This window comes from Colossoma macropomum, unplaced genomic scaffold, assembly GCF_904425465.1.
Source record: "Colossoma macropomum unplaced genomic scaffold, Colossoma_macropomum, whole genome shotgun sequence".
NCBI lineage: Eukaryota > Metazoa > Chordata > Actinopteri > Characiformes > Serrasalmidae > Colossoma > Colossoma macropomum.
In genome coordinates this window covers 17,219,115-17,280,062 of record NW_023494796.1, presented here as the reverse complement: position 1 = coordinate 17,280,062, position 60,948 = coordinate 17,219,115, and the positions used below count along the sequence as shown (strand labels likewise).

Here is a 60,948-nt window from a genome sequence, read left to right as displayed (position 1 = left end):
GGTCAACGAAAAGGCTTGGCTACTGCTATATGCTGTAAACATGCCTACTTGTATCCTATAGCGGTGCCACAGTAGTCTCTAGAGTGAGATTTTCCATTTTGAAACTAGCGAAACTCCCTTCTGATGATGTATCTTGAAGGTGGGAGGAACATCAGAAAGACTACAGCTGCTTTGGGGGGGATTTTTGGGGAGAGCGCTCTTTAAAATGTTCCTTTCCTTTCTGCTAGCTGGCTAATGCAGAAGGACGTCAGATAGCTAATGCTACTGCTAGCATTCTCTTCTTCATATTTTACACATCCAGACATAATACACTGCACTGGCATCCTTCAAGTGAACTGTGTCTTTACTGAAGAAATAAAGTTTGTTCAACAACTGAGGTAAGATTTACTCTTATGTTATCAAGGTTGTATTTTTTAGGCTTTAGATCTGTGGCTAGGCTAGCAGTCAGGATTGGTTGGCACCACAGTGATTCCCAGTGGCTGTATGAAGATTTTTCTGGGTGCTGTAGTAAGAGGATGATTGATGAATGTAAACAAGGAAATGATTTTTATGAATTTCCGTCAAACTGATGAGGCTGAGGGATGCAATGCTGTGCTACAAAACACTACATAACCTGACAAAGCACATATTAAATGCTAATTTTCTTTTTTCTTCTCATAAAACATTAACATTTTGGAGATACAAGGTTCTGTTTCAACAGAAACGACATGTAAAGGTGCCACAGGAAAAAAATTAACTAATGTAACTAATTTCTACATCTACATATTTCCCTCCAGGATCAATAAAGTTCTATCTATCTATCTATTAATAAAATATATTACATCAACAGAATTATTGCCACAAGCAAATCAGATAAAACTGTGTTGGTGTAATAGACATTGCGCATTTGGAAACAACGTGCACTTTGGTCTTCATTTATATAAGTAAACGGCCATTTTAGCCTGTCATCACATGTGGAAAAGCTCTTTCAAGACAAATCTGACACAGTAAACAATAAAAGTTAATCAGATGTTTAAGGAGTTTGCAGAAAGAAATGGTTTTGTGTACTCTGGAATTATAAAAGTAAATTTGAAAACGAAGTTTTAGGGCACTAAAGCACAATAAGGCCAGCTAAACCTGCATTCTGGATCACGGACCTGTCTGTATATCTAGGCTTAAAAGGAACAATCGAGCTGGGTGGATCAAAGACACAATGTCATCAGAAATGTCACGCAACAAGACTGATGGGCACCTCTGTGTACTGCGATGGACCGCTCCAAAGGTTGGCAAAATTAAAAGACGGGCCAAACCAAATACAGGCTAGAGGAGGTGCTCCATCTGCACTAATGCTGTTTTGACAACTAGCAAAGCGCACTAAATGTTCAGTGATTTAAGAGCAAGTCCATAATTACAGTTTGTGACTCTGAGAGATAAGCTTTTAAACATGCTACAATTTTAACTAAGTCCCTGTTCTGTTCTGGCCTGCATAAACTCAGGGGGGAGGCTGAAGGCGTATGGACATCAAACTAACTGCAAGAAGTAAACCAAGGAAATCAAACACAGTCAAGCAAGAAGAACTCCCACAAGTCTCATAAGATTGATGTTACAACAGCATTCACTTCTGCCAGCAAACAAATAATCTAGCTTCCCACCACAAATAATGTGAAAAATGTGATCCAGTATATTCTTAAATTAAGCATATAGGAGTCCTATGATGTGAAAACCACTAGAAGGTGTGACCTTTCCGCCAAAACTACATGCATGGCCAAAAATCAGTTTGCATACATGGCTGGTACTAGTATCAAATCCAGTAAATGCTGTTTCTGACATCTGAGGAAAGAGGATCTGGTTCTGTTGGGTCTAGCCTGAAATATGACAGAATGCTTGTATTATGGGACAGGGTTGAACGATTTGGGGAAAATACAGACTGCCAGTTTACAGAATCTGTATTCTAAGGCTAAATTTCCCCACTTTCTACAATTGCATCTCTTTCAAATTGCAATTTTGATGCAAACACATTCAGTCCTAGCAAAGGCTATCAAAAAAGCAACATAAAGTAGGTCATGTGGTAACAATGTCAGCCACAAATGCCTAATGCTAACATATTAATGATATTATATTAAAAAAATATTTTTGACATACTGCTGCCAGAAACAGAAGAAAAAAAAGATGTCAAAATATTAAGTTAATATGTCAAAATAATGACTAATGACTAATACTATGTCATGATAATGAGTTATTAAACTTTAAGAAAGTAATTATTTTACAATAGTAAGTCATTATTACCAGATACAGTCAATATTCTGAGAAAATAAGTAATTGTTCTGAGATATAAAGTCAATACTTAAAGAAAAAAACATCTTTATTCTGAGACACCCAGTCAATATTTTGACAAGGGCTTCCATACAGTGCAGTATATGACACATTTTATTGAATCACTGTTTTTGATAATTCAGTTTATAAAACGAGACAAAAAACAAAATACTGTGATATTTATCATTGTGAAAATGGATGTAAAAGTATTGTGATATTTTTTTTTCCATATCGCCCACCCCTAGATCGTACTACAAATGGAAACTTTACAGTTGACAAAATGTCAGTAAAGAACAAGCAGCCAAAAGAAAAGCTGGTACATCTAACTGGGCTGGATTTAGTGTTTTTAATTAATTTACACTAATTTTATGTTGTGTTTATGTATGTGCATATATTTATGCAGGCTTTTTATTTACGAAGCCTAACGTTTGTGGTCTGCTAATGTAAGTCAATGAACATATAAACAGCCACTAAACCCCTCAATAAAATATATGGTTGGTTTTGTCTGCTTAGGTAAATGGAGTCATACTGTACCACCTAATAGCTGTTATAAAATATGAATGATAAACGTAGTGCTGTTGTACATAAAGTGGTAAATATCATGCACACTGTTCCAGAGGGTTTAAAATACGATTTAGTGGCAGCTTGTTCAGATTAAACAACAGGACGACAGCTATATCTCCACAAAAGGCCTCACTTCCAAGCCAACTGAACTGATGCTAATGAACAGGGGACATCACTGTGCTAAGCAGAGGCAAACGGATTGAATTACAAGCTGTACCGCAAGGTGGATATTATTTTTGCATTGTCATACGAGTAGAAAAAAAAAGCCGTTCTGGTATGGCATCACACAAGAAAACCTCATAAATCTCCCATGACACCAAACATTAGCCATAGAAGCAGAGAATACAGTTGGGTTGCTGTAGTGACAACAGGTGGAAAGCTGGAGACACCTGATGTTTACTTGCTTGAGGAGTCAGTGCCTGATTGGTCGCTTCAGTCCCATTGAGGGTTATTAGCCTGTGCTGGGGGAGAGGGGGAACTCCAGGCCCAGTGTGAATGCTAGTTAGCTGTTAGCGCTAGCAGGGAGACTCAAGCAGAGTGGTTTGATCACAAACTGAACCTTCTCATCATTACTGCTGTTATTTCCAAGTAACCATTCTCTCCTATTAGTCAGTGGAGATAGACGACATGACCTTCACATAATCCTTTCGAGCGCTTCCCACAGTGCTTTGTGCTGAATTACATCACTGAGGACTCGGCCTGTCACTATTTATCATATTAGTATTTAAGTACCAATCATTTTAATGATTAATCAAGTAGTCAGAGTTTTATAAAAGGGTCAAACAATAAAACTGGACTTAAGTAAACAGCAACAAACCATGTATACCTATTTTGGAGAAAGAAACAAGAAGGCATTAAAAAAAGACATAAAATAAATATAGCACTGTGGAAATGCCTGGGACTACCCTTCATTTCATTTCCAGTCAAAATGGCTATTAGGAACAAATCCTAATCCTAAATTTTTTTCCAGTGTAAAGAAAAAAGCATCAGAAAACATTGAAAAGAAGAAGCCTCAACAAATATATCCTTTTTAATATTTAATATGTTCACTTTTTACCTTTAATATAGCTTCCATTCTTTTCAGTAAACCTGCAGGAATATTTTTCCACCCCTCCAAAGTTCAGTCTTAGAAGTTGGTTGCATTTTCTGCTTCTCATGATCCACATTCAGTTTGCAAACTCAATTCAAAACTGCAAACGTTCTCTTTTTCAGCGACACATCCGTTCAGACCCACAGCGTTGAGCTGCACTGTTGCCACTAGATTTAGCAACTATTCAGACCCTTTTAGCAACTTTCTTTTCATAAGAGCACCTAATGACAAATCTAGCGACTTTGGGTACAAACCTCAGCTACTTTCCACAGAACAGAGGCACACCTCTCTCTGTGTCTGCTCTGTTCAGTGAGTGTCAGAGAGGCGGAGCAGCACATTCATCCACACCGCCGCTGACGCAGGAGCAAATGAGCTGCACATGTGCAAACAGTGTTGCCAAGGACCAATCACTAATCTGCATTGTTTGTTTCCCCTTTGTTTTGATTTAAGCAATTTAATTTGATCGTTTTTACTGTTATCACTGTCTTATTACTCACTATCACACTGAAAAGAGCACATCCCACTTGTGGTTTGTTTCCCAGATGGAGGCTGAGCACTACGTGAGAGGAAAAAAAAATAAGAAAGACATTCTGTCGCTTCTAACTTTCTCTCTGAGTGATCACTTTACACGTAAATACAGCCGAAATCACGGCACAGCCATTGACTTTAAATGATGTGTGTGGTGATTTTGTCAGATGATGTTGTGGTTATAAATTTTAGCTGTGCAGAACAGCAGCTTGGAAATGGCTTGGAAGTGACTGCTGGTTAACATGTAGTCTTAATAGGCCACGTTTCAGCCACAATTGTATACTCGTCCTGTTGTCTGACAACCTAAACAAAAAAATATGTATAAAAATAAATATAAAGAACAGCTTTATTTGGAATTCAGCTGTATCATAGTATATGAGCACAGAGAGTAAGAGAGAATCAACCATCTGACACCAATGCAAATACGAAACAAAGACGCCACACATATGCTAATTAGCAGATGACGTCATCTAGTGACGTTTAGCCACTTTTTGAGCTGGCTTTAGCTACTTTCTATTGAAAGTAGTTGGCAACACTGTTGAGTTGTCTTCTCACAGTGGAAGGGTGGAAGGAACTGTGCTGTTGATCTGATAGGGACAGTTTTGGGGGTCTACCAGGTCTTGCACAGTTGTTAGGAGTCCCATTTTCTTTGTAGCTTTTAATCATTTTTTGAACTCCAGTTTTGGAAACTCCTTTTTCATACTTATTTTCAGTTGACTTTCTCCTTTATGAGAGCTGATTATTTTATATCTAAACAGAATCCTCATATCAAATCTTTGGAAATATCTCCTGAAAAATGAATATTGTGTACTTAATGGCTGTTTTCATTAGTAATTAAACAAATAAATCGTGGTCTCTATTTTTAAGAACGGCACTGTACATAATAACAATAAAAATGCATACAAATGGGAGTGTTCTTTAGGCTGTTTCTTAAGGGAATTAAAAGTTATAGATTATTATTTTTAACCAATTAATAAACTTTAATCGAGTAATTTTGACACCCTTACTGAGGACTAAGATGAGGAATGGCAAGTAGACAAGAAGGCAAGAAGACGGACCTCTACACCTCAGTTCACTGGTTTGATGAAACCCTAGAAGACAAGAAGAGGTTTAGAGGAAGAACATATTACTGTTTAATGGCCCACTCTAGAATTGCCAAGGCAGCATCATAGCCGTCCCTGTACATGCCCTAACCTCACTAAGAGAGAGTGGGGTGAGTTACACACATTTTACTGCTGTTATTTTCAAGCCTGGCCTACCTGTGGCAAAGAATCTTGAGCTTAAGCAACAATTTCACCACTTCCAAAATCTCTGACCAGTCAGATCATGGGGGTATTTCACAAAGAATGACTTCTCAGTTTAGCCAGATAACATAATCCCAAAGTTAAACCTGTCCAGTAAGAAAGGGACCTTACTACTGGTTAATCCTAAACTTTGGGTTTAAGTTATCTGGCTAACTGAGAAAGCCTGCTTTGTGAAATCCCCCTTCACCAAAACTATTGGCCAGTCCTTTACAATTAGACCTTTGAAGCTCAAACCACATACCAGCTGATGGACCCAAAGCTCGGAGACCAGTGTTCACCAAAAGGCTCCGTTCAATAAAGTCCAAGTTACCATGGTGACGTGGCAACAGGACCATCGCCCTACACCCCCCTTTCGACCTGACCCCTTGGAGAAACTTTTTCCCGAGCTTTGTTCCGGAACTCTTGAATAAGATTGTCTCCGTTTCTTCCCAGCATGAAAAATGGCCTGGGTTGTCGTGCAGGCTGCCTTTGGGGGGGATTACAATCAAAACCAATACAAGCTGTGACACAGCAAAACAATACAGCCTGCAGTAAAGCCCTACAAAAGCCCTGGAGGTCAGAAGGAACACCCATGAGCAGTAGAGTAGTTAGAGGTTAGCAGCTTTCCAAACAGACTGTGTATAAATATAAGGGGATATACAGTTCAGTCTGAAAGTGATTGGACAGTTTTAGCCAGAAAAGTCAGTATACAGTTTGCTAGCCTGTCAAGTTCTGGGATATATAATAATATAATAATATAATAATGCTATATAAGGTTTTATGGGAGGCAGTGCAGGTTTTTGTATTGTTTATAGCTCATTTATAGCTCATTGAGACCACTGTTTCGCAGTGCATGGTATTTTGTGGTCTTATGTTGAATCACATTCGTGAACACAGAAAATGCAAAAAATCAAATCAAATCTTGACCTCAGATTCAAAACCTGCATCGAAACTGAAAGTATGTGTGTTATTACATCCTGGAGGACTAAAAAGGCTTGTGATTCCTTCATGGTTTGGCAAAAAGGGTTCTATATAGGGTTCTATGACTTTTAACAATAGCGGAGCCCTTCTTGGCACTATACAGCACCATTAACTTTAAACAACTGCTTTTCAATCATTAGAAGAACCATTCAACCATGCAAAGATCCATTAATGCATTCAAATGGTCTGAGTGTTCATGGTTCTACAATCACTGACTTTACTAAAGAACCTTTGAAGAACCACTTTTTAAGGGTAAACACACCTAGCAAAAAGTGCTCTATATCAAACCCAAAAAAAGGTTCTATGACCCTTTTTGTGCTATATAGAATCATTTTTAAAAGGTTCTTCCAAGAACCATTTATCATTTTTTGAGTGTTCATGGTTCTATGAATCATTACCTTTACTAAAGAACCCTTGAAGAAACTTTTTTTTTTTTAAGTTGAATACTTTTAGCAAAAAAAGGTTCTATATAGTACCAAAAAAGGTACTATTACTTGTAGCAATAGTGGAGCCCTTTTTGTAGCTACATAGAACCACTGTCCTTGCTGGAGACTTTAAAGAACCATATACAATAAATTTTCCCATCATAGAGAAGAACCACTTAACCATGCAAAGAACCATTTATACAAGGATCTTTGGCTCTACAGCCATTGTTTTTTACTAAGGAACTCTTAAAGAACTATCATGGAACCCTTTTGGTGCTAGATAGAACCCTTTTCTTTACTGTAAACTTTAAAGGACCCTTAAAGAACTATTTTTTAAACAGTTGAATAAGCAAAAGGGCTCTAAATTGTACCTAAAAAAGGTAATTCAGACCAGAACCCTTTCTGGCACTGTATGGAACCATTTTTAAAGGTTCTTTGAAGAACCTATATACATGTTTTCCATCACAGAGAGGAATCATTCAATTGTGCAAAGAACCTTCTATGCATTCAAATGGTTCTTTGAGTGTTCACAGTTCTATGACCATGGCTTTAACTAAAGAACCTTGAACCACACTTTTTTAAAGGTAGAATACTCAAGTTAAAGGTTCTATGCCTTGTATCAATAGCGGAACCCTTTTTGGTGCTATATAGAAACATCTTTTGGAAGATTTTTTAAACAAATTCAAACTCTTAGCAAAAAGGCATGTATACAGTACACTCTTAAAAAGATGGTTCTTCATGGGTTATTAATAAAAGCAAAAAGCAAAGTTCTATTTAGAACCAAATCATGCTTAAATGTTTCTTTGCATGGTGAAACAGTTCTTCAGATTGACAGAGAACAAGTTATAAACGGTTCTATACAGAACCTTTTTAAAAATGGCTCTGTATAACACCAAAAAGAGTTCTGCGATATTATGATGTCAAGCTTGTACCAATAGAAGAGCCCTTTTTGGTGCTATATAGAACCATTTTCAACCATGTTCTATACAGAACCACATACAACACATTCTCACTCAATCTGAAGAACGATTTCACCATGCAAAGAACCATTTAACCATTTAACTCCTGGTTCTAAATAGAACCGCTGCCATTATTAAAAAAAGAAACCTTGAAGAACTATCTTTAGAGTGTAACAAAAAAGGTTCTTTAAAGAACCATACACAGCAGGGTTTAAATCATAGAGAAGAACATTTAACCATGCAAAGTGGTTCACGGTCAGAGTTATGTCCGTTGCCTTTACTGAAAAACCCATGAAGAACCACAGATGTAATCTATTGTGCTGAAGGAGCTTCAGACCCAAAACAGCCAAAACTGTCCAAAGACTTACGGACTGCACTGGAAATACAAGCATGCAGAAGCACATTCAGTTACTGAATACAGACTATGCAGAACATAATGACTATCTAGGCCTTTCAGTGATGCTCTAGAATAGGTTTAAAACTGTGCCAGAGTACAGCCCTGCTTTTTCTTCTGGACGCGTCCCGTGAGGCGACTGCTTTGACGCAGATCACCACACATACATTCACATGGACACTATAGTCACCGACCAAAATGACCATCTTCAGAGCCACTTCCTTAAACAGCGTGAGCTAATAACCTCTCTACCTCTCTCTACCACTCTCTCTCTCTCTCTCTGTGGTCTGATTTAAATGAGGAGTTAGCTCTGACTGACGTGATGCGCTCAATGCAACACCTGCATTGACCAGGAACAGCTGGAGCACAAGGACAGACCCCCATTACAATGGTTAAACATCGGCTTAACTGCTTTGTAAGAGCAGAACGACAGAATAAAAGGCGAGATATAAGCTACCAAGACAGCCAAAGCTAAGAATACAACGTTTACCACAGCGATGCTGTGAGGAACACGAAGCTTAAGTTAGCTTCATTTCGATTTTCCCGTTCCACCTTAAAAGGTGCCGTAGTTACATTCTGGTGCCTCAGGCGTCAGAATGTAATTGCTGCACCATTTAAGGTGGAACAAGAAAATTCGAACAAGGTGTGAGGAACCTTGCAGTGTAGGAGTGGGTGGAGTGGGAGGGGAGCCTTATAAACCCTAAATAAATACAGAAATAACACAAACTGTACTCTGTGAAACTGTAACACAGGTAAATTACACTCCTGTGATACTTGTGGAAATGAACCGGAGAGCGTCTCTCTTTTTTATCACAGCAGCGTTATAAGTGACATTGACAGACAACATGTTAACACAGTCACAGACAGTAATAAATAAAAACACAACAAGTGCTGGAGAAGGTGAAGCAGGACCTACCGAGTCTAAACGGAGGCAAATGTGGATTCCAGCATAATCCTTTCTCTTCACACGGGCTCTGTGCTCCGTACGCATCCACCGGGAGGTGTGTGAGTGTGTGTGAGTGCGTCGTTATGCTCGTCGTCCTGTGAGAGCAGGCTGCACGCTCTGCGCATGCGCCCTCTGCAGTGTGGCTCAGGTGAACATCGCCGCCCATAAGTAGTACTGGCGCATGCGCAAAGACACCGTGGACTTTTTCCACGATGGGAGCGTGTGAGAAAAGCTGTGAGACTCTTGGTTTCGTTTCATCAGTTGTAATTTATTTTCTAAATTATGTATGAACCATGAATACTCCCACTTAATAAACCCACTTTTTCTCTTTGTTTTATCTTTCATTTTTTTTGTTACAAAAAGAATTTGAAAGCTCGTGTTTAACATTTACATAAATATGATTATTTCTCATATATATGTGTTTAGAAATACACACACACACACACATTATATATATATATATATATATATACACATATTTTAACACACATATATATATATATATATATATATATACATATATATATATATATATATATATATATATATATATATACATACATACATATCTCACATGGTGACATATACAGTATATCTCATGTCACCTTAGCTTAAAATCAGGATTAGAGCAAATTAATGACACCTAGTGGTTAAAAGCATGAACAGCAGCTCTACATCTACTCCTGTCCTGGAGGATGTTTCAGGACAAAAATCCATATACATTTTTCTTTTAGCGATTTAAAAGGATGTAATTCATTTCTAAAGCACTAAAGGCAATTAGTAACACAAACATAACGCAGGTTACATGATGACAGAAGTATATCACATTACAAACAAAATTGCAGATGATGTTGCTATGAGATTACAACATGAAAAAAAAAAACATTCTACCAGAGCCTGTTCTACTGTACTAAACATCCACTACATTACTACAGTCCTTGTCTTGACCTGGATCTCTGTTCAACTTCTCAGGTTGTTGTAGCAAAACATTTTGTAAAATAGTCAGACCTGTTACCTTTTAGTTGGTAACAAGGTTCATATTTGCATCTTAAGTCTGTTGTAGACATTGTGACCCTGGTTCCATTCACCACCATTGTAAAGACATTTGAGTCCATAAGCTTTTCTACAATTAACCATTTCACATTAAACTACTCTGAATGACTCTGTTTACATCTCAAGTATTATTGATTGATTATGTAGGAATTCTCCTTTAGATTGTTTGAAGGTAGCATAAAATAGCAATACACCCTGCATGTACCTCTTCGTCCCAATGAGTTTAAAATTACATGCTTAAAAAAAAAGGCCAGATTTAGGCCAGAACCATCATAAAACAATGCCTCAGGGATCAGGCAATTCCCCTGCTGAAAGACCACCAGAACCATTCAAATTAAAAACGGATTATTTTGCTTTCCAATGGGAATTGGCTTTATGGTCATCATTGGAGACCACTAGTTTTATGTAGGACAACTTTGAAATCTAATAGGAAGCCATCTGGTTTCAGTCCCAGAACTCCTGGTAAACTATTAGAAACCCTTATATTGTGATATCAGAAAAACACAAAATATCATATCATTACTGACTACTGAACACCACCAGGAACAAATTCAGGGATATTTAATACCATTTTGGATAACCTTCTTTGAGGGAGCTTTTAGAGGCATGCCACTTCAGACGTTTGGTTTCTATCGCCACTACTGTGAACCATTCTGTAAGTTTCTTACATGTTCAGTATTACATGTTACAGTATGTTCAATCAGACTGAAACCGAATGGCAGTGGCACATTCAGTCACTTAGATGTTTATTAAATTACCAACAGTGAGACTCAAACCTGTTTTGTTAAGCAGTCGTCCATCTGCTTCCCTCTCCACCTCAAATCCATGTATAAATTATGAGGAAATGCACTTAATCCTCCACCACACTGAACACTCCCTCAACAGCACAGCCTGCTATTGTGCTAAAGAACCAAATGCATATGTTGACCTAACAAAAGAATGAAATGCTGTAGTTACTGTTTATTTATGTTTACAATACAGGAGAACATAACCACTGAGTAATGTGGAGGCAGAGCGCCCTCTGTAGGAAGATTGCGTGTAATTGGTGTCACATCAGATTTAGCCATATACAGTTGTATGCGAAAGTCTGGACACCGGTCAAATTATGCATGTTATTTTCTATTGAGGAGAGAGGAAAAACATAAAATGTTGGCTGTGCAAAAGTTTTGGGTTGTTTTACGTTTAGAATGTTTTATTTTTTCCCCAATATAGCCACTAAAATTAGCAGAAAACGGCCACATTTAAGTTTAGAACTATCTTATTTTCACTTAGAAATTGAACCAAACATGTTCAAACTTTTGCTTACAACTTAATAAGAAGAGAAAACCGACATCATAACACAAAATTCAACACAAACAAGAATTATGAAGGAAAAAAAAAACTTTATTTTCCTCCCAAAATCTTACACAACATTCGGAGAACTTTCTTTGTTTTGCACGCAAATACCTGATAATTACCACCATTGGAAAAAATGCCCACAGCACAATTTCTTTTATATCCAAAGTAAAATATAGGAAATTACAAATATAGATTATTATATGTCTGTGTGGCCACATTTGTGTCAGTTCACATAGGGTCACTCTACAAGGGTGTCTCCATGTTGCCAATAGAGAACTGAAAAGTTAGGTAAAATATAAATGCGGTTATAAGATAACTAGGAGCAATGTAACTGAGGAAGTGGACATATTTTATAAGGCCCTATGAAGGACCCACTGCTGCAGGGGTCCAAACACTGCAGTGTGAAATAACGTCACTATTCCTTGGTGACGGGCACTGATGTCTTTAAGCACAGGACAACGTACATATTTAACCTAGTATTGACAATCAGAGACCAGCCTTGTTTAACTTCATTTCCAGTCAAAACAGCCATTAAAGTACAAGGTAGTGATTAAAAGACAGAGAAAATGAGACTCCTAACAACCACCTGCAAAACCTGACAGACCACCAAAACTGTCCCCATCAGATAAACAGCGCATAAAGCTCTCATCTCTGAGAGAGAAGAGAAAATCCACAGGTGTTTCCGTCCATCCTTCCACTGTGAGAGGACAACACCACCATGGGTCTGAAAGGATGTATAGCTGTCCAGAAGTTCTGCAAATCCAACAACGAAGCTGCTGGTGTTCTCAGATCAATGGACTGACTACCCACAGTCCAGAGGAGTCCAGACCTCAACATCACTGAATGTGTTAGGGATTATTTGAATTGTAATCCGAAAACTCAAAACCAATCCTAAGACTGAACTTTGAAAGCGAGTCTTCTAAAAAAGATGGAACGCGTAATAAAAGCGAAGTGTGGGCACACTAAATACTGAATTTTTTTTATAATTAGTTGCTGAGTGTTTTGAATTTTCTGTTAAACATGTTTCTGCCAGTGAAAAATGAATAACTTTCATTTAACAGACATTTTGACTAGAAATAAGGGATGGTCTCTGACTGTATGCAATTTATAGTAAAAAACAATATAATGACAGCGGTGTCTTTTTTTCAGGGGCTATCAAGGTAATCTTAAGACAAATTTGGAAGAAAAGATGAAATTCAGAATTGGTGCATTGGATAAAGCAGAAGGAAATGTTACTGATATAAGCAATGGGGAAAAAGGTTTGGAAAGCATCTACGCTTCAGCACGTCAAATAAAAGAAGCACAACGACAACACCAAAAAAGCTCATTTCAAACAGAAGGGACCTGGACTTCCATTTGTGCAAACAAACAAACACGTCAAGTTCATTTGGTTTACATCTCATACAAAAACTTTTTCCTGGTTTAGCAACTGTCTACTGACTGGAATGCAAATTGAGGACCAGGAAGGAGTGGTTTAGAGGAAAATGCAACCGACGTGTAAAGTCAAGTCAACAGAGGAGTGAACAAACTGCTGGTCTTTTGCTATGAAATATATGTGTACAGATATACTGTACGCATATATATGTTAACGTGTTGGTCCATGGCAGTGCAAGCCTCGTTCTTGTGCAAGACCTGACAAAACCGAGCATGATTGACAGAGAAAGGCACGTTAAAGTTACAAAGATAAGGCCCAGTTTCTTCTCCCTCACCCAGAAAAATTACAAAAGTTAACTTGAATAATTAATATCGAATGTGGAAAGCTGTAAAGCCAAAGACGAAGTACTTGTCCTCCTCGCTGCTTATCCCATCCATGTTTCTAATATTCCAATACGTACACCTTGGCATCCTCACTGTAACACGCCTGTCCATATCAGAAGAATCCCAAAAAAGACGTCTCCAAAAATATAGCGAGTTTCCTGAAGTCTGGGAATATCATGGACTCGTGCACCACACTTAACGGAAAGGGCGGATTTTCAGAGGAGGTGAAGAGGGTGGAGTTAGAAGTGGTTTGCTCCCAGAATCTCAGCCAGGATTGGTGTGGGACAAGACTTTGGGTTCCCAGATCAATGATAGTGATGAAAATAACATAGCAATTGACTTGTCCAAGCTCCGCCCACAAATATGTTCTTCTATAGCTTTTGAGAATGTTAGCAAAAATCCCTTTCAACCCAACAACTGTCGCTCTTATTTTTTGTTCTGCAACTCTTTTCCAATCTTGCAACAGTTACTACGAAAGAATATATTTGTGGGTGGCACATGGATAAGTCTATTAGCACTATCACTTTCACCCATTTTGGTAAATGAAGTAAAGTAGAATAGCAATGAGATGGAGTAGAAAAGGGCATTGAGCTCTAAGAGGTGGTCATGGATTTTTTTTCTCCTTAGACACTGGGTTACATTCATGGACCTTTTTTTTTTTATACAATTCGCTATTAGATTTGTCATATACCACAAAGTGCATGTCTCTTGATTTAGAAAGAATATCTCAAGACCACTCTTCACCCCCAACCAGAGTAAAAAATCCCTCTCCCAGACAAAAGGAGAGAAGCATTCGTTTAAAAACCAAACGAGTTCAAAGAGAAGAATAGGGAGAAAGATAAATATTTCTTTGTTAGGCTTATTTTTTATCTTTTCCCCCCTACCCCCATACTCAACTTTCTTTACATTTCCTGACAGGTTTAGTGTCCTGAAGTGAAAAAAGAGACAGGGCAAGAAGAGAGGCTTGTTTTTTTTTGTTTGTTTTTTACTTTTTCAGTTTTTGAATCTAAGGAGTGCTTGAACAACTTCCAGCCTCCCTCTCCTTCCTGGATCATACCACCTGCCTTGATTATAGAGGGGTTTTAATGGATCAGTGCTCCTCTAGCCAGGACGGGATGTCCCCCCCAGGCATTTTCAGTTTGATGTGGAACTGTTTGAGCGTCTGTTCCAGATGCTGCTGGTTGCCAGCGAAGTAGGCAGCGATGGCGTTGTGGAAGAGGATCAGCTGATTGTGCAAAACTTTCACCTGATCACAAGAAAGAAAATAACCATGAATGTGGTAACACAACATTACTATGAATACATTAACTGGCAGCTGATTAATTTAAACAAAATAATTCAAATGTGATATTATATACTAGGGGTGGGAATTTCTAGGCACCTCACGATTCTATTCCATTACGATTCTGAGGGCTGCGATGCGATTATAAAACGATTATCGATGCATCTTTTTTTTTCTATACATGATTTCTATTTTCTCACTGTGTGAGGACTTGGTACTTTTAAAGCAAAGTATTTGTAATGATCCATAATGAATTTACTTCCAATATCTTTCATTAAAAAATCAGATAGAAGTGATGTGGTAAGCGAACTAGAAGGCTCTCATTCACTGCTCTTGTTTGGAGAAACTGCTGCCACTCATCTGCGATAAAATGCGCTGTTACGGTGAGGTGACATTGAATCCAGTGGTAATGGACGTCCACGCAGCACGTTACAACCGTCCTACACGTTTTCTTTGGTGATTTTATAACTTTGGTTTTGGTGTTGTTGTAGAGAGTGGGGGGGGGTTGATTGCTGAGAGATTTAAGCCGAACATTTGGAGATGAATGGACTTATTTGCATTTATAAGCACCACAGTTGGTTTCCTGGTACATTAAATCTGCAACGAGAGACTGTCACACACTAAAGAAGCTGGCGAATAAGAAGCGACTTCAGCCTCGTAAAACAAAAAATTAAAATTTGAAAATCGATTTTTGATATTTGTAAATCGATTCAGAATCGTTCACATCCGCATCGCGATGCATCTAAGAAACAATATGGTCAGATGAGTCAATATTCATATTCTCTGCAACTGGGCGAGTGCATGTGCAGCGTACAGTAAGAAAATGGTACAGCCCTGAATGCTTGACCCCTAAAGTGAGGACGTCTGATGGCTCCGCTATGCTGTGTGGGGGCATTTACTGGCATGGTTAACTCGATTTGGACCTTTCAGGGAAAGCCACTGACTAAAGCTGTTCTTGCAGCTCATACGGACCCTTTATATTGGCTTTTCCTTTATTGTGTCATTATATAAAATCTCATAAAACCATTTTAGTATGATTCACTACAGAATAAAGCTGCTCAGTATAATTCTAAAATTCTTTGTTGCCAAAAATTCTGCAAGTCCATTTATTTATTTATTTTCTTATGTATTTCTTTGTTCGTTTACAATGTTCACAAGAGAATTACAGATAAAAACTGTAGATAGTACAGCAAATGGACTATAGATTAGGCCAGGGCGATATTTAAAATAACTAGTGCAATGTTTTTGACTGTCCTGCTTATGCTGCTCTACCACAGATTATTAATACCCCGTAACAAGAGTAAAAGAGTAAAAAAAGAACAGAACATTACATGTATATACAGTTTAATTTTATTAAATAATAACAACATGCGAAAGGGTGTGTGATAGTCGACTGTTTTTAGCTGAAAACTGGGCCTCTTGGTCAACAAGGAAAGTTCTGAGTGAGAGATAGCTTCACTACATACAAGTTACACCCAGTGACCCCATCAAAAGAATTACCTTATTCTCCTCCAGAAACTTAAGTTTGACAGAGACGTCATTGCGCATCTTCTCATATTTCTCACGGTGGATTTGGAAATGCATCTGAGACTGCTCGATTTTGGGAAGGGTGGTGGCATCACGTGGGCCCAAGTTCAGCTCCTCTAGATCTGTACGATATGCATCGTATTCGATCCTGCAGAAAACAGAAGAGTTTGAAATGAGTATCACTCTTTGGTGTAATTTTACTTACAGGCTTTTTAAGCAAGCCAGAGTGGTTTTGTTTGCCTTTTGCTGGCTACATCAGAACACAGTGATGCTTATCATGACAATCTGCTTAATAATAAGATCAGGCTCATCATAACACCATATTATTTTCCCCCAGGATGGCCGTTATGATAGACATGAAACATTTATGAAGCAACTCATCATTATTAGTATGATGCAATATTTCCTAAATAAAGGATCATACCTTGCTGCCTCGTACTGTTTGATGTTGATCATGGTGTCCTCAATGGTTTTATCTACCAGTGTATTCACGCTGGCGATGAAGAACTGGATAGCGCCTAAAAGGGTCTCCCCATTTTTGGACAGAAGTTTTTGGGTCTCAGCATTGTAGCCAAACTCCTCCTAGAAAGGAAAAGAACACATATTATTTAGCCCATTTACTCGTCTTACCTAAATCATCATCTTTGGTTCACTTAACACATTTGCCAAGTGACCAAAAAGCATCTGACGTATAGTTAGATCTAACTGTTAAGCAATTCTATTTACATTTGGACTGTATTTGTATACAAATTCCAGACAATAAGCAAAAAGGCCAGATCCTCTCCAAGGTCTAAGAAGGTCAAAAAGCAAAGTACAGCTCTTATGAACCACTAAAAGCTACCGGAGTACTAATAGCGCCCCTTTGTGGGAAAATCTTCAGCCTGCTAATCGTAGGTGATGGAGAGAGTGAGTTACAAGCCAAGTCTGTGAGACGTCTGCATATAAGAATGGATGTGGCAAGTTTTACTACACTTGCAAACTTTTTTTTGAACATAGTTAAACAAACATCAACATATGTAAAATCCCCACTTACTGTGTTTGTCTTTATTCTAATATTAGCAAAATGGGATGCTTGTTACCTAGATAAACAGTTTTCTTTAACATAATTTTCTCAAGTCCCTGAAACGTTTGCAAAGAACTGAATACAGCAGCTGTTTCAGATTTTTAATATTTAAGACTTTGCTGTTTATTTGAGTTTAACTGAAAATTTTTAACAACATAAATTTGGTCAGTTATTATGTGACCAACAACCAACATCGGAAGTCTCTATTTTGTAGCTTCTTAAAACCAAAATCAGTGACAACAGCCTTAACAGAGAAGATACTAAAAACTGCTTAATCTTCACACACTCACCACTCAAGGTACCCTTCCACGGAAAACAAAGCATAAAGTATTCAATATTTGCTGTTGTTCTGTATTCATCAATAATGCAATGGTCCATAAACCACGCATAAATAAAAAGGTGATTGCCACAATCCCTGCCTCCTGTATCAATAATGAAGTGGACCAGAGCATTCTTGATTAAAACTTGCATGAATAAATTCCTCATGACTTTGTATATATGTTTCCATCCAGATTTTACAACTATATCATAAACATCTGTCATTATTCCTTTGTTCTTTGAAAGGATTAGGGACATTTTTCCCTGTGCAAATTCTGAAGGGAGATGAATTATGCTTATAAACTCTGACTCATCTCCTTTTTTACTGCTTATTAAAGTCTGGGAGGCAAAAAATGTCCCTGTACAGAGACAGTGAAGAACAGATCATCTTTAATTCCATTAATTCGCAAGGCCTTCACAAACCCTTTAAATAAAAAAGGCCTGACAGACAGAGGCCATAAAAGAAAAGACTTTGTAGTAAACAGTGTCTACTGTATTGTTTAAGTCTAAAACCTATATTTAAGTTCAAGACCCATAAATGGGGTTTCAAGCATTGGTATCAGATCCTTGATTTCATTATACTTAACGGCCTAAAGGACCTGAAATAAACATAAAAGTTCAGCTCAGTGCTTCTCAACTTTGGTCCTGGAAAACTTTATTTCAATAACAACCTACAGCCATGTGGTTTGCGGATAAAGCTGGACATACACTATATTGCCAAAAAGTATTCGCTCGTCCGCCTTCACACGCATATGAACTTGAGTGACATCCCATTCTTAATCCATGGGGTTTAATATGATGTCGAACCACCCTTTGCAGCTATAACAGCTTCAACTCTTCTGGGAAGGCTTTCCACAACGGTTAGGAGTGTGTTCATGGGAATTTTTGACCATTCTTCCAGAAGTGCATTTGTGAGCTCAGACGCTGATGTTGGACGAAAAGGCCTGGCTCACAGTCTCCGCTCTAATGATCCCAAAGTGTTCTATTGGGTTGAGGTCAGGACTCTGTGCAGGCCACACCAAACTCGCTCATCCATGTCTTTATGGACCTTGCTTTGTGCACTGGTGCACAGTCATGTTGGAACAGAAAGGGGCCATCCCTAAACTGTTCCCACAAACTTGGGAGCATGAAATTGTCCAAAATCTCTTGGTCTGCTGAAGCATTAAGAGTTCCTTTCACTGGAACTAAGGGGCCGAGCCCAACTCCTGAAAAACAACCCCACACCATAGTCCCCCCTCCACCAAACTTTACACTTGGCACAATGCAGTCAGACAAGTACCGTTCTCCTGGCAACCGCCAAACCCAGACTCGTCCATCGGATTGCCAGACGGAGAAGCGTGATTCGTCACTCCAGAGAACACGTCTCCACTGCTCTAGAGTCCAGTGGCGGCTCTTTACACCACTGCATTCGACGCTTTGCATTGCACTTGATGATGTAAGGCTTGGATGCAGCTGCTTGGCCATGGAAACCCATTCCATGAAGCTCTCTATGCACTGTTCTTGAGCTAATCTGAAGGCCACATGAAGTTTGGAGGTCTGTAGCGACTCTGCAGAAAGTTGGCGACCTCTGCGCACTATGCGCCTCAGCATCCGCTGACCCCGCTCTTTCATTTTACGTGGCCTACCACTTCGTGGCTGAGTTGCTGTCGTTCCCATTCGCTTTCACTTTGTTATAATACCACTGACAGTTGACTGTGGAATATTTAGTGGTGAGGAAATTTCACGACTGGACTTGTTGCACAGGTGGCATCCTATCACGGTACCATGCTGGAATTCACTGAGCTCCTGAGAGCGACCCATTCTTTCACAAATGTTTGTAGAAGCAGTCTGCATGCCTAGGTGCTTGGTTTTATACACCTGTGGCCATGGGAGTGATTGGAACACCTGAATTCAATGATTTGGATGGGTGAGTGAATACTTTTGGCAATATAGGGCATCTGGATGAGAGGAACACATTATTATGCATTAATTTAGTTAATCTGTTTGTTATACTTTGTCAAATGATCAAAGAGGGTACTAACAACTTGGCATGATACATACACAACTTGTGGCTGTGCCCACAGGCCAGAGTTCGTTTTGTATAATGATACATTTAGACAGACTACTGTTAGTTTAGTAAACCATGAGCCGTAATCTCAGACGGAATATTCAAAATTTTTTTCATCATTCAAGATTCACCATTTTTAATCGTTTTTGAAAAGTACAAAACTGCAGCCGCAAAACAGTCCATAAAATCACTATAAGGCATTTTTCCAAATTGTTCAGCTCTATGTTAGTGCTGCAGTGACTGCTGACTGCTGAGGATTGTGCAACTTGAAAGCCCAATATGAGACACCCACAGTTTAATAATGTGACCACATTACAGGCTTTAACACTATTTCAACATGAGATCACTGCTCATACTCACATGAAGCTCGGGCGATTTGAGGCTGAGGTCGGCAAAGGCATCGCCCAGCTGCCGCTGCGTCTGCATCATCTGCGCCAGCTGATTGGCCAGCGTCTGTGCTAGTTTGACCACGTGCTCGTACTTGCGCTTGTTGTCGCGGAGAACCTCGATCTGTGCCTCCAGTTCCAAATCCACAGTACGCGAACCACGGCCCAGCTTCTCTGACAGGATCTGTTTAGTGCACTGTGGGAAACGTAGTACAGCAAAGTTAAGCACAAAGAAAGGGAAGGAGTGGACACAGGAGGAATCACTGAAAGGACAGGCATCAGCTCTGACAAGTAAAGTCAAAGGCCAATTTCAGCGGGGGAGATTGCCTGGAACTAAAGCTGGGTGAAATATTGTCTATTCTGGTATAGTGTGATATCAACATAGCAAGAAATAGCCCACAAGTTTTAGTGATTTTTTTTAAACTATATATTTGCTGTTATATATAATGAACAGTATATTCATTATATAATTCCTATAAAATAACTGCTCCTACTGCTGAACAGTTAGTTTTCGTGGTTCTCTTCTATTTTGTCAGAAGATTTCTTGGACTAAACATGCTTTCTGACTGGTCAGCGTTTATATGTATAGGTTTATTATTATCTAATGTGCAGGATTCCCTTTGTTGTCATTTAAGAAGAAAACAGAACAAAACAGTCCTAACAAAAATGAGCTGTCAGGTTTGTAAGACAGTCTTTTAACACTGAGTAGCAGTACTCGGGAAGCATGGGTTCAAGGACTTTATTAATGCTAAATTAAATAGCATCTGATAGTGAGACACTGCGATATATTTTAAAAATGTGGTGATACTGAATTTTAATCAAAATAAACAATACTATTTTCACAATAACAAGAATTATCATGATAATGATCAAATATCATCACATCGCCCACCTCTAGCTGATCACCTCAGAAAATAACAGACATCACAATTAGAATGAACAGGTATTTACCTAACTCTGTGTATTTTCAGACCTTAGATACAGTCATAGACTATGTGATGATGTGCAGAGTATGTTCAGGTGCATTATGTCTGTGTAGTTTACAAGCTTTACCTAACTTGAATAATTAGGGAGAAATATCTAACAAGGGTACATTTTCCTTTATTAAGAAAATAAACATACAAATATACACTTTCTCAAAAACATATCACAGTTTCTGGCACTTCTGCATCAATGCATTTTTCACGCTTCCTTTCTCAAGACAGCACCAAGTCTGCTTTTATGTATGAAGAAGCAAACACAAAGCTATATAACATCAACGTTATTCGCTGATAAATGGGAAATGCCACCCAATTTTTGCTAGTGTGAACACTGATGTGAAAATGTCAGCAGTGTGCAAATTGTAGACAGTTTCAGCAGAGGACAACAGAACTGCAGCTTGTAAAAACAGTAACATGCAAATATTTCAACACGTCCAGTCAATTTACATGTTTTGTTGATTTTCTAAAAGAAAGCAAGTTCCTTTTTCAGGAAACACACTTGGCAATATGACATTTTTCTACATATGGCACAGTTATTTGCTGAGATTAACATATTAGGAAAAATTTTAAAAATGTACCATAACTTTTGAACAGGCTATAGTTCATTTTCCTCTCCAAATAGTTAGTTTTTCCTCTCCAAAACGTTACACTCAGCAATTAAAAACTAATTGTATATTAAAATGTGCAGAACTGTGTTCCCTGTAGAGAATGCATTAATTTATTTTCACTTAGGAAATCAACAAAACCTGTAATTAGAGGTTTGACCAGTAGCATTTAGTTACATTCTGGTACGTCCTCTTTTTTCAGTATGTCTTCTTTTTGGGACCTAAAAATGCATGAAACTGGGATTTTGACCAATAATTAATCATAATAATTTAATGATATTTAAATGAAATTATTTCTTTTATTTTAATAATGATCAGTAGTGCCAAAACTTTTACATATGACTGGGTGTTCAGCTTACAGCAAGTGAAAAGCAAACATTTATTTAACATTCTCTCTTGTCTTTCTTGGTGACTAAGCCTAAGACTCATACTGCTATATTGTAACTGCAGCAATTTCTAATTCACATTATATAGTCATGTATTTCAGCAATTTATTCATGGAATTCAGCAACTGCTCAGGCTTGTATTATAAGTGAATTTCAAGTCAACAGGGTTTCTAATCTTTTCTATACACAGGAAAAAGCAAAAAAAAAAACTGCATGGTAATCGACTGTATGCTACTCACCTTATAAGTGTTAATGCTCCACTTCCTGACCAGCTCCAGTTTTTCCATGGCAGGGTTCTTCATATCATCGGCCAGGACCACCGACCCGCTCTGTTGCTGCCCTCTCATACCGCCTGCTCAAAACAACATCCATTCATAGACAAAATGAGTTGAAAAAACAACAGAGAATGTAGAACAGCTACTCTTCCTCCACCCATCTTGAACATTAACACCTTGCTATACCAAGTAGGCAAAAGTGCAGTTTTCTGCAGTGTACTATGAAAATATTCTCCTGTTTCTGTTGTAAGAAAACCTTGTAGAGAAATTCTTTACACAATTTTCTCCCCAGTTTAGTCATAACCAGTTCCACCAAGTTAAGTCCCCCCCTGACTCGAGGCTACCGAGCTGGGAGGATGAAGGCTAGCATGCACTTTTCATTTGAAAATGCCAGTTGCCCTTTACTTTGTGTGTAAATTTTATGAAGAATGGACTAAAAGAAATGACCCAAAACAACTTGGAAAAAAAATCTGGTTCCACTGACATTAAATGTAAAGTAGCTTTTTTCCTTTTTCTGTAAAGTTAACATTTTGGAGATACGAGGTTTTCTTCCGACAACAGCGATATGTAGTGAAAGATGGGTGAGTGAAAAATCGCAAACTCATTCTGATGAATAATGTCCCAGCATGCTTGTGGGAATCTACCACCCTAATCTAACATACCTGGCACATCTGGATGCCTCTTGATTAGCTGAACTGGGTGCAAACACAACTATGCAGGGTGGCAGATCTCCAAAGAGCAGGCCTGGGCACACCCTTGATTTAGTCGATCTAGGTCAATTTTTCCAGGATATTTACTCTTCCTCTGTCATAACAGACATCACTTTAATCTGATAATTGCTTTAGCCTGAGAGCCCTCTGCCCTGCCCTGTTCCCAGCTCTGGTAAAGTTGTCCACTGACTGTTAAGGGGGGCTGCACAATATGCAAAAGGAAGGCTGGACAATATTCATCAACCATGATAGTGGTTTGATGTGACATGGTTCACTGTAGAGAAACATACTGACTCGGATTTTCTTCACAGTGGTAGTGACCAGGGGTCGCGAAGTCTACAACATACTATAGCCATTTTATGTACTATCCAAAAGTTAGTAGAAAGATTGAAGCTACTTATTTTTTGAGCTTTAATACAGATATGTAATGTTGATAATGGTAAAACAGTGGTGGCCTGACAACATCCTGTCCGAACCTCTCCGCCATGAAGAGGATTCAGCCTAAAATAGATTTTTAAAAATAGCTTTTGGCTTCAAAGGTATCATAAAACAATGTGTCAGGCATCAGGGAGGGTACTCTTAATAATTTAATGTAATAACTTCCTGTGAGGTAGCTTTTGCAAACATAACATGTTTTGGTCGTCTGGTTCCCATCATTACCACTACAAATAACTGATGGAATCCCCTTTTAAAATATGCCTACAGGTTTATGGGTCTACATGTTAAAGCAAGTTGTTTGACATCAAACTAAATTTGAAGTAAAGGTTGATGTTATAGTAGGAGCAACACATGACAAGTCTGAGGAACTCCATAGTAAGTTGGTGCATTCTGGGTCAGTGATGTGACTGACCGACGTACATGTATAAATTATTAATACTGAGCAAAACATTTTGACAAATATTTCCCACAGCTGTAAACAGTCAGATTAGTTCCAAGAAGTGCAAAGAAGAAATTGAAGTTTCCAGTAGAGGCACCCAAGAAAGAAGGCACTTTAGAAACCCCAAGATAATGGCAGCCAGCCAAAGCAGTGCACAGTATTAAAACAGTCCTGGGAGAGAGATAGAAGCAAGGTAATTTGACAAGCTTAGGATTGCTTTTCTTGAATCAGCCACAGGAAGTTAGCCATTTTAGGAGATGGATAACACGCTTCTTCAAATTCAGAGAGGAGAGAGAAACTACGAGCATGATTTATCTGTCAAAAACCTTGAATGAAACATCTGTCAAAACCTTCAATGAATCCAGGACAAATGATTCATAGAGTTGAAAATTCAAATTTGCCACTGTAGATTCTTTAAAAAATAGTTTTGATTCTGAATCGACATGTCTTGGCTAAAGGAGCCTTTAACACAAGGTTCCAGGCTATATATTCTATTTATGGATCTACGTGTAATAAAAAGATGTTACACTTAAAATTATCTAGCTAAATTACAGGACTTACTCAGGCTGATAGTCAAATGCAGCAAATATGCTGATTAAGGACTTTATCATAGTTTAATCTTTCCATTAATGATGGCCTTCTTACACAGTCATTTCAAGTTTCAACTAAGTGAACAAAAAGCTAACTCATTCTTAAATAACACCGTTCTGCATACTTTTGTGCACAAAGTCTATTTATTTACAGAGCTTAACTTTGTACAGGCCAGATTTTATGAATGATAGCTAGATAACATTACTGTGCTACTCCAGCCAGTGTAGGAGCCCCACTGCGATAGTAAACAGAGAAGACCCTACGCCTATCGTCTTCATATTACAGATTACTCATACTACAATCGCTAGCTGACGTTACTACGCTGCGAATTTTGTTAATTCATCCAATCCAATGTGTTATAGGTCAACGCAAAAGAATATAATGGTTTTAAAACAGATGCCACTGCGATTTTTTGTGTGAACTTTAAGGTCTTATGATGGCAAAGCAGGAAGCAGAACAGCGAGTGTCTGGTTAGTGTAGAAGAGGCATCTCAGCAAGGCTGCAGCGTTATAGCTGTGGTACCTTTTTCTGTCTCCACCTGACTATCGCTGGCCGTGCGAGCTAGCCGGCTAGCTGCCACAGGACTGGGCGCTATGGTGGGTGAGGTGGGCTGGCTCTTCGACCCTGGAAATGGTCAGTAGCGGAGAATCAAGGCAAGCATGGTTAATGGAGGACTGCACCCGAAATTCATTTCTTAACTGGCTTTGCTTGTCAGTCACTGATACGCAGGAGGACAACAAATTTTCTGGAAGACAACAAATAACAGTTTCCTGGTTTTGGAATAGATTAGGTGTGTCCCCAATATGTGCACTATTTATGAGACAGTGTTCTTGATCTCAACTACAGCTGAGGCTTTCTGGCAGTTCTGACAGTAAACTGCACTTGTTTATTGGTTTCTTTACTTATTTGTTTATAAATCATAGCTAAAACTGTAGATATTACTGTAAACAAAAGTTTGGGTCCTGTAGCGAGTGAGTTTAAGTGAATATGTTTAAGCATGTCTAGTGCTAATAGCGCCCCTTGTGGAGAATCATCATACTGCTACATGTATGAGTGACTGAGTGAGTGACAAGCTAGTGACTATAAAAAGCCAAATGCTACAAAGCTGTTACAATACTATTCTCAATGACATACACAGTAAGCATGGAAGCTTATATTAAACTAAATTTAAGATCTGTTGTCCAGTGTTTTTCAACACAGCATTTCAACAACGCATTATTTACTCGCTAACTATTCTTTAGAAAAAAAAAAAAAAAAGATTTCTAGTCAACTACTGAAGTCTTTAGTCGGGGACAACCCTAATGCAAATTAAATGCAGTTTAAAAATTGTTTCTCTCCTGCAACATCACTCACTAACAGATACAGAAATGTGAGAAAATGTTTTCTGGGTGGACGTTCCCTGTAAAGCAGGAATGCTCCAAACATATCTGGGCCTCAGCTTGAATCCTCCTTCTGGAACAAGCAGGGACGTGTATGTTTCTACCCCCATACAGACAAACTACACAACTCAGACAAAATAGTTAAAACAGTTGAGAAGACTGCAAAGATATAAAAAATTTACAGATGGCACTGATCTGATATCAGGTTCAGCACTGGGTCGATGCCAGCAGAAATATTTCATCTGTTTCAGTCCTCCAACAAATAAAAAGAGCTCATTTTTAAAGAAAAAATGGTCGGATCTGTCAATACTCTGTGCCACTGATCTCTTGCTCTCAACACATAAAATGATAAAGTCCTTGTCAGTATTAATAAAAACGGCAGTGGACTAGGTCAGTGTTTTCTGATAATCTCAACCTACATGTGGCGAGAACGACAAGTGACAAAAGAGTGGGTGGTCAGTCATTATGCACAAGAGTGGACAGGTTGCCAAGGTTGGGGCCAGCTAATTTATTCACACACTCGGTACAAGGGGACACTAATGAAAGGGGACAGCGAATGAATAAAGATCACACAACTCATTAGAGGCACGAGGACATCTTGCTTTTCAAATTCAAATTCCCTCCTCTTTCTGCAGCTCACTCGTGCAGATGCATGACGTGGAGCCATACAAATGAAGCGGTTCTAGATTTGCACTGAATGGACCCTCGGAAAGAGAATACTGAAACCACATCCAGGCTCTCAGGCTAGTCAAAAAGAAAAGCAAACTAATCTACCTTTACTGCACTTAAAGGACTTTTTCTGTTCAGTGCAAAACTAATAACTGCATTAATTCACTAGACACATAATTGAAACAGTGAAAATAAACACACAATGATTTAGTCAGTCATTTTCTCAGCATTTGAGAAAATGGTTTTAGAACTCCTCCCCTGCAACTGCATTGCTAATAAAAAGGAAAAAATAACACATAATTGCATGCATCTGTCAGAAAAACAAATGTAAATGCTACCAATTAAAAGGATAGTGATTTATTAAGAAAACGAAAAAAAAAACCTGCGCAGCTATCACACCGGCAAAAAAGTAGTTTGGTTAGTCTACCTTGGAATGTTGACTAGCCAAGCTGTCTGACATGGTGAGGTTTCTCAGTTGAGTACAATGATAATGAGTAAAGAGTGGTAGATCAAATGGTGACGGATGCAACAGAACATTAAAACTACAAGTGCTTCTTAGCTTTGACAACCTGGAGGTGATTTGCCTTCTTTATTCTAAATAATTAAAGAGAGCTAGGCAGATTGTCTCTGTCAATTAGTTTTCAATTTCTTTCTGTGATGTTTCATAGAGTTTGGGAGTGACTTTGCTGCTGAAACTGGGCAGGAGGGGACATTGTAAAGGCCACCGCACAATGCCATGTCACATAGCACAGCGTCACGTAGCAGAGTGCTGCTACAGAATGCAGGGAGAGCCGATAATCACAAGGCTCACGTTAATTTTTACATTTTACTCGTATTAACAGAATAAAATAAAGCTATCAGCATCACTTGTCACCCTTGGTATCAGTTTACTACCTCTTCACAAACTGCCTGTTTTGGAGCTGAAAGATAAGAGCTGAGAAAGGCTAGGATAGTAAGGTTAGCTGAGATAACTTAACAATAGTATTTGTCTGTTTATCTAAAGAGTGGCTGCTGATGTCATGAGCACCGCCGGAGAGCCGGCGCCGATGTGCAGACCTTCGGTCAAAATAAAGGTTCAGAATTTTTGGACACTGCGCAAAGCGACACGTTGCGGCCGGTGTACGGTAGCCTTAACTTCTCTGTGTCTTGCCAATGACGCGTTGCAGCTGAGGGATTATCTGTCTTTTGTTCCTTCTCTCTTCTCCAGCTTGTATTCGCAAACAGAGAGCTGCAGGGAAATTCTCACAGGCTCTAGAGATGTTCTGTGGATCTGAATGTACAACATGCAAGTAGTTTTCGAAGTTCTGGAAATTACAGGAAAATAACAGGCATATCGTGATACCATGGTTCACATGTACGTGTTGAACCATAGGTGGCATTGCAAATGGTTTCCCAATATACCATGTAAAGTTGCATCCCTAATGACAGAACACTGACACTGCTTAACATCGTGCCAATGCTTCAAACATACTTGTGTCAATTACCAGAGCGAGGAGACAACGCAAGGCTTAAGTTAGCCAGCTTCCTATTCAAATTTTCTGTTCCACTTTAAATGGACATAACTTGTAACTTCTGCTCCATTTAAGGTTGAATGGAAAATTCAAATAAGAAGCTGGTGAACAGGAAGCAAACTTCAGCCTTGAGGAAAAAACACCCCAGAGGGGTCGAGCAGCTGCTAAGTGTTGATTTTGAATAAGCAAAATAAATAACTCGTTCTGCAGGGATGTTTCTGACTAGCTATTTGCACCCCTATTCAGCTGCAGAGTTCACCTCTATTCAGTTAGTTGACCATAGTAGACCAGATTGTAAATGAACTTGTAATACTCACTTCATTTCATGTAAGCTCCCTACTCAGGTTTTAATTTATCAGACTTTGAAAACCCAACATTCAATATGTCAATGCTCGGTAGTAGTGTAGATAGCTAATAATCACATAAAGCTTTGACACTTAGAAGATAGCTAAGTAAAGTTAGCTAAAAATGCAGCTGTCACTGTTTTTGCTTAGACAGCATTATATTGCAGAGGATGGTGAGCAGTGAAGCAGCTGCAGATGCTGCAAAGAGCCAAATAAAGCTCTTTATTTGGAAAAGTATGGCGCACATACACATTATCTCACAGCTTGCTAATAATTACTGTTTAGCATCTTTAAGCGAACTGCTCTTACACAAAAAAAAAACGAAAACCAAGGAATGGTGAAACTGAGTCACATCCCTACACTGACACAGCAAACAAAACAGATTTGGTAACATGTTTCAGGAATGCATGTCACATAATCTGAAATGAACGTACTGAGGAATCAGATCACACACCTGTGTATGGTCCAACTTCAACAACACCCTCCGTCATCATTCCATAGCTGTCTGGTGCGTTGTGGGTGTGTGATGTGATTGGTCCAGAGGAGACGCCATGTGACAAGTCCTTCACAAACAACAAAACAGTGATTAAAAAGACAATGCAATCCACTTTCACTGTCAGTTCTTACGTTTTCCATCATATGCTTGGATTGTTACCTTTTTTAATAGATACAGCTACCTATAATTTTAAAAACAGAAGCAAAAATGACCGTCTACAGCATCAGAATTTTTTTTGTGTGTCTTAATGCATACTGAATGAACACAGATGTAAAACTTCAGGAACAATTATCCTTTAAATGCACTCTTCAAGAAGTGGTGCTAGGTCAAGCAGTCAGTAATTTATTATAGTAACACTTGTTTTTTTGTTTGTTTGTTCACTTTAAATTAAGATCCATTGCTTGCTTTGGACACATCTTAATGGTTTTTAATCACAGTGCTTTTCTTAGTTAAATAATAATATATTTTTTTTAAAAGTGACAAAATAGTAAACGATTTATAATACCATGCCAAGACATTGAGGTCACAACCAGTAAATGACAATATAAAACCATAGAGTCTTAAACAATTCTGCATTCTCCAAACTTCAGTATTTTTTGTCTGTCAGTTACAGCCATGTAAAGGTTTTGGCACCTCTGGTCCAATTACATTTGGCTGTAAAAAAATTACAACCTAAAATGTAGCCCAAGCAAACATTATTTTATGTTTTATTTTTTCCAATTTCTAATTCCAGCAAATAAACAGAAACTGTGCACTAAAATCTGAAAAAGCCATATTTAAATGTGTACTCTGTAGAGGAAGTGCTGACTTATTTTCACTTGGAAAACCAACAAAACATTTAAGTTGACCAAGGGTGTTCAAACCTTCGCATACAACTTTATGATCTCAAGACAAAGTGTACATATGCAGTCCACGGAATAACATAACATATGACCCACTGGCCACAGCACTGCACTTTTATGCGGCCCTCCACATCCCTAGAGGGCGATGTTGCCTCAATACAGAGCATAGAAGCTCGTTCCTACCAAATTCTAGCAATGTCATGGTTTCACTGTGTAATAACAGACAGTGTGAGAAATCCCATTGACCATCTGTCAGTGTGTATAAATGTGGATTACAGAAACACTTTTTACTGCTTTCTCTGTCCTCATAATCCCACAGCTTTAGGATGTGCTGGTCCATTATCGCTGGCAATCTGGCATGGCAACAGCGAATGAGCAAACCAAAACAGAAGGAACTCCGACACATGCTTACTATCCGAGCACATTGGAGATCAACTCAGGATGCCCTCCAATCAGGCTGGCATAATGATTTACTGCATTCCTAAACTGATTTGTGATCTGCCTTCAGACTGGGGACTTGGTTTGGCTTTGAGCTTTCAGTGTGTAACAAAACTATTCGCTGGACAGTGCTGAACAAAAAGGCCAACGTCTGGCACAGTGGATGAGAGGCAGAAGGCTGGACAGTAGGGGGTCAATAGCTACAGCAGGCATCCTGTCTGACAGATAAGGAGCCTTAAAATAGAGCCTAATTATCACGGCAAAGCTGTCACCCTCCATCCTTGATCATTTAACCGTCAACTATTTGTTCCTAGCAAGGTAATTCTGACCATTGGGGATTATGTTTCAAAACGCCACTCTGCTTCAACGTAACCAGGTTAAATGCACAAGCATTTAAACACTTCAGTGCATTAGGGATGGATAAAAATGTAGCCTTATGATCAGAATTACTAGAGAACAATGCACTGGTGTAGGCTTAGTGTTAATGCTAATTTATAACAAGTCAACTACAATATAAGATTTGCTATTATATCTTTAATCTCTCATGATTTTTTTCTTAGGTAATTAGAAAACTTTTGATAGTCTTCACAAAGTGGCTATTACGTTAAAGAGAATTAGATTCAGCTAACAGATCTCTACCACATGCAGATGCAAAGGAGGGAAATTGTGCTCTTACCTCTTTTTTCTTTTTACTTCTTACCCAGCTGTGATAAAGAAATCCTGACTGTGTAGCCACTGATATTCATAAATACTACTTTTCAAACAGCTCACCCTTATAGATCCACCCTAGGGGATAACTTTAAACTTCCTCGCACACATCAGAAGGAGCTTTTCCTCATCTTTAAAGATAAATTGTGTGTGTCGGTTTTAAAATTCACAGCTGCTACCAAACTAACCTTTCAGGGGACAATGAAATACTACTATTTGAACTTGCAATTATGTGACCAATCGTGTGCCAAGAGCAATCCAGCCTTCTGAACAAAGAGTTCCATTAGCTGCAACTTAAACTTGGGGCGAAGCAGCTACAACTTTAAAATGAAGATTTTATGACATCATGATGCCTAAGAGTCCGTGTGTAACCTTGAGTACAGACCTTTTGCAGTGTACCAGTGAATACAAGAATAAATGTCAAAGATAAATCCATATCTAGCACCAAACTGTTCCCTAGGGACACACAGATGGTCTATATTTTGTTCTATTCCTTGTGTTGCAAGTTAGCTCAGAGAAACTGAGGACTGGTTTGAGAATCATACAGAATCCCAACAGAAACAATTCCAGGGAGAATTTTTAGTGGTTTTACATCTGTGTTTACATTTATCCAAGCCTGGAGCACAGAGCATCTGCTTTTGATTCCACTGAATGCAAACATAAAGAGTGAGCATGAAAGCGCAGCATTTAGTGATTGTTTCTTACCTGCTGAAACACTTCTTCGTGACCCGTGTCTGCATCTCCGTTGCTGGTGACTGAGAGTTCAGCAGCTGGGCTTCTGTGGGCCTCCTCTGCCATAGCCACCTACATACGGACACACTTGTACTGAGAGGTCACACAAACATGGCTCTCGGGCAGCCTGGCATTCAAGACAATTTACCTTCTAACCTACACATTCAAGAATGTTACATAAATGTGGGTTCACAGTATTAGACTCATAGATAGATACTGCAGAGGACAGTAATTTTATCCTCAGTGCTGCTTTACCCATCATTTAACACACACACACACGCACACACGCACGCACGCACGCACACACACACTTTGTGTATCTGATCACATTAACAAGCTAGGCTAATATTCAAATCATTACCATGAATAAAAGAAAAAAAATTATCATCATAAAAACTAATGACCTGTTACTCTCTTAACTGGATAAAAATAAACCATGTAATCAAACCATGGAAACACTACAAGCAATCACTTGTTTCCATGGCAATGCCTTTGGCGAAAAGCCTCAGAGAAGCAGTCGGGTTGTCAAACGGAGCCAAAAACTCCTCTCCTGTCAAACTCCTCTGCTTCTCTACGGACTTACTGATCAAAATTCGGCACCCCAAAGACACTCATCCATCACTATCCTGAAACATTCAGCACTGGCTGATACCAATATTTTCTCTCTTTAAATACTACTGAACCTTGAAATTAGTTACTTTCAAATGAGGCATCTAAAGTCACATTCACAACCGGATACTTTGAAAAAACACATGCTTTTTTTCTTTTAAATTATTTTAAATATTGGCAGCATTTTCAAAAACCTCTCTTTCTGCACATGAACACAAAAATGTTTCAAAAACACTTACATAAGCATGCCAATCTATGGGGGTGGCAACATTACCTTAAGCTTTGACATCAAAGCCCAAGCCCATTTCACTCCACTCAGTCCTTACACCTGTTTTGCACATTCAGACCTGGGGTGTCCTGATTTTAGTTGAGATGGAGGGGTAGGACAAAGTGTTAGGGCTACATGACCTTCTAAACAGAGGTTTTTCAGAAGTACACTCCAAAGGAAGTGTTATTAGAAAAAAGAAAAAAATGGCAAGATGGCTGCGCAAGCGACGAAAGAAACTCACAAATGTCAGTGTTTTTTCCATTAAAATATTATGATAATCATCATATAATAGTAGGTTAATGCTGTTTCAATATAATATGGTCTTTTTCTTCATAACTAGCATAAAAAAGCTGTTAGTATGCTGATGTCTCGAAAGCTAGCTAGCTAAATCTCCCGCTCCACCTTAAATGGCGCAGCAGTTACGTTCTGGGGCCTCAGGCACCATCTGAGGTGAAACGGGAAAATTCAAACAAGAAGCTGGCGAATAGCTGACTTCAGCTTTATATCACCAAAGAATTAGGGGTAGGCAATGATAAATAACTATCATATCCTCCTCTTTGATTCCTTAAATGTAACTAAAGCCCAGCAGCGAGGTTGCTGAACTTTACCCTCCTCTGCTATCACTGCAGACTGGCACGGTCGCCTACAGAGCAGCGCTAGTAGCCTATTAATGAAGTAATATTATTCTTTATTTGAGGGTTGTTTCATTTCATAGGGGAAGATTTCAATCACTGCCCGTTGTAACTCAGTTCCATGGTGGCAGGGTGACGCTCGAAAACAAGGGGTAGGGGTGAGAATAAGAAATTGGATTGGGCCCTAATGCCTCACGAACATTGGGCCTCATGCACCAACCATTCTTAAGAAGAAATTTCTTTATGTGAGATTTTTTTCCTGTTTTTGAGGTAAGAGCAAAATCTACAAACACTCAAGAGCACAAAGCTGTGAAAAATTCTGTGGTTTTAGACTTTTTCTTAGGACCTTTTCCAGGAACAAATTTAAGAAAAACTTAAGGGAGATTTTGGTGAATGAGGCCTTTTGTGAGCACACATGTTGAGTAGAACAGAGGGTGAAGCTGTAGCAAAGTGTCTGCGGCGTGTTACAAACACAATAAGCTTGTTTGACTTGCACGACATCATAAGCATCACTACAATTCAACATTCCGTCAAGAAACAAAGTTTGATTATTTTCCTGCCAGAAAATAAAAGAAAAAAAAAAAAAAGGTTGCTAAAATGAAATCTTAAAAATCGAAATGTAATGTTCGTGATCAAGTTGACACCCCTTTTTAAAAGATCTGTTTGTAGATTCCTACACCTCTGTATTACAGCGGAATAAGATGTAAAGCCAAATTCACTTAGAAACATGTTAACTACCAAATTATCAGCAAGTTACCAGCATCTATAATAAAAGCAGCCTTTTGCCCATCTACACAAAAATACTGAACCTAGAGGCCATTTTCAGTAAGCTCCATTTGACCAAGAAACAGCTTGTTATTGTCGACAGGAAACCTAAACACAGAGAAAAAACTGGTTTCAAAAATATCTGGATAACTGTGGGCGAGGTTCCTGGTATTAACAAGTGATCTGTTCATAAGTGGACAGTAAGCAGTACAGCCCTGGCATTTCCATGAGTTTCCAGTGATCAATTATGGTCAATAAATAAATAAATAAATAAATTCTAGATTTGTTGTAGACCTGGATCAGACTCTTTTTTGTTTGAGTGTTACATTTACCAAGAATAAATGTGTGGTACGGTTCACTAATCATTTCATCCTGTCACCTGCCTGTTCTTAAGCAGCTTTTCATGTTCCCGCTGAAAGTTAACTTCCACATATGACTCATCTTTCTGACACACTGAGAGGAAGTGTTCTGACCTGATGCATACTTTCTAACGTACTTCATGTTTATTTCCTCATTTTGAACAGTGAGTAGAATCTGTTTTCAGATCACCAAAAGACGCACTTTAGCAAAACAAGGAACAAAATGTTCAACACTTGACAAAAATCATGTTAAACTCCTAAACTCAAAAGTGTTCTTAATATTTAAGAGAAAAAAAGTTAAGCAGTAGATTTTTTAGAAAGAAATTCCACTTCAACAAAGTTGCACTTCTCACTCTCACATGTCATTGACACAAGCAACACATTCAATTTGAACAGTCTGACCTGACTGAAGGGCCTAAAAATGAAAAATCTTTGATCTATTAAAGATGCATTCTTTTGTGCAGTGGTTTTCTGCAACCTGCATTTCATTTGCTTCAGTTGACAAGATGCTGTTTCTTTCACAACTTTCCAGAGCTCAGTAATAATCACATGCTTGTGCGTCTCTAAAGTCTAATCCCGCTCTTTTTCTTAGTTAAAACCATTCATTTTCTTATACACTATGTGTCCAAAAGTTTGTGGACACCCGCTTATCTAATGTTTCTTCTGGAATCCGGGGTATTTATAGGGAGTTTGTCCCACTTTGCTGCAGTAACAGCTTCCACAAAAACATTAGTGAGGTCAGGTACTCATGATGTTGGATGATCAGTTCTGGATCACTCCATCTCATCCCAAAAGTACTGGATGGAGCTCCATCACTCCCAGAGGGGCTTTATACCCCTCTAGTCGACACTTGGCATTGGGCATAGTGGTCTTAGGGTCATGTGTGTCTGCTCCACAGTGTAGCATTAAATTTGTCAATGCTTTTCAATGGAGAAAAAATAAACTGTATGCACTAGAATGCCGTTATCAGCTACTTAAAGTTGCTGACTTCAGTAATTAGAAGAAGTGACATACAGTATCACTGACAGGACTATGTACAGTAATTTAGCTTACATTGCTTACAAGCACTCTCATGTAGATAAGATTACAACTGGTTGCAAACGATAATTACAAGGAAGTCCACCTTCATGTTTGCACATTGCAAGACCCTTGTGACACCCTGACATTATAAGTCTGCCACTGAGCTATTACCCTTTGACTCTATAAAGCCCCATACTGAAGTCATCTTGCTTAATCTTTAACACCTGGAGGCTGGAATGGACAACATGACCCAGAAAAGATGATAATGTAATCTGAGATTATTTATGGAAACATTTTCATACTAATACAAAATAAGTACTATAGCATAATCCAAATAAGAACCCTGTAACTTGAGAGTTCACACACATATCGTTAATGTGGTTCTATGCAGCAACTGTGCTCCTCAATCGCCAGCTACTGTTCAATGAAGCTACCAGCTGGAAACCGTCAGTGTCAAGGTCAATACACTGTACTGAATCATTCATGACAGTGTTCTGTTCAAAATTTTCCCTCATTTGGCTGGCCAAATGCCATGTTGTCTTATATAGCATGGTCATCCATCAGCTAAGGCTACCACAAATAACTAGGATAACTTAGCAGCCGTTTTCTAGCTGGGGCCAAAGCTTCAGCCGTAAGGCTCTGAATGTGGCTGTATGAGAGGCTTGTGCTCACAGTGAAATACAATTCCATTTTGACTTTTTATGCTAACTGTATATTTGTTCACTTAGATAAGAAAATCGCAAGACCTGCAATATTTTATTATATAATGCACTATCAACAATGTTGTCTTCACAAGTTTTAATGGAAAAAATTAAACTAATTACACAGAGACTGAACTGCCTGTAGATGAGCTGGACCAATCAGAAGCTCCAAAACACCCACGTTCTGTATATGTGACACAACTAACAGATAGTCTGACACACTCAGCGTTCAAGCTTCATGCCAGAAAAAGTGTATATTCGGCTCTACTGAAAATTGACCCATTTTTCGAAAAATCTGGGCTATGAACTATAAACCGATGGTGTCTCTTCAGTGATATACTCTGTAAAAATTATTTTAATAAAAAATTACAAAGGGCGTCTACAATTTTCAGCTTTCAGCAGTAAATTGTAAGCATATAACAATATGTGTATGATCATAAAACACATTTTCTGTTCATTTGAGGGGGACTTTTACAAAAAATAAATAAATGCATAAAATAAAAATTTACATTCATTTCATTCAGTTACTGAATAATTTGCCTTACGATTTGGTCATGTAAATTCAGATGGACAAACCAAAATATACCCTGGAGAATAAGAGGTTAAACAATTGTCTGTGTTAAATAAGTATTTGGTATTCATATACTGATAAGTGTTTAGGATCAAGCATTGTGATACTACACTTGGTATCAAAATCAAGACTCTGGAATTGTGTGGACGCTGTGAGTCTAGCATCAATCTCACAGTTTAATGTTCTAATGGCATTTGATACTGAACTGTCGTCTTGGAACTTTTTTTCAAAACTGCATTCAATACCCCAATATCCAATCTGCCCCTTTAGTCCTACTTACAAACTCTCCCTTCGTCCCAAAAACTCCAGTCTGATAAAAAAAAAACACTAGACTGATATCAGACAAGAGGATATCTGCAAGGCAGTGTAGACCCAACACCTGCTACCTCAGTCACCTTCAGCCATGTTGAATTTATTTAAGCTTCAAAGTCAAACCAGATGACGCTGAGGGGTACTGACCCACTACCTCACCTGAACCCACACAACAGAACAGCTAATGTAAATGCTCATGTAGAGAAGCCGTCAAACAGGATAAAGACAGCGATACTGGCTTTGGTAACGAGATCAAGCAGCGCGACCGTGACGTTACATCAAGAAGGTGTGCCAAGTGTCTAAGAGGACCACAAATAGCACAGTAAGGAGTTTGCTGAGAACCAAAGGGCTTGGAGTTGATGCTGAAGAATAAGAGAACTTGGCAACAGCTCAGACAATACGTCACAAGACACAGCCCAAAGGCGGGCACTAGGCAGGCACTAGGCAGGCCAGGATCTAAATTTAACTGCCATCTCTACCTCCATGCAAATGCAGGCCGACAGTTTGAACAAGCAACCTCACGTACACGCACACAGACTGCGGATCTGTTGCTCGACAGTTTATAACTGTCACTTGACGGATAATCGGAAAACACAAAAAAAGTTCAACTAGCCAAATACGATTATGACATCATAATCATAGGTTTTTATGTTTACTATCCCCCTTTTTTTATAGTATTCAAATGACATCACACAACCCCTCCCACCATTTTGGTAGTAAACTATAAGGTCATTCAGCACCGCAGTGGCAGTTTATGAGATGAAGCCATAACTGATCCAGGCAGTAAAACTTGTGTTTTTTGGTACACTCAGTTTAAAACTGATTTTTAAAGTGTACTAACCAACATATTTGAGTGCATCGTCTTGACTTTTTTGTTGCTGTAGTGATAAACAAAAGCTGACATCTAAATGGCTGAGATTTGCCACTACATCACTTCTGCTGCATTCCAAACTGTGAGTATGTTTAAAAAAAGCTGTTCAACAACCATTTTCAAGCAAAAGATTAAGATATGTACTTACTGAGGTAAACAATGTCTACAGGTTTTTCTGTGACATGACGCCGGCTTCTTATTCAAAATGTGTTCTTTATATAAGGTGCCCGAATGTAACTGCTGCACTGTTTAAGGTAGAATGGAAATTTTAAACAAGAAGCTAGCAATCAGATGCCAAATACAACTTAATTATGTTTATTATTTTATTCATGGGCAGCCATTTTGATCCGTTTTTAAAAAATCTCATGCTTAGGAATGTTATGAACTTCAGAGGTTTTGCAGGTTATGTAGATTCAGTCCACCAATCAAGCTAATCTTCTCAACATAACATAACACTGCAACGAAAGTGTCCACATATCTTTTCATCATTTTCATGGTCATTCCGGTCTGTTTCTGCCTCTTGTAGGGTTGTAGCTGCAGCAGTGGTGACCAGATGAGCTCTATCATTGCATTGTGAGATGTACAGCTTGCCTACCAAAATGGCGGCTGGGTGCTTAACGACATAATCAAATACTATGAACTCATTAAAGCGGCCATATTTATGCTTGGACATCACAGTTTAAACATCATTCTGACATCATAATCAAAAACCCCACCAGACAGCTATTATGCAAAGAACGCAACTGTACAGTTTGTGTTCAATTAAATGGCTCCGAGATTTGAATCTCTTATCTGAGCTGCTTGTGTGTCTGGCAGGTGAAAGCAGCGCACAGTATCCAGTGACGCACTGTATGAATCTTTTAAAGACACCTAATGCCTTTATGGCAGGAGGTCAGTCTCACTAAGTGTTCTGAGAGATGAATCAAACAATCATAAACATCCTTGCTGGTCTCTTATAAAAAAGATTCAGGACCTAACTGATAGCTACAGACAGTCTCCCATTCTTTCAAGTATCCTTTTACAGACTTTTGGAACTCCTGACCCAAAAAGCAGCCGTACTGAACGCCCACAGCGGTGGTGACCAATAGGCAAAGAAGTTTGTGAGCAGTACTGGATATCTGAATACTGTAGTACAACTCCAAGAAACCCCTGGAGTTCAGTTGCTTGGATACACATGAAAGAAAGGAGAGGGAAGAGACACGAAGGCAATCCGATCAGCCAGGCTGAAGAGATGGCCATTGTCTTCTCTCTCAACTGCCAAGCCAAAGAGTTCAAGTACTTACATTACAAGATGATCATACTGCTAAGAATCAATGAAAACTTGATGTAACATGATAAGATTGCAACATAAAAACAGGCTTATTAGGCTGTTTATGCGCTCAGTTATTAGTAAAGACTGACACTGAGGCAGCAGATGTGCTGCAGAATGAAATGTGTATATTGTAAAGACCGTTTTTGAAGCTACGCTTACAGAAATAGTCCATCTCAGAGTTTTTCAGCCTCACATGGTCAATTACCATTGACAAAAATCCTGATGTGCTTCCCTGCACTTAGTATAAGAATGAAAAACCTATTGATTTAAAAGTACTTGTAAAAGAAGCCAATGAGCAGATTGAAAATAGTCTTCCTTTAAAATGCATTACATCACACTGCTTATGCACTGAGACACTGCTTTACAGACGATCCACGATTGCGAAACCAAAGCACTCTTTGCTTGCCGTGACTAAGGGACAGATTTAAAGTCATTAACTCTTGCAAAATCCTTCCGCTTGAGCAAATCCAGTAACAAAACTAGTGATTGGACTAGAAGTTTGTCATAACCTCCCTGTGACCCACTAAGAGCTACTAATGGTTATAAATCCTATCTTAAGGGTTACCAGAACATTGACGAACCTGCAACATCATCATAAATGTGTTTACAATGCTCTGTGCCAGCCAATAGTGCAAGAGGATCCTGCAGACCATCAAACTAGCACGTGAGGCTGTTCTCCTTGCGTGAGGACACGGGTGTGGTAGCTATTGTCAAGAGAGACCCTGCAATGGTGTACATTGCAACTGAAGTGCAAGGCCTGGATAATGATGAGAATAACTAGGGAAGGCATTTGGCAAGACACACAAATACAGGCTCACACACACACACACACACACAAGCACTCATACATCCCTGGACATCATTCTTAAATCATTCGATAAGAACACATGGAGGAGAGTTTGAATGAAAATTAGGTGCATGTGTATCTAACATAAAAACACAAACCTTGGCCCAAGAAAATGCCATGAACCCATGAACCAATGAAAAGAATCTTTAAGTAATTCACACATTACAAGAACAATGAAAAAGAATAGGTAAATAATAACTGAATAATAGTCGCATCACACAAACATCTAACACCCTACTACCACCACAACCCAAACCGCAAGCAAATCCGAAAGCACCCACAAGAAGGCAAAGAAAAAAATAATTGAGAGGCAGAGAGAGTAGAGCTGTGCGATTTGAACAGCAATCATTTGAGGTAGCATGGTGACTGCTCTAGGGCTGAACGATTCATTGGTTTTATATTGAAATTGCAATTTGAAGTATCAGTGTTTATTATAGCCTACAACAGAAGTTTTAAACTCAATAACAGAGAGCTTGTGAATTGAATTAGACCAATCAGAAGCATCTAAAACACCCATATGAGGCATAAATAACGCAATTAGGAATGTGCATTCTGACCAATTTCGATATTCTGGTACCTATAAGAGTTTATTAATGGATATCCAGTTAATCACAGGGAAGGAAAAACAACAAAAACAACAAAAAGTACTTTGGCTAATGAGCTAACAGAGCTAACCAGTATCACCCTGGATGTTGATGAGCACTCATTTTCTTCTACACAAGGTATTTTCTCCCCAGTGGACGATTAACCAATATGTTATTTGTTAGAGAATAACATGTCTATTGTTTCTGGACTTAGCTAAGATCAGCTAGAGTAGTTAGCCTTGTTAGCGATACAGAACCTATCCCTGTTTTCTCAGTCACGTCCTTAACAACATGACCATGTTGAGGCAGTTTCAGAGTAGCGAAGTATAACATGACACACTTTTTCGCAAATACAAACAGAACCATCGCATTTCACTGAACTGCTGGCCTGTACATTTACTCTTCCTGTGATTAAATTTAACAAACACTTAAATACTGATTTCAGTTAGAGGTGGTCAAAATAGCAAAAATACAGTATTGAGATTTTCCTACACACGATATGTCACAATATCTATTTTTTTCAGCCAGATCAGTTAGAACAAAGAAAAAAGATCCAGCAGTGCTATAGTTTAAATACTATCACATACTAATAAAAAGTGTGAATACAATGATTTTTATTAAATACTTTGCATGCTGTGCTACACTAAATCCAGTTAAACGGCACTAATTTTCCTCTCTTTATAATGAAACATGGAGTTGGTCAGTGTTCCACAAGTACTATCGCTATATACATGATATGTTCAGAAAAGTGTACTGCATTGGGACAATTTATCACAATAATGATATATAATGTCATACTGACCAGCATCAATTTCAGTATTTGAATACTTCGCCTCAAACTGTTAAAACAGAATCATTGAGCACATCCCTAAACACAACCGTAACTAACCGGGCACAGTCTGGTCCAGCAACTCCAGCCTGATGTCAGAAATAGTGGATATGCTAGTCTTGTCAAAAATACAGATCAGACTATAGAAATAAAATATCAACAGTTTGATATTTTCCCCAAATCGCTCAGCCCTAGATTGCACTTTGTGATTTGAAATCTTTTACTGAGATGTGTGAACACTTGAGATTTGAATTAGTGAATGCACTCTCAGCACACATCATATGTCTGAGATGCACTGGAGCATTCGTTTGGTGAGAAGTGCCATTTAGCACGATTGTGGTGACGGCAGACACACCGCTAAATGAAATGCATTAACCAGAGCCCTTCACAATTCATTAACAGCAGGGGCCAAAATTAGGGTTTTGATTGTTAACAATTAATTGCACAGCCCTAAGACAGCCTTGCTTGATTGAGCACACTGTTACAGCACATGGCCAGGCAAAATGCTGCTCCGAGTTCAGGCAGTGCTGGAATCGTTTAACAAGAAGTTGGAAAAGCTTCCTGCCTGAAAACATACACTCTTAAAAAAAGGTTTAGGAGCACTAATTTTTGAAAATGCAAAGGTTTCTCTTACAATACATCCAAGACAAGAAGCATTCAAGAACCTTTGCTTTTAAGAGTGTAGCAGCATGGACTTGACAGAGCAGAGACCGCAGAAATGGACCCGACTATAAGCCGCGGCGGCCGTTAACGTCACCTTTGCAGCACTCTGGGAAGGCACGGCATCAGTACTCGCAGTATTGGTCTTCTCAGTGTCCTTAAATGCTTCATTATTGTCGCTCTTGGACTGCCCAGCAGCACCATCTTCAGCATCCTCATCATTAAGGTTATGGTCAAGGGTTCTACTTTCACTACTGTCATTTATATCGATCTCTGTCATGTGTGTATCATCAGAGAAGCTGTTTAGGGTGTCCTCTGATTGGCCCTGAGAATGGTCACCATTATCTGGACCCTCCTCCGCCGGGTCGGATCGCTTCTCCTGCGACTCAAAACTAGCCTCTGACATTCCTGCAAGCAAATGCAGACACAGTAAGCAAAGCTGTAATTCTGCTTCTTGTTCTTTTTCTGATGTTGGACTGGTCAAGTTGTTTCTCCTTTTACGGTTAGGGTTGATTATGCCACTATGGCCTTGGGTAATAGGACAGTTTCCGAGAGTAAGTCTTCTCCAAGGATTAAGAATGAATAGCTTGGCAAACCAAATGCATTCTCATGTCCAGTGAGAAAAGAGAGCAAGCTTTTCCAAGGGTGTTATTACGTCACCCAATCCAGAGGCAGTGTTTAACACAGTCATATAGAGTGCTCCTTTTGTGCATTATGTGGCACGCACTGCACACTGCATTCTGGGGATTACATGAGCTAACTATTATACAAAAGAATCTGTGCTACCAAAAGCTTACTTACTACTCAAAAAATGTACCTCAGCGATAGAAAACTATACTATGTGAATTTGCTACAATAGCATAAGCGCTGATAAGTATTTTTATTACGACTACATATGACAGGTTAAATCTCTACAGACGAGTAGAAAAAGCACATGGCCCAACACATCAAGTAAAACTTGTGGGACAGGTGGACCTAGAAGAGCAGCAAATTTCATTGTTACTACAAACAATCAGACATTTCAACAGCCTGCTAACAACTAAACAATAGGGCTGCACAATACAGACAGAATACCACACTGTCTTGGTACATCATTTTTACTGAGAAATGGTAGATATGTTTAATGTATTTAACAATGAACACTTCATGAGACACATTTGACCAAAGTTATTCATGTTTGTTATTAATGAACAGGTGGAGAAACAAGGGAACATCTGAGATTTGGCGACTTTGTGATACTGACCACTGTCACAATACAATTACCATACGATATACTGTGCAGCCCTATTTTCCTGGAGTCATTGAAAATCAAGGAAAACCAAAGAATTCCTGAACCTCTAATCATAAGAGAAAATCAGATGCAATTAGACATATGCTCCAGACACTGGCTTGAAATTGTACTTCATTTCCTTCAAAAGACATATGTTTAAAGACCGTCGCATTGTGCAAAACAGCAAGTTGTGTAGTATATTCGGTGGACAGCAGGAGCGTTTTCAGATGATAAGAATACCTCCATGTTTTAATTTAAACAATGAAACATAATTCAACACAAACTGAGGCCCTCATGTCTTAGCAGTGGCCCATACAGCATCAATATTATAGATAATGTTAGAGATGCCACATTGGTATTGTTGGGTACTGGTATGTGGCTGATAACAGAAAAAGGCTGAATTGAATATGGGAGGAGGTAAAAAGAAAGAACCCAGTTCAGCCCTGTAACAAATCTAGCCTGAAACAGCACACACTCACACTGGGTGACGTAATAATGTTAGCTGTCTATTTCTTCCTATGGGGCGGAAAGTGAGAGCAGTTTTCCTGGTTTAAAGACTGAGAAACCTCCCTTCTGATGGTGTATCTTGAAGGTGAAAGCACATTTTGAAAGACAGTAAGACTAACTCTGCTGGCAACTGAGTTAATCCTATAACACAGAAAATAGTCTGACAACTAAGTGTGGTCAGGGCTATATCAATAAAGCTAGCTAGCAGATGTATTTACACTCATGTCCATTTATTCAGCTCCACTGACCATACAGGAGCACTCTGTAGCTCTACAATTACAGACTGTAGTCCATCTGTTTCTCTGCATACTTTGTTAGCCCCCTTTCACCCTGTTCTTCAATGGTCAGGACCCCCACAGAGAAAGGACCACCACAGAGCAGGTATTATTTGGGTGGTGGGTCATTCTCAGCACTGCAGTGACACTGACGTGGTGGTGGTGTGTTAGTGTGTGTTGTGCTGGTGAGAGTGGATCAGACACAGCAGTGCTGCTGGAGTTTTTAAACACCTCAGTGTCACTGCTGGACAGAGAACCAAGAATATCCAACCAACAGCGTCCTGTGGCCACTGATGAAGGACTAGAGGATGAGCAAGACAAACTGTGGAGCAACAGATGAGCCATCGTCTCTGACTTTACAAAGTGGACCAACAAGGTAGGAGTGCCTAATAGAGTGGACAGTGTGTTTAAAAACACAGACACAGAGTTTTCAATACTAGTTTTAGAAAAGAAAAAGTGGTATTGCGCCACCTCTAATAAATAGTGCATGTATGCTATATTGCATATATCTAACCATTTCATGTAATAACTTTCTGTGAGGGAGCTTTTAGAGGTGGACGTCTGGTTCCCATCACCACTACTGTGAACAATTCATTTCACACCAAACCACTCTGAATGACTTTGTTTACATCTTAAACACTTATTTGCACAGAAACTTGGGAAATCGGTGAAGTTCCCCTTTAAAAAAGTAAACGCTATCGAGTTCTGTCAGAGCGGCGGCTCCTTTAAGACGAAATAAGGAAACGTTGGGTTAAATGCCACGAAACACGTACACGGTTGTCAAGTTTTCCCCCTCTTCCTTTATCGATTTACCACCTAAACGTTATATCGGACATTACGGTGCTTACAAAACGACGAGACAGCGGAGGGCAGTGACCAAAGAGCTATATTTCATATTAACATCCAGCAAATAACGTGAAAACAAACGATAGCTAACGTGTTGAAGTGCCCTTGGGCGGTTCTTACCCACCCAACGGCTCAAAAAGCCCACTTAGTCCTCAGTTATCCGTAACCACTTGTGAGCCACAGTCGGTTTATCCGTTTTCATACTGCAAAAACAGTCCACAGATACACCACCTCAGGATCCAGCGACTCCTTTACCTCCTAGCTAAAGTTTTACACCAAGTATAGCTACGAGGCTTCCTATTCGCCAGCTTCTTTTTCGGATTTTTCCGTTCCACCTTAAATGGTGCAGCAGTTAATGTAACTGCTGCACCATTTAAGGTGGAACGGAAAAACTGAAATAAGAAGCGGACACCAGCTTCGTGTTTAGTGTTTACAAGTGCGCCTGCCTCAAGCTCTTTCCACCGCACGGCCATCAGAGCTGCCCAGAGTTACTTTATAAACTTTCCCGACGCTGTTTTTGAACGTCACACACAGAGATGAGCTGCAGCTCTTCGCTGAAGCTGAAGCCATTATCGTGCTGCCGCCGCTGCTGCTTTAGCTCACCGAGCAACAGATGAGTGTCCGCAGCGCTCCGGCTAACGCCGCCTTACCTGCGAGAAAAAGGGGCCTAAATATCCTCCTGGTGTTGTGGTCGCTCGGCGGTTGTCATTTAAAGGTTAGTTTAGTGAAACTGGTGCTCCGTGTCATGCAGCGCCGCTCCGCTCCCCTCACTTCACTTCAGTTCAGTACACTAAAGAAAAAACTCATTTCAAACGCACCCGGAAGAGGAGAGCTGGGTAAGGCTGGGGCGCTGAAAGCACACCGCTGCCCTCTAGTGGAGGAAATCAGTAATACAGTAATCGGTAATAATAATGAGTTCTCCTATTAGCTAATACTGTTCTCCTATAAGCTAATACTGTTCTCCTATAAGCTAATACTGTTCTCCTGTTAACTTATACTGTTCTCCTATTAGCTAATACTGTTCTCCTGTTAGCTAGTACTATTCTTTTGTTAGCTAATACTGTTCCCCTGTTAGCTAGTACTATTCTTTTGTTAGCTAATACTGTTCTCCTATTAGCTAATACTGTTCTCCTGTTAGCTAATACTGTTCGCCTGCTTACTAATACTGTTCTCCTGTTAGCTAATACTGTTCGCCTGCTTACTAATACTGTTCTCCTGTTAGCTAATACTGTTCTCCTGTTAACTAATTCTGTTCTCCTGTTAGGTAATACTGTTCTCCTGCCTACTATTACTGTTCTCCTGTTAGCTAATACTGTTCGCCTGCTTACTAATACTGTTCTCCTGTTAGCTAATACTGTTCTCCTGTTAACTAATTCTGTTCTCCTGTTAGGTAATACTGTTCTCCTGTTAACTAATACTGTTCTCCTTTTAGCTAATACTGTTCTCCTTTTAGCTAATACTGTTCTCCTGTTAGCTAATACTGTTCTCCTGTTAGCTAATACTGTTCACCTGCTTACTAATACTGTTCTCCTGTTAGCTAATACTGTTCTCCTGTTAGCTAATACTGTTCTCCTGTTAACTAATACTGTTCTCCTATTAGCTAATACTGTTCTCCTATTAGCTAATACTGTTCTCCTGTTAGCTAATACTGTTCACCTGCTTACTAATACTGTTCTCCTGTTAGCTAATACTGTTCTCCTGTTAACTAATACTGTTCTCCTATTAGCTAATACTGTTCTCCTATTAGCTAATACTGTTCTTCTGTTAACTAATACTGTTCTACTGTTAACTAATACTGTTCTCCTATTAGCTAATACTGTTCTCCTGTTAATTAATACTGTTCTCCTGTTAGCTAATACTGTTCTCCTGTTAGCTAATACTGTTCTTTTGTTAGCTAATACTGTTCTCTTGTTAACTAATACTGTTCTCCTGTTAACTAATACTGTTCTCCTGTTAGCTAATACTGTTCTTTTGTTAACTAATACTGTTCTCCTGTTAGCTAATACTGTTCTTTTGTTAGCTAATACTGTTCTTTTGTTAACTAATACTGTTCTCCTATTAGCTAATACTGTTCTCCTGCTTACTAATACTGTTCTCCTGTTAGCTAATACTGTTCTCCTGTTAGCTAATACTGTTCTCCTGTTAACTAATACTGTTCTCCTATTAGCTAATACTGTTCTCCTATTAGCTAATACTGTTCTTCTGTTAACTAATACTGTTCTACTGTTAACTAATACTGTTCTCCTATTAGCTAATACTGTTCTCCTGTTAATTAATACTGTTCTCCTGTTAGCTAATACTGTTCTCCTGTTAGCTAATACTGTTCTTTTGTTAGCTAATACTGTTCTCTTGTTAACTAATACTGTTCTCCTGTTAACTAATACTGTTCTCCTGTTAGCTAATACTGTTCTTTTGTTAACTAATACTGTTCTCCTGTTAGCTAATACTGTTCTTTTGTTAGCTAATACTGTTCTTTTGTTAACTAATACTGTTCTCCTATTAGCTAATACTGTTCTCCTGCTTACTAATACTGTTCTTCTATTAGCTAATACTGTTCTCCTGTTAGCTAATACTGTTCTCCTATTAGCTAATACTGTTCTGTCCTGGTCCGGAAGATCTACCTCCCTGCGAAGTTTAGCTTTAACCGTAATCTAAGGAGGAACCAGGTAATGAAGGCCTTCAGGGGCATCTGAGTATTAGAGCCAGGTGTGTTGGATCTCTCCAGGGTGGCAGATAGTGGAAGGGTTTGTTTACAGTTATCTGTCCAACATGGCAGAAAAGCAGATATCCATGTGTGAATTAAAATGCGTTTAACTTGTCACTTAGCTGAATTGTGCTTGTCATCTGAATTGTACCACTGTATAGAAGCTTATTAGCTCATTTTTTTCGTGGATATAACTGCTTGAGCTTGGTCTTGAGCTTAATCTTGCAGGGAACAGCACATGCAGAGCCAGCACGGTGCACAGGTCTGTCCCAAATTCCCAAATGCACACTTTTAAACACAGCACCCTTGAGGTGTTCATCCTCCCTTGCCAACACATGAAAACAGACTTGAGGATGATGCTCCGCGATTTTTAAATAAAACAAACATTAGCACAATAAAAAAGATGGTTCTTGAAGGGTTCTTTAGTAAAGAAATTGTTCTGTATAGAACCATGAACACTCAAAGAACCCTTTGCAGGATTAAAGCATTGTGAAAGCATTCTTCAGATTGTAATAGAATGAGCTGTATATGGTTCTAAACAGAACTTTTTTAAAAAGGGTTCTGCTATTCCTACAAATTCGTATCCTAACGTGAGCAGAACTATATACATTTTTTTGGTGCTATATAGAACCCTTTAGAACCATATACAGCACCATCTCCATCAATCTGAAGAACGCTTTCATGATGTAAGAAACCCTTTAATCATGTTAAGGGTTCTCTGAGTGTTCATGGATCTACATAGAACCATTTTCTTTACTAAAGAACCCTTGAAGAACCATCTTTTTTAAGAGTGTAGCTTCAATAATGACAGCTCATTCTGATAACCACATTTTGTCTCTAAGTGGTATTCATTATGAATATAGAAGCTAATATGTAATATTACAGTGTTAGTGCGCTGTTTCACAGGGTTCCTTTATCAAGGCGAGGCTGCATTATGCTGACCAAACAGTAGGTGCTGCCAAAAGCAACAGGAATTTACAGTAGTGCTATTCTCCTATACTTCTCAAGAGTTTGGAAATTCCTGTTCTGTGTTTGCACATTTTGCTTTGTGACACACAAATCTTCCTGGAGAACCATTTATGCTTGTTATTTAGAATTACAATATTCACTGTCAGTTGTGCAATCACTTTTCACAGTGTACCAGCATTTGCTGAGCACCACTTCATGTTTTTCCTGTTCTAACATATGGCAACACATGCCTAAACTCTCTAAAACCAAAGGTGGCTTCAACAGCTGAAAGTTTTGGAGGTTAATGACTGCTGGCCTCACAACAAGGAGATAAAACACATGGGGATTGGTGTTATTCCTAAGATGGTGCTTTTGTGAGTTTTGCAGTTTTGGCAAGATCTTAACCATTGTTAAATATCTGTTAAATATTTTACATTAATGCAGACTGATAAAGAAAAAGGCTGAGTATGTCCAAATCTTTATGTAAGCAGGACAAAACATAAATAATGAAAAAAAACAATAGGCCTAGTTCTTAGCAGCGATGCCACTTTTGGTTCCCTAAAGAACATTTTAATCAATTTTTCTGTAAATGAGATCCATGAGAGTGAAGACACAGTGAAGTGAAGTAAACATTCTACACCAATCAAAGGTTTCTCCTAGAACTGTATATCTAGATCAAAAACCAGTTAGAAACTTTGACTGTAATAGTTGAAAGGGAGTTCCCTTCTGCCAGGCTTTGGGTCCACCACTAGATGGCGCCTTGTGCCATCTTTTTAGGATCTTGCCTAAAGGAAATCTACAGCTTTAAACCAAATATTACAGGCCAGGTTCCCAAACATGGAATAAGTCTAGTCTTAGACTAAGCTGTGAATCAATGATGATTCACCATGGTAAATCCTTTTCAGTCTAAACTCTTAAAAATGGTGATTCTTCAAGGGTTCTTTAGCAAAAGGAAAGGTTCTCTTTAGAACCATGAGTTCTATGTAGAACCATTTCATGTTTAAATTGTTCTTTGCATGGTGAAATAGTTCTTCAGATGGATGGAGAATGTGTTGTATATGATTCTATATAGAACACTTTGAAAATGGTTCTAAACAGCGCCAAAAAGGGTTCTGCTATTGTTACCATGTCAAGCTTGTAACAACAGTAGAACCCTTTTTGGTGCTATATAGAATCATATCCAACATATTTTCCATCAATCTCAACCATTTCACCATGCAAAGAACCATTTAAGCTTGAAATGGTTCTATGTAGAACCACTTTTACTAAAGAACCCTTGAAGAACCATCTTGTGCATAGAGTGTATACCTAAACATAATCAGCATTTTTTCTAATCTTGCTTTATTTTGTAGAATGCTCACATTTAAATGTAACATAAAGAATATTTAAATCTTTTTATGTGACATATCTGTTCTATTTGTGCTATTTAAGACTTAAATTATTATAAAGAATAATAGCAACTACATAATTATCTTTTATTTGTCCTATTTAGGGCTTTAGTACCATTATCTGAAGGTAGAATCAAATCCACCACATAGTTTACTTTTGTCATAGATTCACAAAAGCAGATTCACAGATGAAATGCTTTATTTTATGAGTGACAAAAATAAACAAATTACATACTTTATAAGCAAATAAATTAAACAAGATGACATAAGGTGTAAACCAGGCATGTCAAACTGGGCACCTTCCAGGCCAAAGTGCTGTGGAGCATTTACGCTCATCTGACACTCTGAATTCAGTTAATGAAGGCCTTGCTAAGCAGCTGATGAGCTGAATCAGGTGTATTTATTGAGGCAGTGTGCTTAAGCCTTAAGTCTGTTTTGGCCCGCGAGGACTAGAGCCTGACACATGTGGTGTAAACTGTACAGAGAAACTAGACTTAAGTGAAGGTGTGGGTACTGGGTCAAAAACTTATTTAAATCAAAGTGGACGTATGGAACATGAGGAAGAGTTAAAAGGTTTCTACATGTAAACATACTCAATTACAGTACTGCCCAAAAGTCAGAGACCACTCTTCATTTACTTACCGTTAAAACAGCCATTAAGTACAAGCTGTTCATTTTCAGAAGATATTTCTGAAGAGATAAGATATAACAGGAAAAATTGCAAATCAAACAAAGAAGCTGCTGGTGTTCTCAGAACAACGGGCTGACCACCCCAGAGTCCAGACCTCAACATCACTGAGTGTGTTTGGGATTATTTGGATGATGAGAAGTAGAAAATGCAACCACCTTCTAAGACTGAACTTTATTATTATTATTAAGTGCCATCAAGTTGTTTCCAGCTCCCGGGAACCATATCGATAGTGTTTCTCCAGAATATCCTGTCTTCTGTTGGGGTCTTCAGGCCTCTTAATGGTTGGTTCATGATTCCTCTGACTGTATCCATCCATCTTGTAGCTGTTTGTCCTCTTCCTCTTTTATCTTCAACTCTTTCAATCGTAATGGTGTTTTCTGGAGGTTTGTAAAAATATCCCTGCAGATTTCTTTGAAAAAACTGAGTCTCCTGAAAAGAATGGAAGGCGTGATAAAGGCGGACACAATAAATACTGAAATATTTAATATCATATTTATTTGCTGAGGCTTCTGTGCAATTTTCTGTTAAATATGTTTTCTGCTATTTTACCTGAGACTAAAAATGAATAAAATATGAAATTAAATGAGGAGTGGTCTATAATAAACAGTGAATCTTTTAAAACATACTATTGTCTGGTCCTTAAAACAAAGATAATTTAGAATAGTTGTGGCCAGTTTTGGTGGAATGTTCTAGTAAAAATAAAATGTATAGTGTATGAAAATAGCCTAAGTCTTGTCCAGGAACGTGTATATTGTCTCTGGAAAAAAATGGAAATAAAAATTGCACCACTAGGGGACACTAAAGTCCACAAATTGCGCAGACCCCATGTTTACGTTTTGAGAAATTTCCAGGGATTAAATAGTCTAAACGTTATTCATGCTTTATTTGATTCTCTGATAGACTGTAAGTCTTCTCAATGCAAAACAGACAAACCACTTTGTATTCACTTATTTATTGACTCGTGTGAAATGTTTGCATCACCGTACAAATTAAAGCATTATAAAATTACATACCATAGCAGTGCATGAAAATAAATGTGCCTGTTTAACTGCGTTATAATAAGGTCAACAATACAATATCTTTGTAATGAATGAACCAGAACTTTCACAAAATCTTGTCTGATTTTTGATTTGCTGCCCCTGAAAACTATGTACAAGAATAAACATCTTATCGGACTATTTACAGTGACACAAAAAATGGGATCTGATGACAATACCGTAGCTTTAACTTTGTTGTAATAAAATGGAGTTTGGAGTCATTTTGACCATGTACCAGAACAAAGTCTACGTTTCTGGGGTTTTAATATTTTGTGACTCCACTCTAATATGAAGAGATCGCATGGCCAAAGAACAGGACCACCGCATAAACCCATGACAATATAATAGAAACCAGACCTACATTGTATAAAACCAATATTATAACTGACAGAGACAGGAAATAAACAAATATTAGATAATCATCCATTGCGGTTTGAAGAATATTACATGGAAACAGTGCAGCATTTAGTCTCAAGTACACAAAAGGCAAAAACACTGAAAAAATATATAATAAGAAATCAAATTCATGCACTTTGGGTCTAATCAACATATGTGTCTCGATCTAGTCTGGGGAAAGGGGGGAAGGTTTTCACGCAAACGCTCAAAGTCACACTTATATGGTTTAAACACTGAGAATATAGCCAGCTATCTCTCACTGCGCTGATAAAAAGTATCTGTAGAAAAACCACACACGCAAACACACTCATTAAAGCTCTTTTGCCAGTCCGAAAAAAGCCATGCAAACCATTCATAACTGAAGCGTAGCATGTTAATGTGTACTGCTGATTGGTAATAACTGTAGATCTAGAGGAAGACCTACCCCTACAATGACATCACATCACTAGGTACGACGCTTGGACCTGTTATACGTGAGATCAGCAAGACTCTGACTTTGCATACATGCTGTATCCTACTGCCTCTGCAATACACCCACTCATCTATGAGTTTTGGAAACCCCCCCATTTGATTTACATCATTGCTGTTGGAACAAAACCTTGTCTCTCCATTTTTTTTATGATTTGAAAATACCAGCTGCTCTTTACATTGTGTCAAAATTGCACGACGAACAGACCAACAGAATGACTTTGAATGAAATCTTGTTACATTAACTTACACTGGAAGGTTTTTTCTTTCTCCTGTAAAGCTGCTTATTTTGGAGATCGGAGGTTTTGTTTCCGACAGTGACAATATACTACTATATCCAGAGAAATCCTCAGTACCAGCTTTCTAAACGGAGATTAAGTCTAGTCTCGGACTAAGTTACACTTTAAACGAGGAGTCTCCACCCTTTTCAGTCTGACACTAGGCTAAATTTGTAGCCCTAATTGCCTTTTTGGACAGTTAGTCTCTGTAGGGAAGCAAGGTTTTCTATGCGCTCATGAGTGAATTGATAAATGCTTCAAAAGAGTTTCTACAGGCAAAAAAAAAAAATCCTTAAAGGTTCTTGGGTGTGATGTATGAGCACAAGTGCCAGAGACCTAGAGAGCTATAACTAGATTAGATTAGAGGAGATTAGAAGAGTTTAGATAGTTGGGAAGGACAATGACTTTATAGTTTAGCAAGCATAGCAACAAAGATGCACGAAGGTGACACAAAAGGTTCTTTGAGCAATTCTATAGAAGAACTTCTGATTCCCAGCCAAGAACCTTCAAAGAGATTTGTGAGTGTGGAGAACCTTTTTAAATGTTTGAAGAACCTTTAAAGAACTGTAATGTAAAGGTTGTACACCAATCTAGGGTCATTTCTAGAACCTTTGCACACTCACACGTCATTTCCCAAAGGTTTCTCGAAAGAACCATCCACTCCAAGGTTCTTCCGTGGTTCTTCTATGGCTTTGCATAAAGAATTCTTTCTGGCATCTTCATTTTTAAGAGTGTGGTAGTGATGTAACACTAAACAGTGTTGGGAGTAACACCATACAATTTAACATGTTACAGTAATGTGATTACTTTTTCCTGTTACAAAGTAGAGTAACACATTACAGTTGAAATTCTTCTAATCACATTCCAGTTACTGATTTGATAAGAATTTTGCTACTTGCATCACTCATTTGGCTCCAAAAGAGCCATATTAACAACGCACAGTGCTTTTAAAACATACATTTCGTGTAAAAAGATTATTAGTGCTAGTCTGTGTATGTAATTTGCGTGTGCATGTGCAAGTGCTACCTGCTACAGCCAACTGCGCGTCAATCACATTGAGAACATGACTAACACAGAAGTAACATAATGAATGGTAATCTCATTACAGTTTGAAGTAATTAGTCATTTGTAATGGTTTCCCTTTTGAGTAACTGCCCCAACACTGATAATAATGCTGCACATCTGCACTCTTAAAAAAGCTGGTTCTTCAAGGGGTCTTTAGTAAAGACAATGGTTCTTTTTAGAACCATGTGTTCTATACAAAACCATCTGCATGCTTAAATGGCTCTTTGCATGGTGAAATGGTTCTTCAGATTGATGGAGAATGTGTTGTATATGGTTCAAGCTTGACATCATAACCATAGAGGAACCTTTCTGGTGCTATATATTACCATTTTCAAAAATGTTCTATATAGAACCATCACGCATTCTCCATCAATCTGAAGAACTATTTCACCATGCCAAGAACCATTTAAGGATCCAAATGGTTCTATATAGTGCTTATGGTTCTAAACAGAACCACTGAGTGTGTTTTTCTTCTCTCTTAAATATAAAGGTTCCTCAATCATTCTTGGCTTGGATGTACAGTTCTGGAAAAAAAAAGAATTGAAATAGAACCTTTACATTATACGGAGGTTCTTTAAATGCTTCTAAAATATTCTTTGGAGTTATAAAAGGGTTCTTCGAAAAAAACGTCCACTTAAAGGTTCCACTTAAAGTCCTATAGCCTGATTTTTTTTGGTATGGTAGTGAGTCTATCTGTATTAGTTCACTCTAACGTCTGGACGAGATGGTGATGAAGTACAGGAGGGAGAAATCTGACCCACTGGCTGATCTCTATAGCACCATATTTATGAGTTCTATGGGACAATATTTAGAAAGCCATGTGGCAGTTTTCTGGGCACAAACTAAGCATCGATCTGATTCCCCTCTTTGTGCCCAGAAAAATGACGCATGGCTTTAAAATGTGCCTTAGTTGAAAAACCCTGTGCAGCCCACACTCAACCTTAATTTGTGTTTCTAAAATAAGACCCATGCTTTATTAGTTAGGTTCTATGGTGGTACATAGCACTGTGGAAAAGCACTGAAGTTTGTGGGGTCAACTTTGGAGATATCTATGAAAGTTGCTGGACGTCTCTGGCCGCCAGCTGTCCAGATGGACTGCAGGCGCCCATCCTTAGCACTGCAACTTGCGTATGCTGCGGGAGATCCGCTTGAACTCACGCTGACCCTTCTGCCAGCGCTTCAGCGACGTGATGACCAGGTTTCCATCCTGCTTCTGGCCCATCACCAGGTAAGCAGCGTTGAGGTCGTTCATCTCTTCGCACACGCACTGCATTCCATCTTTGAGCAACAGCGCTGTCTTCCTCAGGTCTCGCTCGGTGACTCCGCTCAGCTTGTATATAGTCTTACTCTTGGTCTCTGGGATGATCTTCGTGTCGCCATTGAAGTAGGTGATCTCCTTGACCTTGATCTTCAGAGCTACAGCACAGAGGTGAGACATTTAGTATGGTGACATAGCTATGGACTGTAGGCTGGCCAGCACCAGCTGAGCTTTTGTGAAAAATAAATAATCATCATTAAGCACTCTTCATGTTATTTTTCAAGAATCTTCTATCAAAATGTAGTGACTTTTGGGCACCTCAAAATGTCTTACGAGTTTTGATTACATCATCGTGCACCAGTGGGTGGGAAAAAAACTATAATAACCAAAAATATCATGTTTCACCGGCCCCTCCCACCACCTCCACCTATCACTGAGCGAAAATAGTGACCTAGCTCAGAGACCCTACTTGATACTCCTTGAGACTCAATGGTAATGATTATGATTTCCGATTCATGTTGACTTTAAGGTACAATGAAAGTTGTGACTCAACTGTTTACTTATATGGTGTACCACTAACTTGTCTAATGTATATAGAGTTAAAGTGCATAACAAATAGACATTAATGAACCGTCATGAAACTTCATGAAACTTCACTTGTCGCTAAATAACACAATTTTAAGGAATCCTGTCAGAATCTTCTTGGGTAAAATTCTAAATCTTCTATTCCAAATATGTAAGTATTTTAACATTATGTATACAGGGGGTGGAGTCAGGTGGAGGGGTCATTTGTTAACGACCCCAAAAAGCTTGTTAACACGACATTCCTGTTAAATTTGCACCACCCAGTTACAATACTCTAAAGAAGGTTGAATCAAAGTAAATGCTGCAATGAACATGGCGCTGCAATGAACATTTTCACTTGAAATTTCCAATGTTAACTCTTTGAGCGTATTGTCACTGTCGGAACCTTCAAATCTCCAAATAAACTTTACATGAGAAGGCTTATTATAAGTAATTGTTCTATTTGCCAATTTTGACATACAAAGGGCAGTTGGCCTTTTCAGATTATGTAAAAAAACAGCAAAATGGAGATGAAAGAAAACACTCCCATCACTTACCAAAATCATTCTTGCAAAGGCTGTCCACAATTTCATTGTCATCCTCTGTCTTCTCTCTGCAGGCATCACAAACTTTTGGCACTAAAAAGAGATCAATCCAAAGGTCATTTTAAACCCTAAATGTCAATGTTAAATGGCCTTCTCAACCCTAAACGAAAGCATCCTGGGTAACACTATTAAAAAAATTTCCCAGGGTGGTGGAGTTAAAAGGAAAGTGTCTCAATGTACATTTTTATTGAAAAAAAATCGCAAGTTACAAAGAAACAAACTCTGTGCTGGAGAAGAGCAACCAAAAACTGAAACAGTGAGCTCACCACCAAGAACCTTCATTCGTCGTTTAAACAAATACACAGTTGTACTCAGGCAATGTTTAATATTCAAGCACATTATGTAAAACTGAGACAAATCCATTTTTTTCAGTTATTTGAGAAATCCTTTTTCTAAAAGAGACGCCAATACCATTGAACTATCTTTGGAAACATTTAAAAGATGAAAAGGCAAAACATACTGTGGCACACTTATTCAAGATGGAAGAATGTTTATTCTCTAGTTCTGCAGAAAATCAATATCAAGCTGGAAATAAGGCTTTGACATTCACTAAACTGTAGTGAAAATGATCTTATTTGAGAAATGTATTTGGTCAAAAATGTATGTGTTTTTCATTACCCATGGAATAAGAACATCTCTTGATGGTTTCAATGATGCTTTTGGAATTTAAAGTGGATTCAGGTATCATGGGCCAACCAGGGATGAACTTCTGAATGGGCCAGTGGGGAAAGTGCAACTCCAGATGTAAACATTAACTGAAACAATAACCCTTTAAAGTGTGACTAAATAAATGAAATAAATGAAGAATGTTATCTGTTTCCAGGCAGGTTTCTGCTTTCATTTATTATTGACTCGTGGGATTTTATTGTAGCCTTTCATATTTTTGCTTTTTGACTCAGTTTGGCATGCAAGAAAAAGAGAACAAGTAATGATTCAAATCGTGCACAAAAATTATTTACAAAAAAGTGATACAATGAAGACACTATGGCATACTGCATTACTGTTGGAGTGTTATCGTAAGTTATTGTAAGTGGGGGGTTGGAGGGGTCGGGGGGGTGTTGTGGGCCTTCAAAGACCATGCTCCATCCCTGGGGCCAGCAGGTAAGATTTTACAAGGCAGTATTCTTAGAGTACGTTTAATACCTCAACTGCTCCTCCAATTATAATTCCCCACTCAAAATCACGTATTCATTCAATTCAATATACTCCTTTTTGCTGATATATGACAATGTCCTCAAAGAGTATCAGTCATTTTATTCAAAGCTTCTATTCAGTTTCCCACTTATAAATAATTAAGCCTATTAACAGATTTTCTATTGCTGTTGTAAAAAGAATACATACACTAATCTATAGTATCTCATCCCATTTCTCTGTTGAGATTCTTCACTTGCACTTGAACCCCATTTCAATTTCCGCACCCAAAATGCAATTTTTCATCTCCTTAACACTGCACTCACTTTAAAAATTAAAGGTGCCAAAAAAGAATATCTGAAGCAATGCCATAGAAGAATCAGGTACGCCTTCTCAAAGAACCTTTCAATAGATGGTTCTTCAAAGATTTGTAAGTTATTACACTAAACCAGCTATTAGGGATGTGCTACAGTGTTGAAATGGAGTAGGTTATGGTGAATGGGACTGTCTTTCTGTACCTTTCTGTCACCTTTGGTATTAATGTTGATAATATTGATTGCAGTACTGTTGATATTTCTTATTTACTGTATTTAAATTGTTGCTTTTTTAATTTCTCTTTTTGAACTTAGTATGTTATTGTACTGCATTATACATAATATTAACACACTCTGTATTGTATCTGTTTGCTGTAATAAACAAGACTGGAGAGGAAAAAAAAAAGATTTGTAAGTTAGATGTTTGTGTTTTTAAGCTTTTAAGAAGCTCCACATAATGTATATTTTCTATACCAATTTAAGGTTCTTCCTGAATCCATATGTCCAAGAGAAAACCCTTTTCAGGAACCTTCTTTTTTAAGAGTGTACTTAAAAGATACTGAAACACTGGTCAGTGCTTCCACTTTCTCCTGTAGTGACTACTATAAATCTTTTTTTTTAATTGGCTGCTAAAAAAAACAAAAATGCATTCAAACCTCACTTGGCGAAGTTCTCAGTCAGCTGCAAATAGCCATATGAGTGGACGGTGTGATGACATGTCATGATAATTGTGCAATTTGTCTGTCCAAACTTGTTCGTAAATCTCAGAAACATATCGTAGTTGTGGAAATGTCTTTAAGTATCCTGATGTTCTGGCTACCTGGGTAGTACCTACAAACACTGTTGAGGTCTTTCAGTGCCATGACCTCTAAACTGTGGAATGTTCTACCACAATGAACTGTGCTTCTCTTTCAATTTCAACTCCACACTACTCATGTTTGCTCCTTTAAAGAGCTCATACAGTAGCAAGCATCACCTGAAACTGAAATGAAAATGCATTTAGGTTTCTGCAATAAAAATCTGACCAAATTGAACGGTTTTAGCTCCTGAATGGTTTTTGCTGATTGTTGGTGACCCTTTGGTGATGTCATTTTTGCAAGTGAGATATCTGAATGTGAAGAACCGTTTTAAAGTTTAAAGAACCTTCACATCATGTAAACACTGGAGAACACTAACTGAATGAACAACACTGAGTAAACAGCCGTGAGCAATGATGTAATCTTTACTGCCCAATTGAAAAATAAATTCCATGCTGTTCTAAGCTGTTTTATGATGATCTGTTGCTAGTTTTAGCTGGGCACCCTGCATGGTCACGCTGGTTAACGAGAATGCCAGTATCCAAAACACAACATATACTGGTTTTGCTGCTGTTTTTTTCTAGCAGGGCAAGTAGCTCACCTGTCACGGTCACGTTGGTCACGTGCTCTCCGCTCTCCCCCGCGGGGATGCACAGGTCGTCGTCGGGCGGGAAGCGCGCGCAGCGCAGCATCTCCGGCCACGGGAAGCCGAAGGCGGCCATGACGGGGGCGCAGCCGCGGCGCACGTCTTCGCAGAGCGAGCGGCACGGCCGGATAGGCTCGTCTACGTCCTGCAGGCACACAGGCGCGAAGAGCGAGCAGAGGAACTTGCGCGTGTCCGGGTGGCAGCGCTTCTGCACGAGCGGCACCCACGAGGCGGCCTGCTGCAGCACCTCGTTCATGGCTTCGTGACCCAGCAGGTTGGGCAGGCGCATGTCTGCGTACTCGAATTCGTAGCACAGGTGCAGCGAGGGCGGGATGGGCTTGCACTGGCTCCGCTGGCTGAAAAGACCCGGCTGGTCGAACACGTGCAGTCCGTGAACGGCCGCGTGAAGCAGCAGCGTCACGGCGAGGAGCGCGCGCATGGTCGAGGGCGAGAAGAGCGGTGCCAGGTTTGACAGTCCGGATGGTGAGGGAGGTTAAGAGTCAGGAGAACTGAAGGTGGGGGGAAAGAGCGGCGCGTGCTGGAGCGCCGGTGGGCGGGGCGAGTGGGCGTGGCCTCACCAGACTTTGTTTGGAAGGCTGAAGGGGAACTCCACCGATTTTTTAGAATTTCTCCATAATTCAGAGATCAAGATGTAAACCAGGGGCGCACAACGCCAGTCCTGGAGGGCCGGTGTCCAGCATAGTTTGGAGGCTTCCCTGCTCAAACACACCCACTTAACCTAGCAATTAACAGGTAAGTGTAATCAGGTGTGTTGGAACAGGTAAATCACCAAACTGTGCTGGATGCCGGCCCTCCAGGAACGGGATGGTGCACCCCTGATGTAAACAGTCATTCAGACTGGCTTGATGCAGTGTGCGACTCCCCCCTGGTATTTAGGGGGTCTCATGTTGGGAAACTGGGCATGTTTTCAGACTTGCAAATATGTTAAAGCATACTGTGAAGTTTTTCAGAGGCGTCCTGGGCAGAGTTACAGTTACTAGGATATGAAGGCTCAACTGGGTGAACTAGTTTGCTACAGCACCACCCTGAGGCAGAGCAGTGCTGCAGCTCTAGTTAGTTAAGAAGATCCGAGACAGAAGCTTCCTGTTTCCTGAATGAAGCAGGCTAAGCAACCTTTCCCTGAATTTGCATTTTTCCAGCATAATGCCATATTTTCAGGGACCCCCTAGAATTTTGATTTTGAGACATTCAAGAGGTCCAAGAGGTTAATTAGGGGGTCCCAGATTGCCCAGAACCCCCTGTATATCTCACTCTAGTTTAATGTGAAGTAATTCATTTGTAGAGAAACTTAGAGACTCAGATTTCTTCACAGTTGTGGTGATAGGAACCAGGGGTCACAATGTCTATGACACAAATACAGACATTTTATTTACTATGTCTCAGACATCAGGCAGTGTATTCATAACAATTTAATGTAATAACTTTCTGTGAAGGAGCTTTTAGAAGTGAACGTCTGGTTCCTATCACTACCACTGTGAACAATACTGACTCAGTAAGTTTCTCTAGAACAGAGCATTTCACTCCAAACCGCTCTGAAAGACTGTTGATATGTTAACCATGTCATCATGCAGAAATTTTGAAAAATCTGTGGAGTTCCCCTCTAAGGATGCAAGTGAAGACTG

General features: G+C 38.9%; 2 protein-coding genes across 5 annotated transcripts; both read right to left on the bottom strand.

Annotated features, from left to right (window-relative positions):
- Positions 1–14,222: 14,222 nt before the first annotated feature.
- arfip1 (ADP-ribosylation factor interacting protein 1 (arfaptin 1)) lies at positions 14,223–45,814 on the bottom strand. 4 transcript variants are annotated; one of them, XM_036582982.1, is made up of 10 exons: positions 45,666–45,814; positions 42,215–42,525; positions 31,751–31,849; positions 29,016–29,124; positions 25,181–25,282; positions 22,445–22,560; positions 20,209–20,430; positions 16,845–17,002; positions 16,394–16,568; positions 14,223–14,857 (listed from the first exon to the last, which is right to left on the bottom strand). In XM_036582982.1, exons 2-10 carry the CDS (start codon positions 42,521–42,523, stop codon positions 14,702–14,704), a joined length of 1,446 nt encoding a protein of 481 aa, XP_036438875.1. In that variant the 5' UTR covers positions 42,524–42,525; positions 45,666–45,814; the 3' UTR covers positions 14,223–14,701. The 4 variants fall into 4 exon arrangements, with proteins under 4 accessions (XP_036438875.1, XP_036438876.1, XP_036438878.1 ...); XM_036582983.1 differs by having other exon boundaries at positions 22,445–22,557; positions 45,666–45,813; XM_036582985.1 differs by lacking the exon at positions 42,215–42,525.
- Positions 45,815–54,821: 9,007 nt separating this feature from the next.
- On the bottom strand, positions 54,822–59,744 carry sfrp2 (secreted frizzled-related protein 2). Its single transcript, XM_036583466.1, has 3 exons — positions 59,261–59,744; positions 56,370–56,450; positions 54,822–55,406 (listed from the first exon to the last, which is right to left on the bottom strand). Exons 1-3 carry the CDS (start codon positions 59,742–59,744, stop codon positions 55,102–55,104), a joined length of 870 nt encoding a protein of 289 aa, XP_036439359.1. The 3' UTR covers positions 54,822–55,101.
- Between the last annotated feature and the right edge of the window lie 1,204 nt (positions 59,745–60,948).

What these genes read in the sequence shown, in the direction of transcription:
- sfrp2 (XM_036583466.1), bottom strand. Translation starts at nt 59,744, where the DNA reads ATGCGCGCGCTCCTCGCCGTGACGCTGCTGCTTCACGCGGCCGTTCAC. An exon ending in GACCAACGTGACCGTGACAG is followed by an intron (nt 56,451 to 59,260) that starts GTGAGCTACTTG and finishes ATCTCTTTTTAG; the next exon opens with TGCCAAAAGTTTGTGATGCC. An exon ending in CCTTTGCAAGAATGATTTTG is followed by an intron (nt 55,407 to 56,369) that starts GTAAGTGATGGG and finishes TCTGTGCTGTAG; the next exon opens with CTCTGAAGATCAAGGTCAAG.
- arfip1 (XM_036582982.1), bottom strand. Translation starts at nt 42,523, where the DNA reads ATGTCAGAGGCTAGTTTTGAGTCGCAGGAGAAGCGATCCGACCCGGCG. An exon ending in ACGAAGAAGTGTTTCAGCAG is followed by an intron (nt 29,125 to 31,750) that starts GTAAGAAACAAT and finishes TTGTTTGTGAAG; the next exon opens with GACTTGTCACATGGCGTCTC. An exon ending in AAACAGTACGAGGCAGCAAG is followed by an intron (nt 16,569 to 16,844) that starts GTATGATCCTTT and finishes TGTTTTCTGCAG; the next exon opens with GATCGAATACGATGCATATC.